Source organism: Paramormyrops kingsleyae, chromosome 8 (genome assembly GCF_048594095.1).
Source record: "Paramormyrops kingsleyae isolate MSU_618 chromosome 8, PKINGS_0.4, whole genome shotgun sequence".
Classification (NCBI taxonomy): Eukaryota; Metazoa; Chordata; class Actinopteri; order Osteoglossiformes; family Mormyridae; genus Paramormyrops; species Paramormyrops kingsleyae.
In genome coordinates, this window is record NC_132804.1 from 29,533,486 (window position 1) to 29,597,683 (window position 64,198).

Here is a 64,198-nt window from a genome sequence, read left to right on the forward strand (position 1 = left end):
GGTTGCACCTGGGCGCCTTTGGTGAGGGGGTAGTTTGCGCAAATTGCGGAACGGGAGAAACCGCTTTAAGATCGCAGTTTAATCGGGACACTCCAGCTCTCTCTCTCTCTCTCTCTCTCTCTCTCTCTCTCTCTCTCACACACACACACACACACACACACACACACACACACAATGTGTGTGTGTGTCCCTGTGTCTGTGTGCCTGTTAAGAATCAGAAAACTTGTATTATCCCTGAGAACATTGTTTGCGATTACAGAATGCACATTAAACCACCACAGAAAAGACAAAAATAGAAAATACACAGTACCACATACATCGATGTCTGTATAAAAATAAGTATAACACAGAGAAATGATGACTAAAAAGTGTGACGTGTGTGTATGTGTATATGTCAGTCTGTGTATCTGTGTGTATTGTGTTAAATATGTGTCTGTATCTTTGTGTGTACCTGTTTGTGGGTGTATCTTTGTGTGTGTCTGTGTCTTCCTGTGTGTGTGAGAGTCTTTGCATTGTGTATCTGTGTGTGCCTGTATGTCTCTGTGTGTTCCTGTGTGTTGGTGTATATATGAATGACTGTATTTGTGCATGTCTATATATGTGAGTGTGTTCCTGTGTGTATTTGTATGCCTGTGTGTCTGTTTCTGTGTAGGTATCTGTGTGTGGCTATATCTTTCTGTGTGTTCCTGTGTGTGTGTTTGTGTATATGTGTGTGTGAGAATGAGAGAGAGTCTGGTACTGTGTGAGTGTGTGTGTGTGTGTTTGAGAGAGAGAGAGAGAAACAGAGAGTGTCTGGTTGTGTGTGTATCTGAGAGGGAGTGTCTGGTTCTGTGTGCGTCTGTGTGTGTGAGAGAAAGAGAGTCTGGTTCTGTGTGTATGTGAGAGAGTCTGGTTCTGTGTGTGTGTGTATGAGAGAGAGAGAGAGTCTGATTCTGTGTGTACTGTATGTGTGAGAGAGTCTGGTTCTACGTGTGTATGTGAGAGAGAGTCTGGTTCTGTGTGTGTGTGAGAGAGAGAGAGAGAGTCTGGTTCTGTGTGTGTGTGAGAGATAGAGAGTCTGGTTCTGTGTGTGTGTGTGAGAGAGAGAGAGTCTGGTTCTGTGTGTGTGTGTGTGAGAGAGAGAGAGAGAGAGAGAGTCTGGTTCTGTGTGTGTGTGAGAGAGAGAGAGTCTGGTTCTGTGTGTGTGTGTGAGAGAGAGAGAGAGAGAGTCTGGTTCTGTGTGTATGTGTGAGAGAGTCTGGTTCTACGTGTGTATGTGAGAGAGAGTCTGGTTCTGTGTGTGTGTGTATCTGTATACGTCTGGGTGTATATATGTGTGTGGTGTGTGTGGTGTGTGTGGTGTGTGTGGTGTGTGTGGAGTGGGTGGGGGGGGAATACATTTCCCACAATGCAGCCTAAACACAGTCATCGGTGGGCGATAATGTCATGAGCGCGTACAGGTGACTGGAGCACAAGTTACAGTGTAACAGCATCAGGGAGCGCTGCAAGAAAACAAATAGCGACCGCGGCGCTACAGACATGTCGCGTCGGTAAGCCGGTTCCAGCTGTCAAGGAGCCACAAAAAGACGCTTGTCCGCCGTTCCTACGGGAGATCCTACAGCCGGGGAGAAGCGTCAGAGCGAGCGGCGGCACCGCGGAGCCGAGCAGGACCGAGCCGAACCGGAGCTCTCCTTCGTACTTTCTGACCTTCAGCGGGTGAGTGACACGGCCGGTCAGCCGGCTTTACCTACTTCTACGTTTCGCTAAGCGGTAAACTAATGCGGGACCACGTCTATTTTTAGTGACTTTAATATCGAAGGCTAATTAAATCGCAGTCGAGCAGGATGATCGCGACCGTTATGGAGTTCAATAAAGTAAAAGTCATCTGTTGCTAAGTAAGCAGCAACTGCACAAAGTGCGCATGAATTACCCGCATTCCTATTTTTCTATAACTAAAGTTAGAAAGTTCTGCATTGCTGACCTGCTGTTTTTATTGCCCGTCAGTAAATCTTTTTGTACAGTTTGTTTCATTTACTCGTCAATTTATATCGATTTCATTCAAGCATTGAGCTCAAAATACGCGCTTAATGTTAGAATAAGATTTCGCATTAAAACGAAATCTGTGATTTTTCTCTTTGAGCAAATTCTTGTTATGTGTAATGGTGCAAACGCCCATGTATAGTAATTCTGACACCCGAGCAGCTTACAAACTCGTTACATGTATCACTACCATGATATATAAGCTATTCGAGATCAACGTGCTGCACTTAATTACTACTGCAAGACGCGAAAGTCCTGGGACTCGACCCGAACCGCCGAACCGGACCGCCCGCTCCGCTTTCCCTCTACACACATAACGTAATATATCCAACAAGTTATTTTTAACATCGCTCAAGATGGCCACTGAAAATGACTTCATAGCTCAGGCCATAGATCTGTTTCTATTTGCTTTGAGTTGTAATGCCGGCGCAGAGGCTCGGCTGAGCCGCTTACATCACCCGGCAGGACGGGGACTTTAAATGGAACTGCCGGCTCCGGGTCCTGCTCCGTGCTCAAGATGTCCAAGTAAAACTGCTTTATCTATCCATCAGGCTTCAAAGGTCATGGTTTTGGCACTTTTCCTAATTATTGCGTGGATTAAAAAAAGTTTCTTTTAAACTAATTCCTGACATTAGTTTGTACAATGGGGGCAAATAAACAAAGCATCGCAATATTGTAAAATATTTGTGTTATTCTAAGGTGTAAACTGAAAAGAATTATGGCAGAGATGCCCCCAGCAGTACAGAACTTATTATTTATAGCAAAGCAACTATAGAAAAGAAAACTTTGAACTAGGGTTCAGACCTAAATCTTGCACAATATAGTACAATTTCACGCTAGTCGGAAAGTGTTGATCATGAAAAATTCTAAATTTAGAGGATATCTACCAAAACAGCATAACGTCCATTGTGCAATGTTATGGCTTAATGATGAGCCATCCCAATATGACCAGGACCTTTGGGCTGTGAAACAGACTGGGGCCTATCATAGAGGGGGGGGGGGGGTGATACATACTTCATTTCATCTTGGTCACCATGGTGCAGCTGTGGCTTTGCAGTTTTTTTCTGATCATGTTATGGTTAGAAGCATTCAATCGAAAACAAGGTTTTCGTTGGAGTCTATCTGGAGGTGAGGTGAGCTCTGTAGACGAGATCCATCGGTCTCCTTGTTTTTGTTCCTCTTTTAAGGACGTAAGTTCAGAGTCCAGTCATATCTGCATTGCGCTAATTTTTTTCTATTATACTTGTTGATAAGTTTGTAGGAGTTCAGAATCTGGAAAAGCCAGAGAGAAGACAAGAGGTGTGTTTGTTTTGATGTTACTTAGTGACTGAAATCAGATAGCATTAGCTATTGGAATTACGAGGTGTTTTTTGAAAAACTTACTTGGAAATAGAGACCATACCGCCGAATGCTGCAGGTATCTCATACCGCCGAATGCTGTAGGTATCTTGAATCAGGGGTGACTGTTTTAGTTGCTGTTTGTTGTGTTGAGACCTCAGTGTTTTTCATCATGATTCTAAAATTTAATTCCAAACTTAACTCTATGTGACGCTGAAGAAGTTTTGCTCCTTGCAAAATTACACATTTCTGCATAGAGTATGTTATTCCTAATTAGGTATGAGTGTGTTTTCTTTAATTTGCTGTCTCATTTATTTACTGCTGTCTCATAGCTTTGGATGTATCGGTCGAATTGACGTGATGTTTCTGTGCAGACGCCTGAAGGATGCTCTTCATATTTCTGTCTTGTATGTAATATGACTGAAACCAAGGCCACCTGTACTTGTAGCAGTTTTCATGTCTCTTTCTGAGCAAAGTGATGAGAAGATGCATTAGCGTTCCAGCAGGATACACGACAATCCCTGTTCCTTCGATGGCTTTGCCTGCTCAGTGATAATGCAACTTATCTAATCCACTTATAGACCATCTCGTCTGTCTCTTATGAAGACACCATTCTGTGACCCCTCTCACCTCCCTCCCCCGCCCCCCCTCCACATGCTAGTTTGATGGTGCGTGGAGGTTTGGAGCGTCGCTCGGGCGTGAAACGAAACATCTGGACCATGAGTCTCATACATCTCCTGAAAGTTGAAGGGGCAGCTTCCTCCCTAAGCGGCACTTTGCCTCTGGCTGCCGGAGGTTGAAAAACCCCTTTGCTGCACGGATACAGTCTCCATGAGGCTGAAACGGTTTGGCTTATTCGGGTGGCAAATGGGCTTCGCCCTCTGGGGATTCGCCCTAGCTGTAGGTCACCGTGCTCTGATCAGGGCAGATCGCATTTTTTTGTACGTCCACCCTGTGTGCGGCCGTCCTGCTCATTTCCTGGCCACGTTCTGGGCGACTCTGCATTCCTGAGTCGTTGTTCTGAGTCTCAGCCTCGCCGTAAGAAAATGCCTCGTTGACTTCTCGGTCGGTGCCCCATCTGGTGAACGTGCAAGCGGCTTCGCGGCCACGGACTGTCGCGCCCCTGATGACCTCTGTGGGCTGCCCAACCCCGGCGCAGCCTGTTGTGCTTCCTTAGTCACCTGGCCCCGGGGCCTGGTAAGTGGCGTACCGTAGTACAGCATCCTGTTTACTCCACAGCATCGAAGGGCCTGTGCTTCATTAACCTTTCATCCGTTGGTGGCTTCGACACACTCATCTGCGCCAAGCAAACACTCAACCCCTAGAATGTGCAATGTCTCCGAAACAGGGGCTGCTGGGAAAGGCGGAGGCACCGCGAGTGACTAAAGCCTTCCAGTTTAGTCCATCCTTAGTACCTCCACAAAAATGAAGAGGATCCTTTAGACCAGTGCGCCTTCCCAACATCAAACTCACTCCTATGCCGTCGCCCAGTGAGTTCACGTTTTTGCTCCCTCCCAGCTCTCGACACACCTGTACCAGGTGTTCGGCGTTTTCGATTGGCTGGGAGCTGGGAGGGAGCGGAAAGGTGCACTGTCTCGGGGCTCCCCGAGGACTGGGTCGAGAAACACTGCTTCAGAAAGTTACTGCTGGAGAAACACGGATATGTCACCCGTTCAGGGGCTGATCCAGTTCCAGCCGGAATGGGGTCTCCAAATGTGACCTTGGTTTGTAAATCGACTAAAGGGAGCGGTTAAAAGGATTACTAAGTTGTCTAACCGCTGAGGTGTTTTTGCAGGCCAAGGTGTGTGTTGATGATCCTGTCCTGACTGAAAGATCAGATATTTTGGGGCAGTGGTGTGACTCTGTGGGTTAGACTCTGTGCTTGTAATCACAAGGTCGTTAAAATCCAGGGTCGGCAGAGTGATTTCGCCATTGGGTCCTTATGCAAGGCTCTTAATCCCAATTGGACGTTGCTTTGGATAGAAGTGTCTGCTAAATAAGCAAATGTAAATGTCAGGGGAAGGTCCTTGTGATGTTTCATGGCTCCTGTGTGTTGGTCTCATTCAGAAGGGCATGTTTCCTTGGTCCTGTGGCATTATGGGTATTCTGCTGAGCCCACCTCCCCCCCCTCCTCTTGGTGGTGGTAGTGGGGGGGTATGCTTCTGGTTCCTCATCCCGCCACGCTCGGCTGTCTTCCTTATTTGAACTGACAAAGCTTGTTCATTAGCGATTCATTAGCCGCCACTGATAAGTGTGTGAAACCAAATACCAAGATGCAACAGTTTACAAAAATTCACAAATAAATCCAAAACAGATCAGACCATCTAGGCCATAGTGCCTTCCTGCATGCATATTTCAAGCCTGTCTTCACCTGTGATTGTTTTTTTTTTGTTTTGCTCGCCCCAGGACTAATTTCACTTTTGTTTCCTGCTCTGAGTTACAATACCCATGCCCCCCCCCCCCCCCCCCCCCCCAAGGTCTGCGTTGCCATAAATGTGAACAGGAACTGTCAGGACACTCTTCATACAGGATTAGCAGTGTTGCAGGCCACAGTGTTGCTCGTCTGCAGTGACACTGCCGCCCTGCGCTGATACTAAACAGCATTCTCACCACGGCAACTAAACAAGTCAGAATATGTTTTCTTAATTTAGCCCAATACATCACTGTGGAGAAGAGCATGAATCTAGACAAGTGCATTAATCGGAGGTATTTCAAAGCATACTGCTGTCTGTTAAATGTAGCAAATGCGAAAGCAGATAAGGCTGGGCCATGCGTCAACACCATTACTTAAGCGAATGACTAGTGTTGATCAGTTTTAGGATATTAACGAGCTGCTGGTGTGGAGCCAGTGTAAACACAGTAAGTGAATTTCCTGTGTGAACTTTCTGGCTAAATGTGGTCACTGTCTGCCTGGTCGGCAGGCAGAGTGGGCATCTGAGGGTGCTGCCACAGGTCGCCCCACTTCACCCACCCTGACTCAAAGGGGCGTGGTTCCTGGGGGGGTGCAGCCCGGCGTGTCCGATCCCTGACCCTGTCCCCAGTTGCCTGGCACCTGGCCACACTCACAACGGCATCCGTGGTTCCTCTGCAGAAGAATGCGGCACAGCTGGTTTGCAGCGTGCATCTGCGGGGCCGGCCTGCTAATAATGTTAATCCCTTTTTATGATTTAATTGCGGCCAGTGAGATACACTCCCAGAGGGTAGAACACGCAGCGAAACCCTCTAGCCGAGTCTCTTCAGTACCACTGTCATGACCTAACCCATAAACAGCCCCGAAACCGCACGCCGCCAAACTCCCAGACGTCACTCGCCGTGGATTTCCTCTCCCCGGATAAAGTCCCATTGCGTAAACGGCAGGCGCCTCGCCTGTACGGCGGGCCGGAAGAATCCCATCCGCGAATGTGCCGTTCTCCGGGAGCCGTTCTCAGTAGCATGACGGCATCTCTCTCACAGGAGTAGAGCCTCCTACATGGGCAGCCGCGGATTGTAGCTGTTCAGGCCAGAGAAAAGGGAACTTGTTTCAGATCCTGGACCATGCCAAGATAATATGGAAATACATCATTGTTTTAAACGCACTTATTAAAACTATGTCTGAATACAACAATGCATTGTAAGATGGCAGATGTCTCGCATATAATACACACCTTGTAATACTTGCTTATATAGGTGTGTGTATGTGCCTGCACGCTGCTTTGTGGAAGTGATGATTAAGTCAAGAAACTATGTACATAGCTAAAAGATAAACAGTGCTTTGACTCACGCCGCATGCGCATGTGTGTGCTATGGAACTGGCAGCCGGCCACCGCAGTGGGCAGCTGAAGCAGACAGACAAACAGAGCTAGCTGCAGTGCTGGCTGCTCCTTCTTCAGAGTAGCTACTGCTACTTATTCAGTGGATTGACAGAGGCTGTCCAGACGACCAAACACATGCCTTCAAAGTGAGCCTCCGGGCTCAAATGGAGGAGAAGGAGCGTGGAGGAGTCTCACAAGGGATGCGTGTCAGAACTGCTCCATATGAGGAACCTGATCCTTCATGAATGTGCAGTCTTTGACGCACTTAAGTGTGTTTAACCCCGTTGGCTATTTTGTTATGGACTCTCACAATTACCCCTACAGTAACGGTTTATGATGCTCTCCAAATTCTTCGCAAGCTTGCTAATGTTGCCTTTATTCTTTCGCTAAATACATTAACAAAGAAATTAGGCGTAACTTGTTTTAATCTACTTTGCTCATATAGCAGAGGCAGTCCGCTGGCACAATATTGCTCCTCTAAACACGATCCAATCACACTTGATGGATTTGCCCCGAGGAACCACACTTGAGAGTTTCAATAACAAACACCTGTTGTAGCTGAAGAGCGCTGTATCTGCCATATCAAGCCCAGGACCAGTCAAAGCCGGCCCATGTGGCTCCCCCCGGAAAGCTTCACCACCAGCCCCACCCCACCACCGGACACCAGTGGTAAAGCTTACAGGGGTGGCACTGGCCACTGAGTTACCCCCTGAGAAGATGACGCCCTAGGCTCCCGCTTATGTCACCTCATGGGTTTACCGGCACTGATCCGGCCTGTAGGAAGTTGGCGAGAATGAGAAAATTCCTGGCCTGTGGCGGCATGACGCAGTGTCATAGAGACCGTAGACTTTCATAACCCCGAGAGGCAAGGTTCTTGTGATTCATGCTTATCTATATCAAAACTGGGTAGTATCTCTGTTTCATTTAGGAGAAGAAAAGCTTGATGTGGTTTGTCTGTGGCTGGGGTCTGCTTAAATGTCCAGAGTGAAATGATCAGCACATGGACACATAAATAACACAACCATCCTAGCATGACTGCTGGGTTTCTGGATTCCTGTTTTGGCCAAAGGTTGGTGGGACATTTTGGGATCCATTTTCTTGGTTTGCATTTCAGCTTTGAACACGGGACAAGAAACATCTCAGTGATGTTCTCCTTTTATCTTGTGACCTGGTAGAATGAGTCAGAAGCCATATACAGTAGATGATATGGTGGTGAATGTCAACCCTGGACCAAACAAAATGCTGACTATCAAAGTTTCTGTTCCACTTTAGCTCTTAATTAAAAAGCATAGATTAAAGTGCAATTTTAGTTTGCCACGAACTGTCTTCAACTGGACCTTTGAGTTGGAAGAGCCACATTTGTTGACATGAAATGCCATTAATGATGAAACAGAGAGAATGAAGATAAAATGCTTTGCGGTTTCTTAATTAAATCAATAGTGTGCATGTGAGGTAGTTGTGCTTCATGCTGAGCCTCTCCTCATGTTATGAATTCTACAAGGAGGTGACCAGCACCACTTTACCTGTCAGCCATCTTCTGTGTTTTTATTTATTTTTTTGCTTGGCCTGCATCGACCAAAACACCATGAAGTACTTTGCTCGACCTTACCCTGACTGTGCCTGGGGACACATGGCTATATGTTTATAGACATCACACTGCGATGCCTTCAGCTGTTCTACATTGGGTGGGCATAGTGAACGGTATCATATGGTTCAGGGATTGGAAGGTAGCAGGTCCTTAGCAGCAGGGCCCAGGAAATGTACAGGAATAAAGCTGTCGTTTTATTGGTCGGTGAGACAGGAAGAAAAGAACCACAACGGGCACTTTAGTAGGTCTTCTGCGTGTCTCAAGTTTGGTTATTTGCGGCAAATTAGCAACATGCTTTACTGTAGTTTCTGGGAACGAGGGCAGATGAGCTAAATAATTACGGCTAATGACTGTCACCTGACTCGGCCCGGCCTGAGCTCTCCATACATCTTACATCTCTTTCTATCTGATAGAGGGTGTCTCGTGCTGTAAGACATCGCATATCAAACGGCCCAGGCTATGGGGCATCCAGCTGTCTTTAGACCATCAGTAAAGCAAGTCCTACATTTCTTTTATATCTTTGAGTTCATATAAGGCGGCTTCCCTAAAACTGCCCTAGAGTCCCACAGAGGGGCCCATGTGCCTACCCATGTAGCAGGGAATGTATGTTTTGGGGTCCACCTTAGCAGTTTATTCATTGGTCAAACATACTATACAGCCCTGGCCCTTGAGCATCAGTGGCGCTGGTCTGGGTTTAGTGGGGATCTGATGGACCATTGGCCCCTTGTCAATTAGCTGAAGGAATGACGACACTTCTGCTCAACCAAGAGGAAGTATTCAGTCCAGAAGTAGCATAGTCATCGGGGTAGTCCGTGACTGAGGTCTTCCCTGTGACTCTGAAGTGATTTCGGGTCATGAGGGTTGGTCTGTGCTTCTGGTCCGCAATTTCGGGGGGGTGGGGGCGGGGGTTAACGATGTGTGGGGTTTTCTCACCATTGGTGGTATACTGCAAATAAATTGTGCTCTCTCCAAGCTGATGACCTACTGCTAAGTGGACTTTCTTGGTGTTTCTTGGTCGCTGAGAATACCAGCTCAAACCATTGACTGGGTTTGGTGTGCCGAGTTTGGACTTTACTTGGGACCAGTTTTAAAATGTAAGTAAGGGTGAAACGAAACATAGCTGCTTATTTATCTTTTGAAATACATGCATTGCACTCATCAAAGGTCAGTCAATGGATATTTGTTGTGGTCTTATGAAGATCTGTGTTGGGATTAAGCGGTGTCAGAAAATGGATGGATGGGTGAAGATCTGTGCTTTTTCTTAACTAGTTAGCCTGTGTCGAGGATAGTCTATAGAAATTTATTAAACAAATATAGGCCAGTGCTTCTGTTGCTCCCTGTTGTTAAATAAACCGAGCAGCCATTTGTATGGTTAAGGACACTCCTGTAGAGCCAGTTTTATAGAGTCAACTATCAAATAGGTAACTGTAAACACTTGGACTTTGCTGAAAGTGTATCACCTTGTCACCTTGCAGATCTTTTTTAGGGAAAAAATATTAGTCTGCCATTGTATCCTGTCAATACATTCAAAATGTAAGGGTTAAGTAAACAGTTCCCACTTCCAGAGAAATAGTTGAGAGGGTAATGGGACATGCTGCTAATGGTGGTTCATTTCAAGATCAGCCTTTGTTTGTTTTTGGTGTCTTCCCTGTCAGGTAGACTGACCTTCAGGTCTGTTTGTTTGTCGATGTAGGCTAACAAAAGTGTGGCATCATCAGGGAGACTAGGTTAGATTTTTTTTCTGTCTGCACTACATTAAGGAACTTGCTGTTGTCATGTAGGCTGTGTTATGAAATCCCAGCTCATGGAAAAAACACTGCAGACTATGGTATTTTTGAAGGTCTTGCCTTTTTTCCATTTTGAAATTCTGAATTAGTCATTCAAATATGATTAGAGGTCTTTTTTTTCAGCTGCGAATTGCATAGTGGCCCCTCATGAAATGACCATGTGTTCAGGGTCCAGTGGGATATTTTGAGAACGAACTCTGAACAATGATTAATGACCTTCATTCATCAGGGGAGATGTGACAATGGGGGCATTCAGCCCAACATAAAGTGCCATGGATGATGGGATCCTGAGGTGTTTTTTTTTTTTTAAGGTTATAGGTGTCCTTGTGTCGCACACTTTGGTGCCATGATAACTTTAGCTAGATGCTAAATGCTGGTACATCATCTGCCTCGGTGGAGTCATGGATAAACATATTATTCAGTACTAGCTACTGGCTATACGACTCTGGTAAAAGGCCCATTTTGATTCCGAAGTCTAATCTGAACTTTTTTTCTGATTGGTTTGTGTTAGCCCGGAGGACTCGTTAGCTTAGCTTTGTTGTGGAATAATGCATTTCAAACCCTCATTTACAACTTATTTTATTTCGGTGGTTTTGGGAGGTTCTGTCGGGATGTGGGAGCCCACCGCTGTGCGCTTTCTGATGCTCCTGTGCCTGCTTTCATTCTCACTGCGGCGTCAAAAAATAGCCCAGACTGAAAATGGCCGCCACTGTTGTGGTGCAGAGATTCCAATGCCCTAGATAGAGGCTGTTTCACCATGAGTGGTCCAGCGTATAGTTAAAGTGTGTAAGGGTGTTGTCAGTGTTCTTATTGCTGTAGGAATGTTTTCCATAATGCATATATGATTATTGAAAGCTAATACTACACAGCAATGTATAATGAGTCACCCTTGCAGCTGAAGTTATACTGCATACCTGACACTGTAGTCCTCTGTAATGTCAATTCTTTTGGGCCCCGGTCACCACTGCCGGTTCCGGTTCTGTGAGTGTGTGTCTGTAGCTCCTGGAGATAGACGAGACCAGCGTGTGGTAGACCCTCAGATCGCTTTCGTGACTCTTCTGTACAAAACGGCGATTGTTCCCCCAGCCGAACTATCTACGAGCTAAACAAATAAAGAAGGTCAGTGGAGGAGAATAGGCCTTTGAGAGAGCCGTGTGCACAGCTGCAAGCCCCTCACTCTGCCGCCTGCCTGCTGCTAGCTAGCTTTATAGATCCCATATAACTCAAATTCACACATTTTCCTTATAGATATAATAAGGAATAAATCAGGGACAAATTGACTGCTAAGAAAATGATGATCCAGTCGGCAGGGCCTGTGAAGGTCTGCACATCAGTAGCTTTGCAGGTCGGAGTCCTCCGAGGCCCTGCTGGCTCAGCGGGGGATGACACTGTGGTTCGGCTGTAGGTGCCGCCCCCTTTTCCTGCTGCAAGCGGGGGCCTGAGGTGCAAACCGCAGACCAGACCATCCCTGGGTCAGCTGGGAGGCATGAGACTAGTCTGCACACGCATGTATGTAACCGTTTTATTACCTTGTAATAGTCTGTAGGGTTGGCAGACTACGCCAGCACTTTTGATTCAGTTAATTTTAGGTTTATAATGGAATAATATAGTTTGGTGGTAAGATTGCTTGCGTGAGTGTGAGATTCAGAAAGCCAGTGTCTCACTGGATGCGTGAGAATTGGCAACCCTGCCACCCCCCCACTCCCCCATTTGTTTTATTTAGCAGATGCTTTTGTCCAAAGCAACGTACAAATGAGGCAAATCCCAGCGAGGGACACAGTCACAGTGGCACGTAATTAGCACTCACACTTTCGTCATTTTTAATTTGAGCTGCTTTTGTATTACTTGCTAATGTGGTAGGAATGAAATCAATTATACGGTAATGGGCAGACATGGACGCCCGGGTAAACACAGCTTATTATTTTGCTAAACAATCACAAACATCTGCCTGAGTACTTAACACGCTAGTAAATAATGAAGTCACCAGCTGGTCTCACTCATTTAAGATAATCGGATTTTCGCACGAACAGCAGCGACTTGGCTGGTAAGGGCGGGGCCCCGACACTTCCCCCATGTGACTAACCAGTGCAGCAAACAGCAGGCGAGTAAAAGGCCAGCCTAACGGGGCCAATGGAGGGGCCCCTCTCAGTCTGGGACCCCAGCGACTGGGGCCAGTCCCAGTCCCAGTCCTGAATACTGTTTTTGGTATCTTTTAATCCACCATTCAAGTCTCTAAATAAGTCTGTTCTAGGTAGTAAAAAGCACAGCGGCCGCTTTTCTGAGTGGCTGCCGTTTGTTGCGTGCCGGACAATTGTGTAATGTCGAGAGATTTCTTAGTTCTGCTGGTTTCGAATTCGGCCTCACGATATCATCTATTTATTTTTTTTTGGTGACAGTTTTGACCGGTTTCAAAGAAATTCATGGCAAATGGGCGCTTCCACAACGATCCCTGCAGGCCTAGGTCTGCTCCACTGGGGGCCTTTTGAAAGACCTGCACCTGAGGAAGACCTCCAGGCCAGTTGGTCAGTGTAGCAGCATGCAGACCAATATGAGCAGCGGCCCTTCGCTGTGGAAGGGGAGGCGGCTGCCATTCACCGGCTTCCTGCATGACAGGATGCAGCTGTCGAAGTGAAGAAGAGGAAGGAACCTAACATGACGTCTCTCCAAGCAGAGCATGCGGGGAAGGGGGTGTGACCTACACACCGAGAGCCGTCACTGCTCTTTGAAAGTTTTGGGAACCCCAAAAATATCCAGCCCATGTCATTAGATCACACCTAGCCTCTCTCAGATTGAGTACACCCTCCCCCCCATACCTTGGCACTCCCCCACACACTGCACGCTGTGTAGTGGAACGGGGCGTTCCTGAGAAAGGGAACAGAAAGCGTGGAGTTATTTTAATCCCCGTCGCGCCGCGCCTGGCACTCCCTCCGAGTGGCGATCTGGGGTCCGCCGCCTACCGCAGTCGTTCCCATCCCATGATCGCTTGCAGCCTGCCCATCTGCGTGGTGGTGAGCTCGAGCCGGCCCACGCCATTATACACACCTGTATGAGTGCACATGCACGTAGGTACACTTCATATACACTCACCTAAAGGATTATTAGAATCAATTTCTCATTAATGCAATTATCTAATCAACCAATAACATGGCAGTTGCTTCAATGCATTTAGGGGTGTGGTCCTGGTCAAGACAATCTCCTGAACTCCAAACTGAATGTCAGAATGGGAAAGAAAGGTGATTTAAGCAATTTTGAGCGTGGCATGGTTGTTGGTGCCAGACGGGCCGGTCTGAGTATTTCACAATCTGCTCAGTTACTGGGATTTTCACGCACAACCATTTCTAGGGTTTACAAAGAATGGTGTGCAACGGGAAAAACATCCAGTATGCGGCAGTCCTGTGGGCGAAAATGCCTTGTTGATGCTAGAGGTCAGAGGAGAATGGGCCGACTGATTCAAGATGATAGAAGAGCAACTTTGACTGAAATAACCACTCGTTACAACCGAGGTATGCAGCAAAGCATTTGTGAAGCCACAACACGCACAACCTTGAGGCGGATGGGCTACAACAGCAGAAGACCCCACCGGGTACCACTCATCTCCACTACAAATAGGAAAAAGTGGCTACAATTTGCACGAGCTCACCAAAATTGGACAGTTGAAGACTGGAAAAATGTTGCCTGGTCTGATGAGTCTCGATTTCTGTTGAGACATTCAAATGGTAGAGTCAGAATTTGGCGTAAACAGAATGAGAACATGGATCCATCATGCCTTGTTACCACTGTGCAGGCTGGTGGTGGTGGTGTAATGGTGTGGGGGATGTTTTCTTGGCACACTTTAGGCCCCTTAGTGACAATTGGGCATCGTTTAAATGCCACGGCCTACCCGAGCATTGTTTCTGACCATGTCCATCCCTTTATGACCATCATGTACCCATCCTCTGATGGCTACTTCCAGCAGGATAATGCACCATGTCACAAAGCTCGAATCATTTCAAATTGGTTTCTTGAACATGACAATAACTTCACTGTACTACAATGGCCCCCACAGTCACCAGATCTCAACCCAATAGAGCATCTTTGGGATGTGGTGGAACGGGAGCTTCGTGCCCTGGATGTGCATCCCACAAATCTCCATCAACTGCAAGATGCTATCCTATCAATATGGGCCAACATTTCTAAAGAATGCTTTCAGCACCTTGTTGAATCAATGCCACGTAGAATTAAGGCAGTTCTGAAGGCGAAAGGGGGTCAAACACCGTATTAATATGGTGTTCCTAATAATCCTTTAGGTGAGTGTAGGTGTTCATTGAATTCACCGTGTCTTTTAAGAAACCTAATTCTTGTGGTTTCAAAATGCAAAGAATAACTTTGAGAACAACGTCCCACCAGCTCTGTGCTTCTTTGACATCCACTTTATAGGTTTTTATCTGTGCGATTGTCATTTCCGAAGTTGTCGTTCATGGGTCCTTGCCATCAGGTTGGTTAGCCAGAGCTCCGCACTGCTCACTTAAGTTAGCCAGAAGTCTGTACTGGTTGCGTCAGTTAGGCTGGGGTCTGTACCAATCACGTCAGTTAACTGGAGGTCTGTACCGATCGCGTAAGTTAGCCGGAGGTCTGCACTGGTCACTTCAGTTAGCCAAAGGACTCCACCGGTTGCAGCAGTTAGGTAGAGGTCTGCACCAATCGTGTAAGTTAGTTGGAGGTCTGCACTGGTTGCATCAGTTAGGCTGATGTCTGCACTGATCGTGTCAGTTAGCTGGAGGTCTGCACCAATCATGTAATTTAACTGGAGGTCTGCATTGGTTGTGTCGGTTAGCCGGAGGTCTGCACCAGTCACTTCGGTTTGCCAGAGGTCTACACTGGACACTTTGGTTAGCCAGAGGTCTGCTAGTCAGTTAGTCAGAGGTCTGCACTGGTAACATTGGTTAGCCGGGAGGTCAAGTCTGTTAGCTTGAGGTCTGCACTGATCACGTCCTTTTGTCAAAGGTCTCCACCAATCATGTTGGGGTCTTGTTTGGGTTCTTCCTCCTTGCCATGTACTGACTGCCATGTCTGGTCTTTGTTGCTGGGTCCCTTATTACAACTCGTCCCAGACGACTCTGCAGAGTCAAGCTGCGGCGGTTACCTGTCTGCTTTGGACTAGTGTCCAGCTGGCATTGTTGGTGGGACCGACTGGTTTGGGGTGTCCGATGTCAATACCATGTCTCTTGTGGAAGTATTACCGAGCACTGAGATGGCTCTCGGACAAAAATAACACCTGATTTGATGCCCTGACGTCCGTATAACAACATAATCGGTGTATCCAAATATAAATCTCAATATGAATTTTTTTCCTGCAAAATGAGTTGCACTATTTTAATATCCATCTATCCATCTTCCATAACTGCCTCTGGGGTCACAGTGACATATTGGTGTGCTAAATATTAAACATTATTTTTGAAGCAGATTGTCTCCAGCCTGCATTTCATTGGCTGAGCTCTCAGAATACCGTGATGACATTTCTGAAACTATTTAGTCCACATCATGCACTCCCCTCATACTGAGTACGGCTAGTGACGGTCAACTGATGCTTTTAAGCCATTAGCTGGAATCGAATCCACCAAACAAAATGTGAAACAGAGAACAATAAAAGGAAATATATATATATATATAAAACATGGCTATAGTTATTATACCCTGTGCTGCCTGGGATGGGCTCCAGCCCACCATGATACTGACAGGAACCCCTGTAAAGTACATAAAAATTGTTTTTAATAAGTTTAATAAGATGTGACTGGCGTGTTTTTCAGCCATCTGATCACGATACTTCAATTTGTAAAGATATTTGTAGGAATTCTTTAGTCTTCATATGTGGCTCGGGTGCCCAGTGGTGATATGATCACTCTGCCAGCCGTGTTGCTCGAACCCGGGACCTTCGGCTCACGGGCCACAGATCCGACATGAGCACAGGACTTGGCTGATGTTTTACGGCACGTGTCATCAGGTCTCCTAATGGACTGAGCTTGACCGTGAGGCCGTGAAGTCGTCTGTTTAAATGACGGCATTCTCCTGCTAAAAGTGGTAATGCCTTAACAGTGATATTTACTCAGATCTCCACATAAAGTCCCTAAAAACCAACTGTGATGCAGCGTTAGCTAAAGAAGAGAGTGTAAGTAAACAGTTATCAAGGAGAACCAAAGCTAATGTGCTAATGGCCCAATGCTCGTATATCTGGGTGCTTCATCTTGATGTTGAAGTGTACCATCTTTACAGGGCATCTTTACCCATGCCCTGAATCAGACACGGGACCGTGTGACTCACCTGGTGGAGGCTTCAGGATAAGCTGCTCCGACAGACCCTGATGGTATGATAACAGTCAGAGCACTCCGCTTGGCCAGCTTCCCCTCCGCTGGTCACATGAGTTTCATGTCGCACATTTTGGGTGGTTGTTGTCTGTACGGTACAGAGAGGAATTTCCTGACGTCTGACCGCAAGATTTTGCTGACACGTTGTGAAGCCGCCTTGATCCCAGCTAGATTAATAGAGGTTACTTTTCGCAAAGGCATTTTTAATAATTGTAATACCCGTTATTGTTTTGAGACCGACCCATGTGGCTGAACCTGTTACTCGTCACCTGGGGTTCACCTGCATTGATGCTGTACTTGTGGGTCCAGCTCTCTGAAGCCTGAATCTGCTGAGGTTTCATGGCACGTTGCTAGCTCACATGCAAACGCCCCTCTGTTTGCTCTCTGTGACAGATTACCCACAATTTGGTGAGGCTGGTGAGGCTGGTGAGGCGTTGGGGCTGTGCGGTCACTTGTGTATCGTTGTCCACACACAGCGCCCTCGTTCACCTTCGGCCCCACCGCACTGACCTCTTCTCTCACTATGACTTTCCTGGGCCAAACGAATATTCAGGCGGCTTTTCCATCTTTGACCCTAAGGTGGCATGACGTCACGGTCTGCGCTGACAATGGAGGCTTTGTGCATAATGATCATGCGTTTGCCCCAGCGCATGCCGGACATTTAAAACCGGGCGGCATGGAGACAGCCTGGCAGCGGGGTGGGTGGGACTCCTCAGGTGGACATCCAATCAGCTGTCTTCCCTATTTGCTGGGTGGGTGGGACTCCTCAGGTAGACATCCAATCAGCTGTCTTCCCTAGTTGCGGGGTGGGTGGGACTCCTCAGGTGGACATCCAATCGGCTGTCTTCCCTAGTTGCGGGGTGGGTGGGACTCCTCAGGTGGACATCCAATCGGCTGTCTTCCCTAGGTTTTGCTGGCACCCAGAGGCCTTCGAGTCTCAGGCGAGAATTCCTATCCCTGTGATCTAATGTGGAGTTTAGATAAACACCCTCCGCAGCCTCAGGATTATTTGTCAGGGTTTATAAATACCTCCCCGCCCCACCCTTTTTGGAAGCTGCTAGGGTGCTACAGGCATGGGTCCAGTGCAGTGCCGTATTGTGGCGGGCAGGAAGGCATGCCTGCGGAGCCTTCTGGAACGGCGGCCTGTGTGGCAGCCTGCGACCACCACTGCTTGGCTGCTTAGCTCTAATGCACAGCCACCGACACGGCGGGAGATCCTACTCAGCTGTTTCATTAGATTAGATTAACTTTATTGATCCCAGGTGGAAACACTGGTGCCTGCAACAGCAAGGTACACAGAGCACAGAAAAAAATACCATCCATCCATTTTTCATACTCAGGTTGCAGGGAGTCCGGAGCCTGTCCCAGCAGCAACAGGCACAAGGCAGGGAATAACCCGGGACGAGGCACCGACCCAGACCAACATACATGTAGCGCAAAACAAAGCGCAAAGACAGTAGACACAGTAGACAAGTAGGCATGGTGCAAACAAATTAAAAAGTACACAGTACAGAAATAGAGGTAAGGAGCATGCACTGAGGCATCGGCACGTCCACCACACGACAAACCACCTCAGGGATGAGAACCTGAGTGCAGCCGTTTTATTCCAGTGGCTGCAGTGCCAATCCTGCCACCAACCCCCAAGTTTTTCCCTGTAAGTAGTAGGACCTCCTTATAGGGCTGGATGTAGGTTAGCATCATACCCAGGATGAAGCAATGGCAGGGTAAGGGCCTTTGCTCAAGGGCCCAACTGAGTAGAATCACTCTAGGCATTTATGGGATTTGAACCAGCAACATTCCAGTTGCTGGCACAGATCCCTAGCCTAGAATCCTGAAAAAATCTATCAAGGGTACAGCAGTCCAGCAGCACCATATCATTGCTGCTGATATTAATTATTAATAGCAATAATATGTTTTTTAATATATACATTTTATTGTAATATGTCCACTGTGACTTTTCATAATACTACTAATAATTTGTCATTACTGTCGTTATTGTTATTAGTATGGTTAACGTGGTCCCAGTGCCGGCTCGTTTCATTGGCTGTCTTGCTGGCAGCCAATCAGTTCCGTCTCGTCATACTGGCCACTTGAATGGTGCCGGCTCCGATTCCTCCCATTGGCTGCCACGGCTCAGCCTGGTGACAAAGCCTAAGAGTGTCCCTGAGTAAGGGGTGTCACAAAGCGGGCTGTGTGAGAGGCCACGGCAGCCAGCACTGTACTCCCGGGGGGGGGGGGGCAAGGGCGTTTCAATAGGAGCTGGCTTCCTTATTGTACCCCCTGGACAATGAGCTGTTCTGCGCGGCCGGCTGCCGCCCGTGGCACTTGTACGGAAGGAGGGCCGACCTGAAGGACAGCGGCACTCGCTGTCGCTTCTTATTACTGTCCCTCCATCGCTTGCAGGCACCGCTGGGATCACAGGCTTTACATCGCCGCGGTGTCAGAAAGGGGAACCACTCGCTATGGGGACTCCCCAGCCTGTCTGTGGCCTGGGGGGGTGGGGTGCAAACAAGGGTGGAGGGGGTGGGGTGCAAACAAGGGGGGGGGGGGGGGGGTTTCGTTCGTAAATGCCGCTCACATGAGAGTAAATTACCGCAGAGCATGACCCTCATGTGACTTTTGGAAATTTTTTGTTTTTATTTTTACACTCCTTCACCACCGATTTGGGTTACAGAGAGATGAGGGCCAGCGGGTCTCAGGGCCACGGCTGACAGTTAAAGGCTCTGTGAAGGGAATAGTCACCACAGAAATGACATTTAAGGCTCTACTGTGGGTGTTACTGAAGGTGTTGTTCTCTGTTAACATGATATTATATGTTTGCATCTATCCATCTTCCAGTGGGGTGTTGGGGGCCTAGAGCCTATCCCAGGCAGGGCTACATCATATTTTAATGTGATAATGTTGTATGTTTGCATCCATCCATCCATCCATTTTCCAGTGGGGTGTTGGGGGCCTAGAGCCTATCCCAGGCAGGGCTACATCATATTTTAATGTGATAATGTTGTATGTTTGCATCCATCCATCCATCCATTTTCCAGTGGGGTGTTGGGGGCCTAGAGCCTATCCCAGGCAGGGCTACATCATATTTTAATGTGATAATGTTGTATGTTTGCATCCATCCATCCATCCATTTTCCAGTGGGGTGTTGGGGGCCTAGAGCCTATCCCAGGCAGGGCTATATCATATTTTAATGTGATAATGTTGTATGTTTGCATCCATCCATCCATCCATTTTCCAGTGGGGTGTTGGGGGCCTAGAGCCTATCCCAGGCAGGGCTACATCATATTTTAATGTGATAATGTTGTATGTTTGCATCCATCCATCCATCCATCCATCTTCCAGTGTGGTGTCGGGGGCCTGGAGCCTATCCCAGGTTGGGTTTCATCATGTGTTATTGTTTCTCACGCCCAGACCTCTGCTTGTCCTCCCCCCAGTGACCACACCTTTTGGGCTGGACTGCTCCTCCCTGGCGGCCCGCCCCCCGCGCCCCCCCGCAATGGCGTCACGGATAGGTCTGCGCCTGCAGCTCATGCGTGACCAGCTGCAGCAGGAGGAGCGGCGGGAGCGGCAGCAGCAGCAGCAGCAGCAGCATCAGGCTCTACACTGCATGCAGAGCCGGCCGCCCCTGCCGACCACGCCCGCCATCAATGCGCCCGCCCACTACCAGCCGCCTATGCAGGTGCCCATGGAGGTGCTCATGGTGAGTATCCGGGAGGGGTTGAGGGCAGGACTCGGAACTCGCGCATGGTTAGTGCAATCGGCCCGTGGGCATGGCCTGAACGTCAGAGTTGGCAGCATGTGAGGAATGTGACTGGGCACGCTGGCGTGAGGGAGGGGCTTCAGTTCAGGGATGAAGCGTGGCATTTGCAGGAGCGTGGAACGAACCGCCCCCGGTTACAGCCGACACCCAGAGATGACCCGTCTGATTCCCGTTCTTCATGCATGAGAGTCTCTTGCCCAATTGCACTGCTGCCCTACCTTCCCTGGATAGCACAGAACCAACCAGAACACTGAGACAGAGCTGGTGCTCACGGGGCCATGTGGGGTTGGGGAGGCCCCCTGGTGGTGGACTTTAGGGGGCCCAGATGTGGCATTAATCCCCTAATATGGCAGTGCGGCTGCAAAGGTAAACCTCGGGAATGTCGATGAGGCCAGCTGGATCCCCACGTGCTTCTGAGGCTGGTCGTCTGGGAGAGGCAGGCGGAAGGAGCCAGGGACCAGTGCGTAACGTAGGGGAGGAATGCGGTGGGACAACAAGCAGGCTCGGAAGTGAGGGACAGCAGATATATCTGTGACCGGAGACAAAGGCAGGCGGGGGCAGCATTCCGACCTGATTCCGTAGGCGCTTCTGGAATGTTCTTATCGGAGAGCTGTAGGCGGCGCGCTCTAGAAGGGGTTAAAGCTGTCTTTTAAAAAATGCACTGATCTGGTCGCCCCGGTGTGGATGCAGCATGTGTTTCTGTGTCTGACCTCACGAGGACACAAGTGGGACACTAACAGCTCTTTAACCCTGTATCCACTGAGTGATTCTCAGAAAAGGCCAAGATCAGTCTAGATTAATAGTTATATTAAACATACGGCAATTAGCGACAGGAGGAAATGATGTAGTGTCTCTCACTTCAGCACCTGACTTTGGGTGTGTGTGCAGTACAGTTTATGTTTCAGGGGATTACAGAGGTCCTGTGAATAAGATGGAGTTCCTGTTGTGGTCGCATGAGGATGAGTGTCTTTCCTAGGGGGGTTACGCTGCCCAAAGCCACTTGTCGCACTTAACAGCAATGTTTCATGAGAAAACACGTGTGATGTGACTGCCCGTCTGGGATAAGCAGCACGAGCGTATGCGCAGCAGGAAGAATGGGGACGGTGCCCACGTGCAGCTGTGAAAGGTTACAATAATGTTTTGTTTTCTTCAAAATTTTAAGAAATTAGAATGAATATGCTATATGAATGAAGCCTTGGTGTTTCCTGAAGATTGTGTTTTTCCTATAACCACTGACAGCCCCTCAGCGGGTAAGTCAGATGCGTAAGCCCCGCCCTTAGCCACGTCACGTCTGTCCGTCAAGCTGTGTCACATGCCTTAGGCTGCAGACCCAGTACCACCCAGCCATGTCATCTGCCATGGCTGCGCCTGCTGCTCTTCAGACTAGGGGATTTCAGTCTGGGAACTACCTACTACTGCATGATCACAAAATTAACTATGAACTGGGGACTGATTATACTAACATTTTGGCAAAAATTGTTGTTGTTACTATTATTATATATAAATAACTTTCAGGTTTCAGTTAAGCAGCTTCCAGAAAGCGCTTCGGCTGCCCTCTGACTAATGTTTTTGCCCCCCTCCAACCCCTGGCAGGTCCAGACGAATCTGGAGAACCCCACCGACTACCACATTCGCCAGTCCCAGCGGCAGCAGGTGAAAGAGTATCTGTCAACCACCTTAGCCACCAAGCAGGTGGTGCAGGCTGTGGCGGGGGTGCAGCCCTCGCCTCCGGCCCCGCCCCCTAGCCGGCAGGCCGTCCCACCTCCCTTGCCGTCTCCCCGCCTGCGCACTGAGCAGCTCATCAGCTCGGCGGGTAACAGCATGCCCAACAGCCCCATGGCCATGCTGAACATTGGCTCCAGCCACGAGAACGAGGTACCCGTCCTTAACAGGCACATGTGAAACTTTTCTGCCAATAGGGGGCGATGTGTAGGACTTTATCTCGGTTGCATCCTTAGCCACTTGTGGAGTCCCCCTACAGTGTCCCCACGCTGTCTCTGTGACTCTTGCAGAAATAATATAACAACTCCTGCAAATGGGCGTCCAGGCTCCCGATGGCCCTGCTTTAAAACAGCCCACTCATGCGTTAAAATGAACAATAAACACGCTGCAAGTGTGCTGAGGTCACCATTTCACTTTATATGGCTGAGCAAGAGTAAACAGTCATTATGGATGTTGGCCCTTTCAAAGACCAAACCATCGCTTATGCAGGTTACTTTGAGAGTTGACACATGGTATATTACTCACGGATTGTAAACGACACACACCATGGACTGTAAAAGGTGCTATAAACAAACAGCGAAGTGTTCGCTCAGCCAGGCTGCTGCTCGCATCGCGTTGACCTGCTCAGACCCTTTCCCCCGCCTTTGACCCTGTGCCAGAAGCACAGGCCAGAGCCTGCCCAAAGGTTGAAGATGTTAACTTCACTCTCATTGCAGTTTAACTCCCCAATTATGGCTGTGACAGTGTAATTAGAGTTTAAAGAGTTACGGCGTGCACTTAACAATGCAGACTTTGGTCTCTGCTGGTCTCTGTCTGTGGCAGGCTGCAGTGTGGGTGAAACCTGTCAGTGCCCAGAGTGCAGGGACATGATCCAGAGCCGTCAGCATGCTACACTCTGCTAAAGCCCAGGTGCTAGCAGGCTGACATTATGAACCTGGCAGGATGATACAGTCTGCAGGCTAAAGCCCAGGTGCTAGCAGGCTGACATTATGAACCTGGCAGAATGATACCGTCTGCAGGCTAAAGCACAGGGCTAGCAGGCTGACATTATGAACCTGGCAGGATGCTACAGTCTGCAGGCTAAAGCACAGGGCTAGCAGGCTGACATTATGAACCTGGCAGGATGATACAGTCTGCAGGCTAAAGCACAGGGCTAGCAGGCTGACATTATGAACCTGGCAGGATGATACAGTCTGCAGGCTAAAGCACAGGGCTAGCAGGCTGACATTATGAACCTGGCAAAATGATACAGTCTGCAGGCTAAAGCACAGGGCTAGCAGGCTGACATTATGAACCTGGCGGAATGATACAGTCTGCAGGCTAAAGCCCAGGTGATAGCAGGCTGACATTATGAACCTGGCGGAATGATACAGTCTGCAGGCTAAAGCCCAGGTGATAGCAGGCTGACATTATGAACCTGGCGGAATGATACAGTCTGCAGGCTAAAGCACAGGGCTAGCAGGCTGACATTATGAACCTGGCAGGATGATACAGTCTGCAGGCTAAAGCACAGGGCTAGCAGGCTGACATTATGAACCTGGCGGAATGATACAGTCTGCAGACTAAAGCCCAGGTGCTAGCAGGCTGACATTATGAACCTGGCAGAATGATACAGTCTGCAGGCTAAAGCACAGGGCTAGCAGGCTGACATTATGAACCTGGCAGGATGCTACAGTCTGCAGGCTAAAGCACAGGGCTAGCAGGCTGACATTATGAACCTGGCAGGATGCTACAGTCTGCAGGCTAAAGCACAGGGCTAGCAGGCTGACATTATGAACCTGGCAGGATGCTACAGTCTGCAGGCTAAAGCACAGGGCTAGCAGGCTGACATTATGAACCTGGCAGGATGCTACAGTCTGCAGGCTAAAGCACAGGGCTAGCAGGCTGACATTATGAACCTGGCAGTATGATACCGTCTGCAGGCTAAAGCACAGGGCTAGCAGGCTGACATTATGAACCTGGCAGGATGCTACAGTCTGCAGGCTAAAGCACAGGGCTAGCAGGCTGACATTATGAACCTGGCAGGATGCTACAGTCTGCAGGCTAAAGCACAGGGCTAGCAGGCAGACATTATGAACCTGGCAGAATGATACAGTCTGCAGGCTAAAGCACAGGGCTAGCAGGCTGACATTATGAACCTGGCAGAATGATACAGTCTGCAGGCTAAAGAACAGGGCTAGCAGGCTGACATTATGAACCTGGCAGGATGCTACAGTCTGCAGGCTAAAGCACAGGGCTAGCAGGCTGACATTATGAACCTGGCAGGATGCTACAGTCTGCAGGCTAAAGCACAGGGCTAGCAGGCTGACATTATGAACCTGGCAGGATGATACAGTCTGCAGGCTAAAGCACAGGGCTAGCAGGCAGACATTATGAACCTGGCAGGATGATACAGTCTGCAGGCTAAAGCACAGGGCTAGCAGGCTGACATTATGAACCTGGCAGAATGATACAGTCTGCAGGCTAAAGCTGGCAGGCAGACCTTGGTTGTCTCTGAATTCAGTGGCTGCATCCTTCTGAGGCTGCATTAAAGGACTGAATGCACAAGGCTGTCCCATTACAAAGGCTCCTTCAAATGTCGTCTAGAAATGCATCCTTCTTTTCCTGCTCCGTGACAGACACACCCGATGGATCCATCTCAGCCTAACATATCCCAAGATTCATTGAATACACAGTGGGTGTATTCTGGGTAGGCAATAGGAGTGGCACTTCATAACTTCAGGTGGGAACAGCTAGTGACACATATAGGAAATTATTTGTAGGCCAGACCGTCCCAGTCTCTACCTTCATAGACCACATTCTATGAAAGATGCAGCCCCTGAAATCAGACACAGCCCTTATGAACCTGGAAGAATGCTACGGCCTGCAGGCTAACGCACAGGCTAAAGTAATAAGCTAGCAGGTATACAGATCTGCCTGAAGGCTACATTTTACAGCATGACGAGTTGGCCTGGCGCTTTATTAACATGCTGTTGCAGCGCACAAGTTTCAACCTGTGCCTGTAGATTTATGTTTCATAGGTACCAGAGACAAATGCACAACAGTGATGCTGTTTCGGTATATAATTCCTTCCTGTGAAATATGGTTTATATTAGTAGGAAAACTCTAAACTTGTCCAACCTTTTTTGTCTTTGAGCAGATGGATGACGTGATCGATGACATCATTAGCCTGCAGTCAAGTTATGATGACATGCAAGCATATGCTGACCCCGTGGTCCAGATGTCCAACACGGTAAGTACAGCGAATGCGCTAGGCGTTGGGGACGCCCAGCCTGGCATGTTTTTTGGATTGTTTTCCTTGTGAAATGGAGAAATCGCTATGGAGACTATGCCGAAAGGACAAAAATGAATCAGGACCTCGGTACGCCTGTAAACATCTCTCCCTCTAACGAGAGCCCCTGGAGCCCGTTTGGGCCCCCGATACGTAGCTGAACTCAGTCTTTGTGAAAGTGGCCGTGGACAAAGGGACGCCCTGTTCTCTTCCATAAAAAGAGTTTGCCAAAATCCATAAGGCTGTTTTCCACCCTGAAGCGTAAGAGTGCGGTTGTTTTGCCGAGACGAGTGCTTGGTCTGCCTTCGGGCCCGTGGCTCTTCTGTGATATGCCCTAATGTTCTTGCTGGTGTACGCGGGGAGGACGTCTCTCTCTTTAAGCGATCACGTTAAGTTATTGACGTGAAGCTGCAAAGAAGATGTAGCACTGCCCCGTACACAAAATTTAAAACCATTCTGTGCCGTGTAAAGCCAAAAAAATCCACTGGCAAAATAATCGCTTTAGAGCTTCGTTTCGGGGAATAATCTCAGTACTTTGCTCCAGGTTATTCAAAGTAACTGCTGTGAATTAACAATTAAGCCACATCCAGTTAGAGTTCAACTTGTTTACAAGACATTTGTTTGAAAGGGGGCTGCAAAAGGGAGGGAAAGAACAGGCTGAAAGTCCAGGCAGGGGAAAGATCACTTTTTTTTTTTGCTGAGGGCCAGTAGAAGAGGGCAGGCTCTAGGAGTCTCGGGGACAGTGTCTTAACGGGTGGGGACACCGGCGTCACGCAGGGAGAGCTGCAAACGTGCCCAGAGTCTAGCCAGGATGAAGGAAGCAGGGAAGACATATGCTATTGTGGAGGTAATCGATGGGGAGAGGATACAGCTGGTAAGAGCATTTTGAAATTGCCAAAGGGGCCACAGCAAGGGGCAGGAGCTGCAGGGTGCAAGGAAAGTCCTTGATTCCCCGTGTGGGCTGCTCTCTCACCCGCTGCCGGCGCGCTAACCTGCACCAGCAGTGAGATTTACCTGGGGGGCTTTTTAGCGCCGTGCTAGGCGGCCGAGAGACGCTGTTGTGATGTTACTCCGCGGTGATCTGTCATCTTCTCCACTTCCTGCTGAGTTTGCTAGTTCTCTCATTGGCACATTCCTGGGAATTTGGTGCAGTGGAATTTAGGGATAGTTTTCCGCAGGCGAGCAGAATCCTTACTGCGTCTCCCGCCTTTTGGTGTTCATTCTTAGATATAGAGCTGTTTTGTTTACGCAACTGGTAGTTACTCCGGTATTGATTGTCTCTCGTTAGCGATTAGCCCATTGATCGAGCTTCAGCAGAGGCAGTGCTCCTGCAAGCCACTCTCAGGCACGCCGAGAATGCAGGTAGCAACCCGTGCAAGGAGTTTTATGTTTTTATAAACTGACATGTGTCTTTATATGGAGGCTTTCTTTCTTTATGCTGAGATTAACTTCATGAATGATATCAGCCTGCGTGTGCAGCAAGAGATTAAAATTGATTTAAATCTTAAAAGGTGTAAATAGCTCTGAGAATCTAAAAGCATTGTTTTTCTTCTCGCGCAGCCTTCAGAAGCGCGCTTCCTTAATCAGGACCTCTCACAGTTCTCAGAATTCTCACATACTTCTGGTACCCTCTTGTGTAGGAAACGAAGGGTTTCTCCATTGCTGTCTGAGGTCTCTCTCCGAATTGCACCTGTAACTCCAACATTCGCATGCTTTTGCCCCCTAGCAGCATGCTTGGCTGCTCCACACCGTGCAGGAAGGCATGAGACACCACCCCCCCCCCCCCCCACACACACACACACATTACAGCTCGCTGACAGTGCAGGTCGTTAATCTTTACACGCCTCTTGCTCCGTGCTTTTCACCGGCGACAGGTAACACCCTTTCACCTTGCCGATGCACAGGTGACAGCATGAGGGGTCTCACCCCCCCGGACTTGAGTCCGGCAGGCCAGTGAATGTACGCCGTGATCCTGACATTGATTAATACCGTCCCGGTTTGCCTGCCACCTCGGCTCTGAGAGGCCGGGCCCCGATTCAGAAGCCTACATGATACATTATCTGTATCTGAATGGCTACCTATCCGTCAAGGCTCATTAGGAACTTGTATGGCACTGCAGAGTTATACTGAGGCACTGAGATAGAGCACAAGATACGGCAGGAATAAAGCAATAAATGGCGGTGATAAGAGATGACCCGATAGTCAATCATTCCTCCGCGAGCTCATTCTGTTTGACGGTTCGCTTTATCTGCACGTTATCATCTCGGAGAAGCTCTCTACTAATGATACAGATGTAGCACAGCGTGAATCTGCTTACTTTTGAGGGAGATACTTTCACCAAAGCGCTGCATGACGCTGTAGCACGTTGTACATTCTGCTCAGATTTCGCTCATGGTGACGCCGTTGAGCTCCTGCTTCAAGGACACCTTGGTGAGATTCCTCAGAAGAAAACACAGAATGACATTCTTTTAGCATTTAAGTTGTAGAAGGTTCTCATCAGCTGTCTGTGAGCAGCAGCATGGTAAAGATTTAAACTGTTTGCCAAAAGGTTTTGTGAGTTTGATTGGCTGCGTGCGCCTGACCGCATCTCTCTCTCCCCATCTTTCTTTGTCCCTGTCTTTCTGTCCTTGCCACAGCTGCCTCTGTCCAGCAGCCACCTGGACGTGTACACGGGCCCAGGCATGACTGGGCCGGCCATCACCATGACCAGCAACTCCTGCCCCGCCAACCTGGCTATCAAGAGAGAGATGTTTGGTAAGCGAGCCCAGTGTTCCGTCATACATCTGTGGGGTGTGGCACAGAACTGCCTGAATGGGCTAGTAATACACCAGGCTTGGTACAGCTTAGCCAGGGATACTGTTCATGTTTGGGATAAATCATGTTAGATCATCAGTTTGTGTCCCACTGACCCATGTTTGTTAACACTGTGAACAAACTGGTGGCCTGGTCCTTAGCGGCCCGCTTTAGCTCCATCTATCCTGCAGCCAAGGAAGAACAACTCCTCAGAAACTCAGAAAACTAACAAAAGCCGTATTGTAAATCCCCCCCCCCCCCCCTCCGTCGAAGCAGGGTTTAGTGGCCAGGTGCTGGGCCAGACAGCACTCAAGAAACAGTGTTTGGTGCCTTGCTGGTCTGGCTGTAGTGCGATCTGGGGGTGGGCTTGGTGACCGTATCGATATGCTGCGATGACTGATGCCCCAATGAGACTGAGACCCACTGCAGCTCTCGGGAGTCGGCAGTCTGCACAGGGCGCGCCGGACACGGACTGACGTCTCTTTCCTTTGCGGCAGATGACGAAGCTCGTGCTATGGCCAAGGAGAGACAGAAGAAGGACAACCACAACCTGAGTGAGTCTGCCTTTCCTCATCCGGATGACCTCATCCCGCTTAAAGCCGCCTCCAGCACGCTGGAACGTAGCCAAAGGTTTACGGCCCCCAACATGCTGTTAACCTGAGGGACTGTGCCGATAGCGGTGTAACGGGGGCGCGATTGCCTTTGACAGCTGTCAGGTAATCAAGGTGCAGCGTTATTGCCATGTTGGCGCGACACCCCAGCCTCTGCATGTTACACGGTTACCGTGGGCGGAGGGAAGCTGCCAGACGCTGGCTGCTGCACGAGATGCTTATGACTGTGTTTACATGTTCAGCTTCTGGAGAGAAGCGGGCCTTAACATTAACAGCTAGCTTTGGGTCCATTGGGACATCCAAGGAAGCTTGTATCTGGCTTCAGTATAGGGCACAGCCCAGTAGCCCTTGGCTTACATTGCTGTCTCCTCTGCTTTGCAGTCGAAAGAAGACGAAGGTTCAACATCAATGACCGCATCAAAGAGCTGGGAACCATGATCCCCAAGACAAATGACTTGTAAGTTACCCTTTATCCTTAATGTTGGTGCTGTTGGCCCTTCAGTTAAAACCTGAGCAGGTTCTCCTGCGAGAGACGTGGACACATGATATAGTTTGAGCATGGAAACAACACAGGAAGAGTTAAAGTGAACATTATGCAAGTCGGTTGGGAGTGTGGAACCTTTGCTTGACATGTCTTAGGGACATGGCCCCGGTTCATGTCTAACCTGCTGCCGCCCCAGGGATGTGCGCTGGAACAAGGGCACCATCCTGAGAGCGTCGGTGGAGTACATCAAGCGCATGCAGAAGGATATCCAGAGAAGCCGCGAGGTGGAGACCAACTTCAAGCGCATGGAGGTAGCCAACAAGCAGCTGTGGCTGCGCATTCAGGTTCGTGGTGTGTGAGCGAGTGGCCGTATCAAGGTGGTGGGGATTGCACTGTCAGTCAATGAGCAGTGCCCTTTCATTTACACCCAGCTTTGGGTACATTTGTGTCATTTCAGGTCCTTGTTGTCATATAATTTTGATTTTTGGGGTATAATCAAAATGGTTACCATAACGTCAAAAAAAAAAACACAAGCCATGCAGGCACAAATTAAACCACCAGAATCAGCACCGATTAAGAACTGGCACGGTTTTCCTGTGATAGTTTCTGATTGGTAGAGGGGCAATGCTAACAGCCAATGACATTCCTCCTTCTTCATCTATCTCCCAGGAGCTGGAGATGCAGGCCCGGCTCCATGGGATTCCCAGCAACTCGCCTTCAGGCATGGGTGGGGCCGAGCTCCTGGGCTCCTACGTCAAGCAGGAGGGCAGCCCGGAGGAGGCGCTCCACCAGCACCCGCCGCCCCCAGCGCCCCACCAGCTGCCCCCGCTGCCTGGCCACGGCCTGGTCCAGCCGCCCTCGCTGCAGTATCCACCCATGGGTGGTCCCCAGCACTTCGACTTCGCCCCTTCGCTGGACGCATGCGACGGTGGCCTCAACTACCCTCCGCCATGCAGCGGCAGCAAGAAGGGCCAGCTGGGCTTCCTGCTGATGGACGAGCTGTCACCCCTGGGCGTGGGGGACCCGCTGCTGTCCACCCTCTCCCCCGAGACTTCGGTGGACAGCAGTCGGCGGAGCAGCTTCAGCATGGAGGACTCGGACATCCTGTGACACACACACACACACACACACTCTAACACACGCACACAAGAACACTATATGCACTCACACGGAATCTGGTACCGCACACCCACACCCACATGTCATCGACACGCTGTAACCTCTCTCGTATGTGCATTGGCATACAGTAAAAAAAAACACACAATAAACACATCTAGAAAGATTTAAATACAGTCATCCGTCAACTTACATCCTACCGAGTAACATCTGATCATACTTATCTCCCATAAGACGTCCAAAGCATATGTCTGCCTTAGTAGACATACTTTACCACGTGTGCGGCATGCGGCAAGAACCAAAACAATCCAATTGCACTGCCACTATAAAGGTTTAGTTAGATGGTGTGATATTGTGTATTATGTCATACAGTAAGATGGATACCTGTATAACATAAGACCCAGTGCCCCACCCCCAGTCCCAAGAATAGTGACATGTTCCACACACATATGCAGACAGACAACAAATACTGTCCCTGTCTGTCTCTGTCTCTCTTACGCTCTCTCTCCGTCTTCTCGACATGCAGCCGCACACACAAACACACGTAAACACACCAGCTCAGAGCCTTTCATACCCATGCTCACCCTCGTCTTCACTCCAAGTCCTCCAGCCCCTGTCGACACCTTCCAGCTCCCACAGAGCGCGCCAGAAGGCCGCAGGAACTGCAGTCTGCCTAAAATCCCCCAATGCCTATAGCGTGGATTTCAAACAGATGAGCCTTGCAGAGGTCAAGGTCCAGGATGTAGAGGTCAAACGAGAACAACAGAGACGATCATGGCAGCTTTTCTTCATGGTTACGTATGTAGAGCAGGGAGGCCCTGAGACGTCATACCACTTACCGCCACGGACTGTGGCGGGCCAAGAACCACTTTATGTCATTCATTTGGTTAGCACTCCGCGTTTCACTGAAAGTCTGTTAGAAAACACTCAGGTCGGAACCCCCAGGAATGGAGTGCCCTCCAAACAAAAAACACAACAAAAAAAAAAAAACAAATTGCTGGGCAGGTTGTAAGCCACTGCTCAAATGAACTACGATGAGTGTGGAGAACAGAGAGAGGATGGTGTGTCCGTTAGCATGGGCTGTTAGCATTGGCCGTTAGCGTTGGTCGTTAGCACGGGCCTTTAGCATGGGCCGTTAGCATGGATCGTTAACATAGGCAGTTAGCACAGGCCGTTAGCATGGGCCATTACTGTGGGCCATTAGCATGGGCTGTTAGCATGTCCCAGAGATAAGGGTCACGCACGTGGGTGGTTTAGCACGCACATTGGGCTGACTGGCAGCTTGTGCCGATCACTGACTACAACACCGGATCGCCGTTGTGTAGCATTCTTGCTGTGTACCCATGGGTCTTTTTCTGGTTGGATTGTTCGGTCCAGTGGGCACACTGTAAACACATCGTCGAGGAATTGTAAAAAGAAAAAACATAATTGAATAATAATTAAATGTGTTTGTTCTGCTTTGAAATAGATTGTCATTTTATTTTTCTCCCAAAGCACTGGAAAACTATATTATATTATTGACTTTATACAAGAAGGATTTTATGAAGTGACAGTTTTATTGAAATGTTTTACACTGTCAAACCACTTATGTGTATTTTGTTTCTATTTGTGGTTTTTATTTTATTCTAAAGTGACCTTTTTTATCTGACTATAGAACCATTTAAATATGAAGATATTTAATGCGTTAGACTATAGTATATGGAATGTGGAGAGCCATATTACATGTAAAATATAAATTTCTGTTTCCAAAGGAATGTTTAATCTTATTTGGCAAAATTCAAAAATTGTAAGATGTCATTTTTATATTGATTTGTTTTCTAAGTCACATAGTTATTTAATGAAGAGAAAGGGGTTTTCGTGGTGATTTTATTGATTTATGTTACCTGTGTTTCGCGAATGTGAATTTTATCTACTGTACAGTGAGGTCATTCTTCTTCATGGTGCCAGTATGTGCTCAGTGCCTTCTTATTAAAAAATGAATGCTTTTCTTTCATAAGCCACCAGCTGTATAGATGAAAATTTGTTAATGTACCACTCTGTTTTTTATGCATGGGCCATTTCATCGATCTGTGTTTTTTCCGTTTCTTTTCAAAAATGAACAGGAAAGTGTACAGCCCCGCACTCCCAAATTCCCCATGTTCCAGATGCAAATCTTTGACTTGGTTTTTAAAAAGGAGAGAGGCTACGTCATTAGCCGGACGCGTCTGTTGGTTTTGCGCTGCTTGCGCGACGGACGTCCCAGGAATGAGAAGGTTTGCGTAATGAATGCTGTCCATCCTAATCCTAATGTCGCTCCTGTCCATTTTCCGGCGCTGTTATTTTCCCGGGAAGTTGAGAACCTGTGATTGAGGTTTGTTTGGATATAAAAATTCTCCGAAAAATTGCACTGGAAGTCCCCGGTTTCTTTATTCTTTGAAGATGCGGGGGTTCGCTTTCCTACTTTGAGTGAGCATGCGAGTCAGTGAAAATATGGAAGAGTAGTAACATGCTGTGAAATACCTTCGAATATATGAATACAAAACGCTACCAAGCCAACACGTAAGATAATGGCGTAGCAGGTGTACGGGGATGTCAGGCGTTCTTGGTGCTGCATGCACCATTCTTTGCATCTATTGCTTGAAGGGATAGTGCTCTGAATCGTGGCCCACAAGCGCAGCTATCGAAAAGTCTACTTCAGGACAACGCAGAGAAAGGAGGCGCATCAGTTCACACAGGTGTCCATAAGGGGGCAGTCTTGATCAAAATGCTGATGGAGACCACATATTCACACAGCCAGACTTAAAGGCAGGTTTAAAGCCAAGCTGCACTAAAGAATGTGCCTCTGACCTCAGCCATCGCGAGAACAATATATTAATTTTAATTAATTATTTTAATTTAAATACGAGTAGTGAAGAAACAGATGGTTGTTTTGAGTCCTTGGAAGAACACATCTCTACAATAAAATATTCTGGCTAAAATCATGCTGTTAGTTGTGAGTTAAAAAACTCCCCACTAGATAAAATTCAGATTATACTATTTGTGTTGTATTAATTGTTATATATAATAACTTAATTATGTATTAGTCACGGATTTCTTACTTTAGTTATACAATGAACATTTTCATTACAGCTAGTTGGTATAAAACATTAACACGAGTATAACTAATTATAAGAAGTTTAAAAGTAAATTGTTCAATGTACGGAACATGGGGGTTATCCGTGGATTTAAATGAGCAAACGTTACAAAGGGTCTCATTTGAGGTATTTGTACGGTAGCAGCACCGGCCAATGAAGGCGCCGGGAGGAGGGACGGTACCCCCGAGTGACGTCAGCCGGAACGCGGATTTCCCTAACGCACGTATATATGTGATACAACAATCATCTTAGTGAGTCCAGAAACTGTGCGCATGTTCATGAATCATAATATCCATAATAATGGTAGCCGTATTTGTACTTTGTGCACTTAGAAGAAAGAAGCCTATAACCAAGATTTGGATCGACATGCCCCTAATATTGTGGGAGTATCGCGCGCGTTCAGAGGGGCGGGGGGATAGGGGCTGACTCGGTTTCTGCCATCGCTGAATCCAAACGCTTGTCTTGTGTATGACAGACTTATTTTTCCTCTTGGAGTGCCCTTCCGAGATAATAATCTGTGGCCGCCACTGTGAGGTAAAATTTTGTCTATTTGAATCAGGAGCAGGCTAGGCCTACTCTTAACGAGGTAAAATTCAGCCAAAAATAAATTAAAAAATCACTACGCCAGCAATGATTGCTTACAGATAGAGGAACTGATTTACACACAATTTAGAAAAAAATTAAGTGTTAGTTTGCAATCTGTTGAGTCATTTTACTGCCTTTCATACTTTCCAGTGGTTATTCACTTCATTCTGCGCTGTCTGTTCCTCCGTTTAAATGATAGACTAATCAGACACAATAATGTTACTAAATTTACTGCGCTAACGCCCCCGCCACTTTTGCGCCATCTAAAGATGTGAAGTCAGTGTGAAATCTAGATGTTTTCCCTGAACTGAATCAAAAGCTGTCTAGATCACTTCGCAGGATCCAAATACCTATTGCTACTCCAAATAGCTAATTGCTGTCAGATGACTCATACCATTATCTTTAAGCTCCCGAGTTTAAACAGGCTCCTCCTACAGTGACCAGTAACTGGGCAAGAGGGTCTCTGAAAAGCTCCGTTAATATTGTGGCTGGGCCAGACAACCATTTTAAGAGCGACCGATAACGCTCCACTCTCTGTTGTCTGGAATTCTTTCCAGTTGCACTGCCTGTTTTTTCCTATTTATTGCATATTTATTGTTTCGTTTCATATACTGCGCTGTCTTTTGTCTTGCTTGTCTTGGCTTTTTTGCACTGCTGTTTGTCAGATTCTCCCCCATAGACCTGTCCTCTCCCCTTCAACTGTGGCATACGAATTTCACTGTGTTCTTCGGAACACATGTGACAAGAAAAACTTGAAACCTGCATATCCCTTTGACATCTTTTTTTGCAGACTGGAATGGATGACGGTGTTACAATCCGAAATCCTTTGATCGAGCGCTTCTCTGCACACCTAATGAATAAAGTATGCTTTGACGGGATACTAAGCGTGGAAAGGTTTATGTACACACAGCTACCACAGTTAATATAGTCTGGGCGGTTTCTTTGTGGTTTATTATTGTGATATGACTGTGCACGAAGCTGCACGTGTGGAGATGTATACTGTACTGCTTTCACTGTCTCATTCGTTCACTTTCAGCCAAAACTATGCTATCTGCATCAAGAGAAAATTGGATTTCTCCCCACTTACCATATAAGTGCGGTTACAATCACGTCCCTGGAATGAAATCTGAAACTGACAGATTAAAAAGAGAATCTGATGTAGCTGTCCACACTTGGTTCAAAACCATGTCTGAGAAGACACGACCTTCCTAGATTAATCATTTTTTATAACTTGAAGAAGAGAGAGATGAATGCTACTCCCGAGAATCTTTTTGATGTCATATCCACGCTCATGTCTGAGGTAGTCCATCTTTTGTATTTTTGTAGCGGATTGTGACAGACTGCCGACTTTTTCCACCAAGAAGCCCGTGCGCGGTGTCATGATAAAACATGCAATGCGCGGGAATGACATGCGTTTCCCACCTGCGCCACTAGAGGGCACGGGAGAGCCATGAACACACAATTCCAGTTTTACACGCATCTCAAAAGAGAGCTTGTCTAATTTATTTCTTTAAAAAACAATTACAGAAATAGCACGGCAATGCAATTAACCTATTTTTAAATACAATTTTATTAGGACAGTTTATTCCAGATAAAGAGAAGCCTAAAATAGGCTAATTAGAGTGCAGTCATTACAGAATCAAGCTAACCGCCTCACTCGAAGCAAGTGTATAGTTAAAGATTTTCATTGCTTAATGAAAGTTAATCAAATACAGAATTCAGGAGAAATAAGATGGGGAATGAGACGTTACACTAACAGACTAGGGACTGGTAGTAACAGAGACTCACATAATGTAGGTGTTTGTGTCTGTTCTTCAGTACAAATACAGACCATATGGGTACAATTAATTACAATTTGAATGGCAATACACAAATTTAGATAACGATTAAGGCATAATAAGCTTCAAATATATAATAAAACAATGGTCTTTTGACTATGATGTGCTCAAATAATGTCGTCTATACAATTCAAGAAACATTTAAAACATTTATCTTGAGAAATATTATTACGTGGAAAACACAACTGGCATCCATGAATGAATGAAACCCCAGTGTCTGGTCTCCTACATATTAAGGGATTAGTTTTAGAAGAAGTTTTCCCAATTTCATTTTGAGGGGTTTGTTGGGAAGGAACAATTATTTGATGTAATCTAAATTAATTGAAAAATTAAGGTTTTCCCACCCCCACAAATCTTCACAGTACTGCTGCTGGTAGATGCAGGAGAGGCTTAACTTATTTAATTCAAAGCAATGCACATAATTTCCAACCCCTGGCAAACTCCTGGAATCAGGTGATATTTTTGCTCGGCAACCCTTGACCTCAAGCTGTACTCTGCCCCCTGGTGGGTATCTGTAGTATTTAGGACACAGCCGTATGGACCCAGTGTCAGACGTTCAGGTGCACCACAAACCACTGGAGAGAGAAGAGTCCTGACTCGCAGGCACACATTGTACTTGCATGTAACAGAAATAATGTGCTGTAATTTAGATCCTGTGACTTTGTTGCCCTGTGCAGCTGTAGCATGTGGTGGAATTGACACCCTGAATGGGACGGTGTGTGTTTTTCACCCAGAGCGCATGGAGTCAAACGGCCTTTTAGGCGACACTGAAGGAGGCCGGATTGTTCTGACTCCGTAGGCCCCCACTCCCCCCACCAAGCGGCACTGGGCTGTTCCCCCGCTTGTTCTTTATGATGTTAATGGCCTCCCATAACTAATAATTCCCTGCAGATTTGGAGTGCGGTGATTTTACGGGCTCTGCGTAGGCGTGTCGTCCGAACGCTCCTCAGAGGCTCTGGAATTCCCGTCCTCACGTGTCTCGTGGCCACGGGAAAGGAACGAAAGAAAATAACATTAATTGAGAGAAGCCAAGGTACTCGCACATTTTGGCTCTGTGCTCCAGAGGTCCGAGAGTGGCCAAACAAACCTCAGATTTCCAGATTTTCTTTTGCCTTGCGGTCCAAACAATGGCTCAGATGAGCGCCAACCACGCCAGAAGGATTTTCAGTCGGGGTAAGAACAGAAGAACAAATAAACATTGAGGAAAAAAAGGCCAGAGCAGAAGCTGACGGACCATTTTGCTGCCTCTCGGAGCACATTACAGCAGCGCCATTCATGTGGGGGAATATGTGAGATTATGTCAAAGCTGCACATTCCTCGAATTGCTGGCCTCTTCTCCCCGCAGTTCGGCTCAGCAATGCCCTTCTCTGTTCTGTCCCTGCTTATTTCTTGTTCACTCTCTCGTTCTCCTTATTGCCTCCCCCCTCCCCCACCCGCCTCTCGGCCAGTCAGCCTGTCTGCTGTGGGTCACTGTACTCACTCTCTTCCACCAGTACAGGCACCGGGCGGCCACCCAGGGAGCCATCTTCTGAGGGGGCATCGACTTAGCAAGCCACTTTCTTTGGCAGGGGGGGCAGTGGTGAAGTGCGGCTGGTGATGGAACCTGCCCTCGAACCTGGGCGACAGAGCTGCAGCACTACCGCTGTGGTGAATAAAGTGGTGAAAGTGTGGCTCACTGAGTAGCCTCAATGGGGATACAGAGGCTGAACACCTGGCAGACTGTAAATGAAGGCCTTTTATTAACACCAAGTGACACTGTGAATCTCACACGCAGCTTTTCTTGAAAACTTTCAGTATTACTTATTGATCCTTCCGTGGCCATTAGCTGGTCATTCATCACTGCCGTTTTACGATTGGCCACAATTCGTGGGGCCATATCTACACCGTGATGCGCCACTTGAAATGTTCCCAACACCAAAAAGTTTCATTGGATCCCCAAAGTGAAGGTCAATCATGTCGTCTGTCCATTTCCTTTATTATGGGATCGATACGCTTATCATCCAGCTGCCAGCATTATCCGTACTTATACTGTCATTAGTGCTCTGGTCTCTTGCTCGTCTTGAAGTTCTTCAGAAAGGGATGAATGAAGTTTAAAAACAAGCGAGACGGCTCTGACCAGGGCAGGGAGCAGGCAAACTTTCCGGAAAGGTTAACACGCACTTGGTGAACAAAGACTGGGCCTCTTTTCTTCTCTCCTTGCATTCCTCTGACTCGCTGACACTTTCCTACATATTTAATACTTTTACCTGACTTTTTTCAACCCTCAATCTTAAAAAGGGTCCCACACTGGCAAGGGTGACAGCGGCCAGCCTTGCAATATGAATAATTTCCTCGCATTAACATGGTGAGAGGTGCTTTTGCCTTTTCATGTCTGGAGAGTTGAACAGGGGGGAATGACATTGTTCAATCTCCGGGTGCACTTGGCTCTTTATCGGTTGCAGATCAAAATTTATTCCCAGGATGCGGCCTGCGACCTGCCTCTGACTCCGGAGGTTTTTTTATAAGCCTAATTAAGTAACAGGGATGAAAATGGTGAAATAAGAGGCCAATTTACAACTCACAAAATGGGGAGATCAAATCAACTCATGAGCAATTAATGGGAAGAGTGAGCGAATAAAGGAGTAAGCTATAGTGTGGAGGGTCGCTTTTAAAGCTGCACTCTGCTGCTATTAAGGATTAGCCTGAAGGTCACGTAAAACCCAGGATGACCTTGGAGATTAAGACTGTCTCCGTAATGAATACAGGGAACCTAGAATAGGCACGTCCCTCCATCGCATTAACGGGGGGGGGCGTTGTCTGGGGCAGTGGGAGAAGGCCCTTTGCGAGGACCCCCCTGCTCCCCTGTGAGGACCCGGGCTCCACCCCAGAGGTCCCACATGCTGCCTTTGGCCATTCAGAGAGCAGGAAAGGTGTCTGAACACCGACATTGCCTTATAGTAGCAAAATATCGTCCAGGAGAAATGTCTGCCTTCCAGCATGGGAGCAGATGACGAATGGAGACACATCTCATTCAGCAATACCACGGCGGCAGCAGTTACCAAGGGCAGGGGCGGGCGGGAGGGGGGGGCAATAGGAGGCCCACTGGGACAAGAAGCAGGCCAGCTTCCTCAGCTTTTGGGAGGGGTGGGGCGTGAATTATTTTATTTGTGCAGTTTGAACTTGGTGTGGCTTCTCAGACGGGAGCCCCACCCTCATTTTCTGGAGGCCTCCTGTCAGCTTCCAGCTGTGTTCCCTCAGCCCCCATCTCGCTCGGCACCCCCCCCCCCCCCCCTTACCAAAACAAACTGGTGCGTAGCGAAAGCCGAGCTGCATTCCCCCTGACCCCGGCGCTGCTGATGGCTGCGAAAGCGGGGTGCGTGCAGTAGAGTGCATGCATGTGCGTGTGCGCATATACGCATGCTTGTGTGTTTGCCCAACAGGCCAACAGGGGGAGGCAACGGTCCACAGACGGGTCTCCTCCAGGTCAGTTTCCCCCGGGAAGCGTGTAGAGTGCAGGAGGAATACGGGATACAAATACATCTTATGTACTTGTGACAAAAAAAAAATCAAATATGTCACTTCAATCCCGTCGCGGGCAACACACAGACATGTTAGCGCAGAGCGGCAGAGGCTGGCATACGCTGGCATACGCTTGATTAGGAATAAATACAGAGGAACGACAATACTCTCACATCTAGTTGTAAATGTAGTGGCGCGAAGCCTTTATCTCTAGGTGACAGTGGAAGCCTCCACAGATTACATTCAGTAGTCAAGCACTCAGGAAGATTCAAGAACATCTGAGAGGTTCAGTTGGACGGCAGATTCTGCAGTCGTCCAAACCAGAGGCTGCGGCGGCAGCAGTGGTTTCACCACGGGGCTGCTTCTCTCCAGATCTTGAGGAAGTATGAAGTTACTTGAAGCAGAGCGCGCGCCATGAGCCACACAAGCGTAAACACAAGCCGTCTGACCCATGGCTTGTGCAAAAGCGCCTCTCATATTTATTCAATTGGTGCTTGACCCTCGAGGCAGTGTGAGGATGGAGAAACCGTTATGCAATGCCTCTCCTGGCCAGCATCTCAAAGAGTGTGTTAAACTCCTTGTGGGTATCTGTGGCTAACAGAGTATTAAGAACATCTCTATCCGAAGGGGGCGGACAACGATCCAGAACCTCAATGAAAGTCAATCATGGGGCTGACCCAGTGGAGAAAGGGTCAGATTCCATCTGGTGTCGGTACTCCCCCTACAGAATTCAGTTTACTGTAGGTTCTGCAGACATCCCCTTGCCCCCCCCCCACCCCCACCATTCCCCACAAAGAGCTCTTTGACTTAGTAGAAGAATTAGCTGGAGATTGGGGATCCGGCTTCTGGTCCTAAGAGCTGTGATATGAGGTGATGACTACCAGCAAATTGTCAGATCCTTCTCCTCAGCCCTGGAAGAACCGACGAGGACTGTGAAATCCACCGCCCTCCCTACGGAAAATCCACTTTGCAGTGAAAAATTCAATTTAGCTAACTGCAAGATGGATTTTCATAATCTACGGGCCGGATCTACCGAGAGGCTAAATTACAACCTGTCAGTCAATGCCGGACATAGTCAGTGGCTGACGAGGTCCTGCGCGGGGCGGCTGGTCCTGGGCACGGCGGCTGGCAAGGAGGCTCAAGATGGGCAGGAGATTGGAGTTTAAGCTCCAGGAAATGAACAAACGGCGAATGTGTTTACTTAAATGAAAAGCAGGGCTGTGCGATCCCATGTATGGGCACGGCTGTAACACCAACACTTTATCTCCCACTGCACCCAGTGGCCACAAGGACAAAATATCTTAGGCCTTTTCAGGACAGCTTCACCATACCTTACATCACCCTGTCCTACTGTCATCTTCAAACATCGGCCAGTCCTACAGGAGAGCTTACTGCGTGCTTCTAGTATGGCATCTTCTCAGAGGACAACCCACTTAGGTGGACAAGAAGGTGAAGATCATCCAGCATCCACCAGACTCCGTATTGCGAGTGTTTGGTTCCTCTCCTCTATTGTCTTCTTGTATTTTTACTTTCCGTTTTTCCCTTTTCACTGTTTTATGCAACATTTTTTATAAATGATATAGTAATCATTTGCCACGCACTCTTGTCAAATGCGTCGAGACTATCTTGTTAAAGATGCTACATAAAAAAAAAAAACACCAAAAAGCTCTTAAAATATGTCTTTATTATTCAATTGAGCAACTTATGCTCAAATTAAGAGAAAAATCTAACCTTTCACTGAGGCACATTTATCCGAAGAAATCCTCACAAAATTTTTTTTACTTTTTTTTCTCGAAACACACACATGTGTCACAATCATTGGCACCCATAAAAGTTTTCATGAACAAAATCTAATTAACATATATTCACGGGCATATTTTAGCTTTACAAGCACACCTGGGTTTTCAGAAACTCTTCAATGGTGATGTGTGACTTCCTGTTTCACTGGGGTATAAATTTGAGGTCACGCACAGGTCAAACCCCATTGGAAATCAGAATGTGACATAACGAAGTGAACGTTTTGCTGAAGTGTTATGACCACGTCTAGGGTTCCACTGTACAGAATCGTGTGATACCTACCAGGACATAAAAAGAAGCCATACATGCACCAGACTACAAAGAGTTGTTTAGCTGTTTAGATTCTCTAGTTGTTAATATTGCAACATTCATTCTCTTATAAGGAGGATTAGTTGATTATTGTATGCGTGCTTCAGTGTGACAGTGGATGTGTGTTTAATCACAGTTTTAATTTGTTTAGAGAGTATTACTCCTTGAAAAAGACAAGCAGATAATTACATTCAGTAGAACTTGACTGCTGCCTGTTTTAACAAGGTAGAATGTCTTCTATGCATTTGATCATTTAATCTTTAACAATGCCACTGTCACCCCAGTCCTTCCTGCGCCCCTTGAGTGCACCGTACCCAAGCCTTGTGAGCCACTAGGGAGCCACCGAACTAAGGAGGAAAAGCCAGAGGAACCGACTGCACCTACAGCTGGATGCTAGGTTTGCTTTTCTGTCAATAGAGGTTTCTTTTCATTGTTGTGGTTTGGTGAGAGTGAGAGGTAACGACAGGGACTGCTTTATGGCAGCAAGATTTAAACACTTCTGAGGGCCCGGAATGAAACAATCCACAATATTATTATTAAAGAGGAAAAATGTGTTAGTCTGTAAATGCAGCGGGTACCTGGTTACAATTAGAGGGCGATTTTCAAAAAGGTCAATGAATTCAGATAATATCCTTAGAGGGAGGAAATTTAATACCCTTTTTTGCTGAATTAATTAATTATAATATTAGACTAGCTCAAGGGGGCCTTTTCTTGAGTGATTAAGTGAACACATATCTTTAAAAGACTTCTCTCATCTCTTGGGTTTTCCACCTTTGCACCCAAGGTGTGCCGTATATTTATATATAATGTATGAACGTATGAAAATAGACAAACTGCTCCATTGCCCCGCTGGCAACAAAACGCTGTTTTAAACTTTAGAGGCCTAAGTGAAGCTGTCACATTGCGAAATACATATTAATTTTCAAGTTCTGCTGCGATCCCGGGAGACTGGTAAAGCCATTTTCCAGATCTTAAAAAGTTGAAGTGGATATAAAGGTGTCATCTTTTCGTTCTTATTTAGCCAAAAACAGCCATTGTCTGGACTGTCGCAGCACCCGCTGACCGTATGAGCGGCTGGAGCTAACGCAACAGCATGCTGGAGTAGTTTTACAATTCGCCTGGCCTTCCCCATCCCTCGGCGTCCCATCGGGCATGAGTGCCGCTGAATGTTTCCTTTGGCAATGCTACCGCGTCACTGTGGAGTCGCTCCAGCCTTGGAGAAGCCGCTTGCTGTCTACGTTGAGTGGCTGCCCCAGCACATTCCTTGCCGATAGCTTCAGGCAAACTGCAAGCCTCACTTCCCTGGCCACTTGCTAATGTGAGGCCACGTTCCCAATTTCGGGAAATGCCCTCTAAAAGGTATGTTTCGATACCCTGGCCTCTTCCCGATAGTAAACCACGTTCCCAATTTCAAGAGGCGCCCTCCACCAGGACCCTTTCTCCTTAGCACAAGTGTCCCATTTCACTGGACCTCTGTAGTCCACTAGAGGAACTCTGGACATGGAGCCGTCAATCATCGGGCCTTTTGGGATGACGCTGGTGATGGCGGATGATGACTATGTAACCCTTTAAGACAAACCCCTTTTCCTCACGAAAATAGGAACCTGGAGGAATCTATTTTGTGAATTGTACGATTGCTACATACTGTAGTACATACTGTAGTACATACTGTAGTATGACCACTAATCCTAGAAATCCTAGTTTTCTTTAATCTCCTGTGTCCCAGCAAAGGAAAATTGCATGTCAGCACTTGTCCTTAGATTACAATCCAAATTCAACAAAAAAACAATGCTGTAAAAAACAGATCCCCACCCCATCAAGAGTTTTGACTTGAACCTATGGCTCAGCTTTCATGGGGCTCGGCTTTTAGCAGGCTTGGCATTTGTCGGGCTTGACCTTTGTCGGGCTCAGCTTTAATCGGGTTTTCCTTTTGTCTGGCTTGCCTTTCATGCGGCTTGACTTTTGTCTGGCTCCGCTTTCTGCTGGCTCGATTTTTGTCAGGCTTGGCTTTCGTCTGTATTGGCTTTCTTTGGGCTTGACTTTCATCTGGCTTGGTGTTCGTCTGCCTCAGCTTTCATCTGGCTCAGTTTTCATCGGGCTCGGCTCTCGTCTGGCTCAGCTGTCATCAGGTTTGGCTTTCGATGGGCTCACATTTCATCTGGCTCGACTTTCAGTGGGCTCGACTCATCTTGCTTGGCTTTCATTTGGCTCAGCTCTTGTCTGGCACGACTATTATTGGGCTTGGCTCTCATCTGGGTCGGCTCCCTTTGGGTTTGGCTTTTGTCGGACTCAGCTATCGTCTGGCTCAGTTTTTTGTCAGGCTCGGCTCTTTTCAGGCTTGGCTTTCATTGGGCTCGGCTCACGTCAAGCTCGGCTTTCATCAGGCTCAGCTTTTGTCTGACTCAGCTATGGTCAAGCTTGACTTTTCTCTGGTTCTGCTTTTGTGGCGCTTGGCCTTTGTTTGGCTTGCCATTCATCTGGCCTGGCTTTCGCCTGGCTCTGCATTCATGGGGCTCAGCTTTTGTCAGGCTTTACTTTTGTCTGGCTTGGCTTTCAGAACCACTGTGCAGCCCAAGCCTTTTAGGTGAACCAATGAGTAATGTGATTGACACTATCCAGAAGCATCCCTTTAAGGAACAGGAAGTCCCTACGGGTCTGTTTCCTACTGCTCTCCAGGAGAAAAAAGCGGGAGAAAATGGAAAATGGAGAAGAGGGGGTAAACAGATGACCCCCCTCCCATCATGGCATGATTTGGGGAGGTCATGGGGGCTTTGTTAACAGCTCAAGGAGCTTGATCATCTGACCCTAGTGGTTTATGCCCTGTGGCTTAACCCCTTGATTTGTCCTTTGTCCCAGCAGACTAATATTTGAAGGGCCCCCTCCTCTGTACCCGTCCAGGCCGATGTCTAACAATTCAACTCACAAGAACAACACTGGCATGTGCCAGAATGGGGGTCGAAGGAGAAAAACACCCTTTTCCTCATTCTCATTGCTCCTTTCCTCTGGAGACCCTGGAAAGTCAGTGGGAAGACTTCACTCTCTTCCAGTGCTCGGTGCTCGCGTGTGACACGCCGCGTTTCCTGCAGCGGAAATGATCAAAGTCGAGCTAAAACAGTGCACGTTTTGTGGGGGTGGGGCGCCGAGGATCCAGCCTCCAGCCCCAGCTCAGTTCCTGAATTAATTTCCAGATGAAATGTTGGTTTTTAGTGCTATCAAGCGATGCTATAAACACCAACTTCACCTCGGGCTCTGTGGCACCATTCTCTGACCCCGCTAAACATTCAGGTGCAATTAATTATTTTAGTGAGATCTAGGGACTGCTTCAAACTGGTTACCCACCCTTGGGGCTTTGGACATTATTTAAAAAAAGGCTCTTTCTCTTCATGAATTTTAATCATTCGAAATGTATTGATTAATTATTAATTAAGTAACTAAGTGATACCAGGTGGGCATGATTTCAAAAAGAGTTTGAAAATCCTTCTGGGGGGAAAACACATCTACAATGAGCCCTTTAATGTGGGGGCACAGGCAAATTAGGGGCCTGTTTTCTCAGCCCAAGCCTACGATAATCTTCATTAAGGGCTGAAAATAGATATTTCAAAAACATAGATCTTTTGCGGACATTTGTAGGTGCAGCAAGGTCTCAGCTAGTCATTAACCGCTCCGGCGTGATGTACAATGGCTCTTCTTTCCCCCATGCTGAACGCATCGCAGATATTTGTGTAAGATTTGTGTGTTTTTAGGTAGCTATAAACAAACAGTGCGGTAGGGTGAAGTAGTGAGCTGTAGCAGAGTTCCCTCTTTGATGAGGGAGGCAACAGAGTCACGTGGAGCAAAAAGTAAACCCGCAGCCCCCAATCGGAAAATCACGGCCGTCTGTATTCCGACAGGAAACGACGAAGTCACATGACTCAGCCGAGTCACAACGTCGAAAAGCAGGGCAGCACAGACTGGAACAGTCCGCGGTCGTCAGCAGGCTAATACGCACTGGCCAAGCCTGCCATCACAATTTCAAAGATCGCCTCCATACTTACTAAGTACTTATTACTGCAGATGGGGGAAAAAAATCGATCTAGCCGAAAGGGATGTGAGCGCTGTAATTTGCCGCACCAAATATTACACTATCACCTTTTTGGGGAAAATATACACATCTACATTCTGCAGGAAACACGCGGTCACTAAGTCATGTGTGAAAACACAGAAAATACAAATGAGTCGCCTGATTAGTGCCGACCCGCAAATTTCCTGTACACATGAATATTCATTAAGACGCCAGTCCGGCTTCTCAGAAATTATTTTTTTCCCTGACTGGACTGTGAATAAGAATGATTAATGGTTTTCTCACATGTAGAAATTCATCATCCCCGAGTGGAGGGGATCGTAATAAGGATCCAATTAGACACACAGTGGGGGCACAGCAGTGGGAGATGGGAAGATGGGCACGGCGTGGCGTGGTGTGTTCAGACTGGTTCTGCCGAGTTTTTGGTGCATGTCAAACTTCAACGATCCACACCGGAGCCCCACCACAGCTGTCCAGACAGACAGGCCCTGCTTTCCAATCTCATGGTGTCGTTACCACTCAATGACGTTGAGAAAACGTCACGGGAACACTGCTTGTTCACCAGGTGGTGACTCATCTCCGCACGCTTGTGTTTCCTGTCCAAGACCCTGTCACGTTTATTTCCTATTGCACTTATTAGGCTAATTTCTGAGTTAAATATTTGTTACATACCTATTTATGATTAAATTTCTTTGTCCAGTAGCATAAATAGGAATACAACACAGGATAGCAGATATGTGAAAGAAAATTACTAATAAACAAAAAAGAAATAAATGAAAGAATGCATGAGATAAAACTATCCCTCCCTAAACAACATGAGAAAGTGATTGAGCTTCAGTTAGTGATGAATCCCAATTTTTTTTATCCTTTTTCATCAGGGCACATTCCAGTCAAAGCTTGTTCCGGAAGAATACATTCAGAGTATTATTGCCACTGATTAGGGTAGTAATGTCACTCTCCTTGCGCTCCAGGAGTTTGGTGACTGCAGGGAAACTGGTCCCAGAGGCGGCCTGGGCTCCCTCCCACTCGCAGCGTCAATCGGGACCTTCAGCCCGTGGTACCTTGGAGATCCCAGGTCTAGGCTCTTCACAGCCAGTTAGAGGGTAATATCTGGCAGGACTGGGTTCTTCAGAAAAGACGTGCTGTCCACGGAGAGCTGAGGTGCGTCATTAAAGGCCTGCAGAGTGGGGCCCGTGCACGTTCCGTGGTCATTAAATGCCAAATGTCACCTTGGCCTGTGGATATGAGCGGATTAATCATGACTCCAAAGATGTATATAATGATGCCTGACGTTCAAAAGGGGACGGACTATCACACCCTCACCTAAGATGTGTCCTCCGCACACCTGCACCAGCTTTCAAAATAAAGCATTCATATTTAACACACGCTTCTCTCCAAAGCAATATACACGTCATGCAACAAGGACATCATTGTGTTTTCAGTACTGGGTTGGGGTTGTCCCGTATGACATCATACGTATACCAATGTATAGGTTACCCATCAGCAGCAAAGTAGTTTGACCAAACATTACACAAGCGACTCAGCCAAATCCACAATTTTATCAAATTCCATTTATTTTGTGAACTCAATGATGCACATTTATCACAGTGTTGCCTCACAATTTCCAAGGGAAATATTCTGTAAGGACGCCGTTAGAGCATCCTTGATATTGCGATACAGGCTTGTAGTATATTTTTCTCAACATTAACAGAGGTAGCACTTAGTCTTACCCATCTATTCTAACTGAAGAATGTGTGTAATACAACCACTGCAGGACTTTCACATGCCTGGAGCGTCAGCACTTGACTGACAGCAAAACAACCAATCACAAGCAGTGTAGACTTCAGAAGGTCCCTCCCAGTGTCACTCCAGCTGATCTAATCTATCACCAAGCATTTCACTATCCCCACTATCCCTTTCAGCGCCGCTTGTTCTGGGTCATTGATAAATGTTGCCATAGTGGTTTATGCCTATACTGTATGCAACTCAAATCATCGGCTAAAAATTTTTCCCCTCAGTGAATATGTTGGATAGGAGCCGAATTTTGGCAAATTTATTCATATTTTTAAAAGCAAACTCCTAGAAAATGTTGGGTGGGACAAACAATATTCAAATGTTTTGAATATTGGGTGGGCTGTGCTCATGGGTAATGCCTAAGTGAGGCAAACGGCACACTGAAAACAGACATGCTGTCAAGGAGTCCGATAAGCACTGCTAAACTTCACTGTCTAAACTTCACTGCTAAACTTCACTGTCTAAACTTCACTGCTAAACTTCACTGTCTAAACTTCACTGCTAAACTTCACTGTCTAGCAGGTGCTTTTGTCCAAGGTGATGCACATCTTTGAAAGGCACAGTCAGAAACCCCCGGAACAATCAGAAGTTGAGGGTCTTGCTCAGGGGCCCAGCACCAAAACCATCCTACAAACTCCAGGATTTGAACCTGAGACCTTCTGATCACAGGGTCCTAACCCACTGAACCACACAGCACCTCCAAACCTTCTGAAAAACATGTATCGCAACCCGTGAAATTCATGGCCGTCTTTTTCCAGTGTGTGACCAAAGTGTAGCACACTGGGAAAAGCGCCAGCGAACCGCAGCTGTCTAGCCTGGGATTACAGACGTTCGCGCTGTGGTCGCTTTGTGGTTTCCACGTCTCTTTTGTAATCCTGCTCTTATTAACGAGCTCTAACGAGCTGCATTCCTGCAGGCTTAAATAACCATACAGAACTGTAAGTGTAATGGAATCTGCACCGGCGAATCAGGGACGTGATTCCAAACCATGTAGAGCAGTACAGTACAGCAGAAGTGTCACATGATATACGCAGCAAGGGGGGGGCAGGCTGGGGGGTCGGATTAATGCCGGCTTCAAATAAAACTTTGCTCAGTTACATGGCTCTCTGTCTGTCGTGCACACGGTAACTTTACTCGTGCTAATTAACAATTAGCAAAGAGTCTGTGGCTAATTGTGTTATTCCTTGTAATTAAGGGGCTAATTACTAGAATGTCAATTTAGATTTAATTACTAAGTGCTCTGTTAATCCCAGTGAGCATAAGTTTCCTTTTTTTCCCCTTTTCTTCTTTTTCCTTCTTCTCCCCAGTAAAATGGAAACGTGTAAATAAAAAACTACAATGAGAATGTGTGTTTGAGCTCTGCCGATCTGCTATCAGGACTGAGGGCGTCTAACCATTAATAAAGATCTGTACCTCTGGGCTTCCAATTAGCGCTAATTTTTTCAAACAAGGGGGAAAAAATGTATAGGAAATGCGACAGCTGTTCCTGTCATGTAGTGCGGCTGGCTCCGAGTGTGGCATCGGAGCGGGGGATGGGGGCAGTCCTGGCTGCTTTCTCAAGGAATCTCAAGGCAAGGCGCGGTAAAAAATGACCACGGCCGTTATCAAGAACGGCTAAACGGCTAACGTGTGCGCGCTAACTCACGGCCAGTAGTCCTGCTTTGGCCACTGCTAGGTGCTCTCCACCCAGACATGCTCTCAGAGCTCCCGGACCTCTGCCCCCCCCACAAATCCCCTTCCTCTTCTTATAATCAAACCGCTTTGATTTCCATCCTAACTGCCTGACTCCTTCAAAGCGCTGCCAAAATACCATAAGACAGGGTATAATATATATAATTATAGCCACTTACATTTGCCATTATGCCAATGGAGCATTCCTTGGAAAATGACACACGACCTGTCAAGACTTCATTCACGCCATTAATAAGCATCATTAGTGTCTAGTTTGAATACCCCTCTTGCACATTGCAGTCATTTCAACATGTCATATATTTTAATTTGGGGCTAAAAATAGGTGCATGGATATTATGCACTCTTTCTGGAAGTCTTTGTGATCTTTTAATGTGCAGGAAGTTCGCACCGTGACCTTGGCTCCTTTCACTGGAATTATTGCAGGAATTAAAACTATCACTACAATAAGATCGCTGTTGTTGTTGTCGTTACATTCGTTGGAATTGCAGGTGCCTGGTCACTATACAGTATATCTGAGAGAGATTAGGCTGCCGATATTTTCAGTTTGATTGATGAGTTCATGATTGATAAATTATGAATTGATATTTCCTTGTGTGGGCCAGGGTGGTGGCTTGTGGGTAAGCACTGTTGCTTCAAAGCTTGAGGGATGGTGGGGGGGGGTTCAGCCCAGTCCCCGGTTGGGTGTTTGTAGAGCTTGCCCATTCTCTCTATGTCAGATGGGTTCTCTGAATACTGAAGTTTTGCCCTGGAAAGCATGCGGTTGGGCTAACTGGCATCCCTGCATCGCTGGCAGACCGTGATTGTGCCCTGCGATGGGACAACATCCCAGGGGGTCCAGGCTCCGCCCCCCCGACCCCATCCAGACGTTTGGGTGTATGAAGCGCTACGGTGTGCATGAAACCCTCCTGCTTTCTCTGCGTCACCCAACTGTTTGTTGTCCCCGTGTTGTTGGTGCGTCGTCATGGGAACCTTCCCTCTGTTGCCGGAGACGCTGCCTCAGCTCCCACAGGTACAGATCTGAAGTCAGGAGACGCGCCTTTGATCTGACGCAGGCTCGCACTCCCCCGTCTTGTTTACTGGCGTGACTCGTGGAGCCCCGGGCCCTAATTAACGGTGAAAGCCGTAATGGATAATTAATGCCCGCTGTCAGAGAGGCACCTTTGTGTTCTTTCAGATTTCAAGGGGGTAACTTTGGTCTGGGTAATGATTTTAAAAACCCCATGTCGTACATCTCCGAGGGATTGTACGAGGTTGCCGTCCTGTCATGTCGGTCCCCAGGGAAATGGAAAAAGTCCTTGAAGCTACATTTACATCCTGTATGTGTACAGGGTAGTTATTAGGTTAAGGTAAATCAGTCGAGGTGTATAAAAACAGACAGCGTAACATGTACATAACTGAGATATGGGCACAAATTTCAGTGGAACTGTTCTGTGTCCACAGAAATGAAACGATGCTCTATTTGCCATTTGCAGACGTACGTGAGCAGGTACACTGGAATGTGTCAGTCTTCATGTATCCCATCTTGCTCTCTTTATGAAGACACACATATATAGAGGTGAGAGTGCAGCTTGGGGTCTGAGCACAATGACAACTGTCCATCCATTCAGCAACACTGGCACATCTATCCTGTCCGAATATATATCCACCCTATGGGATCCATCCTAAAATTACTTTTACCAGACGCTGTACAGTATCTACTGACTGGATCCACACTTCCCGCTGTGGGTATAATGTACTGTAAGTAAGTAATGTGAGTCTTAGGCTGTGCTGTGAACGTCTCCCAGAACTGAGCCAAATACCACCAGCCTGGATCTGGATCTTGAAAACAGACTCTTCGATTAGATCTCTAGGTGCAAAACTCATTTACTCCCGATGCCTGGAAATCCCTAATCATATGAACAGAGGGAAAATTGACGATTTTAGTGGGGCCTTTTATTTTATTGTTTTGTAGGTGGCATCTCAGCCACCCACTGTACTTCTGGCTGCTGTTGATCTCGACAGGAGTAGGGTGACATTTTGGTATCATTAAAGAGATATATTTTGTACGTGTCACTTCCTGGCGGCACCACATGCATGTGCTGTGGGGGGGGGGCATAATAGGAAGCCATTTTCCCGTGATTTACGCCCGCAAACGAGATGGCGCGACCGAGATTTATTTACATGCAAATGTCAGGTTCTTCGGAGGGCGAAAAACTTGGAGGTAATTAATATTTCTGAGGGATGACCCTTTTAGCTCGACGGCGCTCGTCAGATGGGAGCCGGGGGCTGGGGGGGGCGCCAGGAGTGACGGGGCCGCACGGACACAAAGAGCTGACAAGATTGATCCAGCTCTTCGGTGCAGAAATGAAGTCCAATTAAACCTGTGGCACTTAGTGCTGCACTCAGCTGGACGGCCTCCCCCCCCCCCCCGTATCCCAGCATGCATCTGCCACTCGACCCGCCCACAGGTACTCGCTTAGAGAAGCACCCATGAACAGCATTACACCTTAAAACAAAATAACAGCAGCCTTTGGCCGCTGAATGATATGTTAAATTACGAGCGAGGTCATATTTCATTATCCATGCCCTTTGTGTGACGGCCACTCTGACACCCAGAGACAGTAGGTGTCTTCGCATGATACTGAGTTCCTGCCAGTCAGCTAGAGATGCTTCACTTCATATCCCGACCGCAATAACTTACATCGTCAGGAAAAGAGCAAACAAACAGGGACAGTAAGTCCACTGTAACTGCAGTACTGTACCCGTCTGATCAGAGACCGCAAACGCTGCAGAATTCCTCCAGACGGATACCAGTTCCCATCAGGGTTTTCCATTCTGTTGGCTTTACTGGTTGAAGCCCTTGAGTGTCCTAGGCAAGGAGCAATGCCAGCACCACCCCGTCCAAAACAAAGTAGCCAGCTGACTAAGTCGACGCCCTCTCAGAAGATGGTGCCCTAGGCGGCCGCCTATGTGGGCTAGACGACTGACCGACCCTGAAGAATCTGCGCCTCCAAGCCAACCAAGAACCATGATGTATCCATAATCTCCGGCCGCTTCCCGTCTTTCCCATTTAAAGCCCCATCTGGTCATGGACGGGCGATCGCGGAGTCAGGGAAAGAGCGGGATCTCAGTTAACGAGGTGAACGGTGACGCCTCGTTAGGAGAAATCATCAGAGCCGAGAGCCGAGAGCCGCCGCAGCGGCCGGGACTGACCTCTCTAAAGTGTCGTACCAAAGGGAAGCTGACGGGGAAGAATGGGAGGCCGCGGCTGGCAGGCCACTGATTGGAGAGGCGTCTCCTGTTAGGCTGAGCTCTGACGTTGTTTAGTCTGGATGGGGCTTATTTTGTTTTCTCTGCTTGCCTTCAGCGCGCTGCGCAGATCCCCCGACTTGGCAGCGCCGTGAGTGCGAATAACTCTGATGGGCTTGACAAAACACAGCCTCTACCGGGCGAGTGAAGGGAGACTCACCCTGATCTCTTACATATGGCCAGTGACACCCGCTACTGAGGGTATAAGCTCCATGTTTCATGGATGAGGATCAGACATAACACATAATTTAACATTACAGTTTTATTTAGCAGACGTTTTTATCCAAAGTGGCATACATTTTTTTTCTTTCGGTTAGTTAAGAGGCAAGAGTCATGGGATTCAAACCAGCAACCTTCTGATCACAGGGTCCTAACCCAATGAGCTACACACCACTCCACTCAAGACCAGCAGGAGCTTGACCACCTCACCTATTGCCTTGTACGAATGAGTTTGTCTGGTTAGTGCATATCAGTTAAACTGGCGCAGAACTGAAAAGACCCTGCTTATGATAACAATCTATGCGCACCTCCTAAAAAAGTACATGAAGCATTCTGACCACCTGAAATTAATTAATGGCGGCCTCCCATACGTGATGTCATCTGAAGGTTACTCAGTACCATAGCAGTACCCTTACGCCTGCCCTTCCACAAACCAGGGGGCTGTAGTGGAAACTTCCTGTCAGCACTTTGTCATTCCTCCCCAGGAAGGGTAATCAGGGCTATTCGCTCCATCCAATGCAATCGTCGCATTTTTTTGCAGAGCTAAATAAACACGGTCCTGACAGCTTGGTGTACGACTCATAATATTTGCATAAGGCTGCGAATTGTTCTTCAGCTGCCATTTAATGCGTAACACATGCGGAAACCCAACACGCGTCGAGGGGGAAGGGATGAACTTCCAAAATCAAGTTCATTGCTAAGAAAAGGGAACAGACTGTGAAAGAAATATTCATCTGCAAAGAAAAACGGACTGTCAGGAAAACAGTCTCCCCTTGACAAATTTCTCCAGTTATTCTAAACGAAAATGATCCCACTGTGTTGCTTGATCGTTAGGAAATTCGTCACCCAAGAATTTCTAACAGAAGGATGTACTTATGAGCTGCTTTGATCAACATGGTTATTTTTATATTTTCCCTTAACTCTGCGACCACCTGCACATGTAACCTTCACAGAGCGCGCTGTAATAAGAAACCGCAGCTTAGTTCAGGCTGAAGCGTTTGTGTTGTAGCCGTGTAAACTGATCAAGTCATGTGACGGCAGCCATGCTGATGCTACATTGGCCAACAAGCTCAATACTGTCAAGGCTGATTTGCGATTTCATTGGAGGACGCGATGGTTGACGTCACGAAGCCAGTTGATTCTAATGCTGCGTTTTGAAAATAAAATGTTAACAGAAGAGTAGAAATCACTAACAAACAGAAGATTACCATTGTTGTAACTGGACCATGCCAAACGTTATCTTCTGGCAAGCAAATCAGTTGTCAAACTGAATTATTGCAGATTTTATAAATTTTGTGTAGTGACTTTTTCCATGCATTCGATAAACCTGTAATAAAGCATTCCTTTCCTGAAGATCTTAGCACAGAATCAGTTTTTTATAGGTAGTTGTTTTGTGCCAAATTTGAAAGATTATTAACAGCAAGACTTTAGAACATACAACCCATGACCAGGGCAAGTGTTTAGAAGGTAGATGGATAGATGTATGTATGTATATATGGATGGATGGAACAGTTCAGTGTCAAACATGCAGTGGATTGATATTAGAGATTTGAATAAAGACTTTCTATGTCATTAGCCCATGACCCTGACCAGCATAAGCAGTTAGGAGATAGATGTGTGTTCAGATAGATGGCTATATAGTGAAAATTACTTGAACAGCAAAGTTTATTTTATCTCCAATGAAGCGACTCATTAGCCTTACCGAAGCTGATCAAAGTTCAAAAGCAGCCTGCCATTCTCTGCAGCTGCCTGAAAAAAGTGCCAGGACTGGGAGGTGGTCCAGGCAGAGCCCCCCCTCCATCATGTGACCCTCTCCAGGGTCACTAGAGTGAGCCACAACCGGGGCCATCACTGGGGGAATGAGTTTGTTTTCCATTTAACAGAATGTATCGAGGTGGCCCAAGGTGACATTTTGTCAGGGGTCCCAGAATCCCTTGCTATGCCCCTGATCTGCCGAGCACCTTACCCATTGATGTGCCACAGTACATATATACTGCAGACCAATGCCATCTAATAAATTATGCCAAGATGAGAGGATGTTTAGTACGGTGACCCTGAAAGCCACCAGACATAAACAGCATTGTGTCATCCTATCTCTGGAAAATATAGTGATATACCACCCAGCCTTAACTGTCCGTCTTGTATTCTCTGGCTGAATACCGTACGACCTTGATCAGTGGGGGGATTATTGACCCCTGTGGTCTGGAGCACATCCATTTTGAAAACCACAACACATTAAGAAAACATATTTAAAAATCAAATTTGCTTAATGTTTTGTCTTTTTGTTTTTGCATCTTCTTAATGTTTTGTGTTGTGTTAATGTGGACATTCTCTGGGTCTTCAGAGCCACCGTTGTTTAGAGAAATACAAACTCATATTCATCATTAAAAGTTTCAAATTGAGATGTTTACTTAAATGGTCAGTTTTAGCAATAATGTCATACCTTACCAGTGGGGAGTTGCTGATATGAGAGATCCTTCCCAGCATTCCTGACTCAGGGAGATCCTTCCCAGCATTCCTGGCATCGGAAGATCCTTCCCAGTATGCTTTGCAGTGTGGATAATGCTGCCCACTATTCAGTTTATATTGGTGTAGTTAGGTTTGTTCTTTATTAGATTTATCTTATGATTATCATTCAGTGATAAGTTGTAGCACATTTAATTTTTCCATTTCTAATTCTGTTACTGTTCTGCCACGTCATCCAACAGTATGGTGACAATTTTATATGTTGATGACCTGCATATATTTGGAACAATAAGCAGCGATCTGTTTGTCCCTCTATGGTTTTTAATTCCAGATCACCGTAATACAATCTGCCTTTTTTAGATGGGGATAAATTACTAATTCAGCTTCTAATTCAGCAATATCTCTCTGTGTATGATCTGCCTTATTTCCCATGATTCCTGGGGTAAGTTCACCCTGACTGTGTTCAAATAAGCAGTTACCAAAAGGCCTGGGTGAACATGTGAAATGTCATCATTTCAAAGGAATCTTCATGTTTAATGACTTTCACAGCTCACATACCGTACTGATCCCATGTTACCTTTAAACAGCGTCTCTCTGCTTCCCCCAGCACCTTGACCTTTCACCTGTTTCTGGGGTCCTGTAGGGGAAGTTCAGCCCAAAAACACCTGACGTGATTCCATCTGGACCAGTACACCAAAGAAACACTGACAGCCAGAGCTTAAAAACATATTACTACTGATTTTTTAAAATTTAAAAACGTCTAATTAATGTTCCATCCCAGCATTTCAGTGGGGCTCAAAGGTCCCATGCCTTGTTAGATGCATCAAACAGCTCTATTATGTCACTATATTCCTATTTTTTCAGAACGTGATGGGAACTAAGATTACAAGCTGTGCGAAAGTTTTTCTCATCAACCCAATGTCTATTATATAAAAACAAAATGGCTTCCTTGAGATGACGCGAGACATGCAGTGAAGGCCGTGTGCCATGTTCATTAGAGATTTTAGTTTACATTACAGCCCATAATGGACTGAATTCATTTGAGATGGCCTCAAAATGACCTTAGTCTGTCTCCTCTGGTGATAGCCATGTTTAATTAATGTAAATAAAAACAAAGATCACTTCCTTAGAGACATCTTGAAACATAAGAAGAAGTACATCTATGAATTAGATTAGCAGCAAAACCTAATTTAGGTTATCGGTTAATGTAAAATACATCAAAATCAGAGAAACTTTATGCAAACTCAATAGTTTTATAGGTTTCCTGGGGCTTGGGTCATTGAAGGGGAGTCCCTCACAAAACAAAAAACACACACACACACACATTTTATATACATTTTATATATATTATAATATATATATAATATATAATATATATATACAAATTCTGAGCTCAGACCTGCAAACTAGGGTGGGAAATGGAATGTCCTTCATCACCAGAATGTATTCTGCAGACACCATGTGTGTGCTCTATGCCGTAGCCTGACACGCACCTATCCCGGATATGTAACGACGCAGAACGCGACTGCTGTGACCATCGCACCTCCTTTGACGAAAATGTTTTGTTGTTCTTTGTTTCCAGCTGGCAGATTTTAGTAGTTGTCTTTTCGCTCGTAGTTGGCTTTGTCTTTTTGCAAAGGTTGCAGCCATTCGTGCGGTTAAAAAACACGGTCGCTGCTGTTCATGCTGTTAAAACACGGTTGCACAATATTAGAAATGTGATTTTTTTTTGCGATAAATATTGCAATATTGATAAAGCAAAAAAGGACTTAAAACACAATTTCTCACAAACCCGTCCATGATCGAGTGATTTAAACGGCAAGGATGAGCACACGCATAGCTCATGCAAAAGCAGTGACCGAAAACTTTAGCCTGATTTTTAACATATTCTGGACAATCCTGAAAAGGAACAATCACTATAACTGCATAGCTTGCTAAGTTTTGTTTCATATGACAGAATTTCAGCTAATCATAGACCCCCGTGCTCAGCCAACTAGCGCTTTGGCGGTGTAACTACGCGGAAATATAAATGTACCCCTAGCGTAGTGCACGGCATATGCTCTGCGCATGCTCAGTCAAATAAACCAGCCTTCAGTGTGTGAAGTCTTGCTTCATCTAGGTCGTGTTCTGCATTACGGTGACGAAGCTGTAGCTGCCTCTATCTATAACCCATCTTGTTACCCATGATTCCTGAAGTAGGTTCACCTTAACTAATGAAGTTAGCTGTGCTAGAAGGACATGTTTAAATGGATGATTAAAAATAAATACATCATCATATTTTAATGGCACATGCATCTCTCATACCTTACTAATCTGACAAGTTCACTGAAAATGCATGCCTTTGGACGCTAAGAAGAGACCAGGACCTGCAGCCAAGTCCTTCCAACATATTTTTTAGTTGCTTAAGAGCCCAGGCTGGACTCTCACTCGTGACACTGCAGCATGGTCTTTCTCTTTGCAATGCATAATACCTGAATGATAAAACCAAATGCCGAAGAAGCCGTTAATGTATGCCTTAATCTGACGCAGCTAAGTAGAATATTTGTATATGATTTACAGATAATTATAATTTTATGTAGCTAATGAGTCACCAGATTCAGTGTAAGATTCATTTGTATGGGAAGTGAACAAACAGAGCAATGTCATCCCATAGCACAAGGTCAAGGGCTTCAGTTAATCACTGCAAGTTAATTAAGTCAGCAAAACCTCACTGTAAAAGTGGCCAGGTGTAAATAGATACATAAAGGTCTAAATGATTTTGAAGTGACAGGGGCCAAATAATTATAATTGTCAATTAGTGGTCTGCATTATGCGAGTTTGTCCAATTATAGACTTTTATTTGATTATTACTCGTTCACCCTGTCACCCTTCGATGAGTATCGTTTTGGTAAACTCCGCAGACATCTGTAAACAATGCTTCACTGCAAATTTTACACCTCAATAACAATAATTCACAACTGCTTCATACATAATAGTAAAAAACCAAGGCAGATATTTCATGGATGTGGGTGTTTACAACACTCAAGGGACTGAACCTACAGCCTACTGGCGACAAGTATCACAGATGATTTTTAATGCTCCAGGGTGTAACAGCAAGTGTTTTATCCTTTTTGTAATTAAGACTGAGATTCTATTTCTGGCACTGTCATAGAAGGAAGGAAGTGGAAGTATCCAAACAGGTTAAGAAGAGGGCTGACCGCGGTACCAGCAGCACCGAGACACCGCCGATCGTCTGACAGCACAGCAAGCGGAAGGAATTCTCAGCGACTGCCAAGGTTCAAGATGAAAAACAACAACAGAAGAGAAAGATGTGCAGCAGGCCCCCATCCGTGGTCGTTATCTCATTTCCCTTGCTCCGGAATCTCAATCCAACAGCATTTTCGGCAATTAGCCATAGGTGGAACATGAGGGAGACGCTGACCCTGCTTGGAAGGGCTCGGCCCCCCTAACCCCCAGCCGGACAGCTTTTTGGAGAGCTGCTTTAATTGCCTCCCAGCTGGGATGGGAGGTGCATGACACCATTCCTGAGATGTAATTGGTGTAAGAAGCCTTCAACACAGTGGTGCGTATCGCCTCTGTACAACGGGGGGAGACGGGGGGGGGGGGGGGGCGCTTTGTAGTGCAGGGTGACGGCGAGATTGTATTCTGCCATCTTCATCTTGCCTTCCAAACTGCAGAGGTCATGGCATCAAATCTCCCGCAGCTCCAGTCTGGTATCCCCAGATCACATGCAACTCCAACATGACAGATTTTGAAATATCGGGGAGGAGAATTGGTCAAAACAAAATGCGCAGCCACGTTGTACTGGTCCTTGGATGGCAGGACGTGGAGGCGCGGCACACTCATGGGGGGGGGGTGATGGAGAAGGGCCCTCATCACCCTGACGGCCGCTTGTTAAACGTCTGCCGTCTCCTTCAGCTCTCCTCTAAGCGGGCCGTGATTGGCAGAGATGTTAAGTGCCATTTGACACCTAAGAGGGTGAAAATTTGTGCAAGTGGGCGGTAATGAATTGGAGATGTCTGCGCAATTAAAATCACTGTTAATTTCTCCAGGGAGACGGAGGGCCAGAGCCATATGAATCATGGGAAGGGAGATGAGTCACTGGACCGCCTTGATGGGCTTTGGGGGGGAGATAGTGCCAACAGAATAAGACAGGAATTAAAGGTTGGGAAATGGGGAGGGGGGCAGAAACATATTTGACTACAATATCTGCGCTTACCATTCTTATTTCACATCTCCCAATCACCAGATTAAAACATTAGATGTGTAAATATGTCATTATTAGAAATACAATTTCTGCCTACAGCTTAGACAGGAGGTTGGAATGTACAAGGGCGAGATGGGACCGCAGCTCTGAGCCGGGACTGTGTGCATATGAGGGCTCCTAGAAGAACGTCAACCTCTCTTAATACATTTACGTCACATTTATTTAGTAGATGTTTTTATCTATAGTGATGAACAATTGAGGGAGCAGGGTCAGCTGGTTCCCAGAACAAGTGGGTTAATGGTGGCCCTAGGGCTCCGCTGGGATTTGAGCTAACAACCTTCTGACCACAGGCACAGCATTCTAACCCGCTGAGTGACGCACCACCTATAGTTATGCTGCACCCTGCACTACCAGCCCTCCAAAGGCACCGGAACCGGGTTTGCAAACTGCTTCCATGGCTGCCAAACATGTGAGCAGACTGTGAGTCTAGCCGGCTCCTTGGGGGGGGGGGGGGGGTGGGGGCTGCTGCATGATGGGGGCCCAGTCACGTAAAACCCTGTCTGTAAGGTTAAAGCATGCAGAAGGGCTCCAACATAAACATTTCCCTACATAAGGACACTACCCAGAATCCAGCTCGTCAGCGTCCCACAGCAGTACCAGTGGGATGAATGTTTCTCCCATTGTGTCCGGACCAGCAAGCCCCACCCCCCCCATCCCTGGCGGGAAGATGGGCCCCGCAGAGAGACTCCCACATTCAGACCCAAAGATGGCCTCCCATGATCAGCCGCTGACACCGAGTGCTAGTGTTTTTTGACAGCAGCTTGTTTAAATGACCTGCCCTCCCCCCCCGCTGGCGTTCAAATTACAGGTCGCCACTCATCTGTTGAGGAGAGAAAAAAGGCTTGTGGGTGGGTTATGGGGGGGGGGGGGGGTTAAAAAGTATCCAAGCTGCAATTCCACCGTCCTTTTCATTTTCTGACCTGACACCCCGGCCCCCCCTGCCTTCCGCTACCGCCCCCCCCACCCATACTACATAATGAGGGAGAGACATCTCTTTGAATTCCCGCCGGGAGTACCTGCTAAGCACAAAAGCAGCGCTAAGCTATTTTTGGAGGCCTCTTTTAATTTATTTCCCTGATTCGGTGATGATAATAATAATTGTGCTGTAGGTGTCGCATCGAAATTAACTGTCAGCCCTCGGGCGCTATCGTGGAGCGATCGCTCGCCAAAAGAGCCTCCCTTTCTTGTCTCGCGCCCTTCGCCTCCCTCGCACTCCTCTCTCTCTCTCCTCCCTGCCGCACGAAAAAAAAAACAGGGCCTCTCACTCTGTCCTTTCCCCCGGTTTTGTTGAGCTTATTCAAATCAGGTGTTTGAAAACCAGCCTTGTTTGCATTGTAATGTCGCGGTGGAGGGTTTACAATTTACTGATACCGATGCATAATGGGGCCCCCGGCACGTTCTGGAATTTTAAACGAATTCGATTTTTTGCTTGTCTGTATTCTAATCATAGCGTAACATGATAGCTTACAAGAATGTCTTTGAAACCATTTTTTAACTAAATAAATTTGATTTTGAAAGGGGTGTGTTTGGCAGATTGGCCCGTGCATATTTTGCCAGCCTTCCCAGGTGCTGACATGGATAAAGCAGCTAGTTTATTACGCATAATGGGATGCATGAAATGTTCACACGTAGAGGGATTCTATTAGGCGGCGCGTGGTTGGCGAGCACAAAGCTTTGAGCCGTAGCACCGGTGCACCGCAGTGGGTCCGGTAGGGTACCGTTTACCCGGACGCGAGATGGAGATCAGTCATTCTCAGGCTAAATCAATGTGTCGCTTTCAATTTCCGCCCGTCGCCGAGAAGCCTGGTTCTCCTCATCAGCCGCAGCTGACTGCGAGTCGCACACCTATCATGCAATTCCCCCGAAATCCTTCAGCTGGGAAAAACGATGACTGCAAAGCTCTCACGGGTGTGAGCTGCATCAAAGCGGACCGTGTCGGGCTGCACCAGCTGGGGCACCTGCCATGTGTACCCACCCCACCCCGTCCCCCTCTCCACACTCTGGCCAGCTGCCTTGTTTTTCGGTCCAGCTGAGCTCTTAATGACTTGATGACACTCGTTAGCCGCCTTAATTGGAGCGGCCCAGCCCCGGACCTGCACTCTCAGAGGGAGCTGACTGAACACAGCACGGGGTGGGGGGGGGGGGGGGTTACTGGATCCCCACTCCAGTCGGGCTTCCAGGGTTCTCCTGGTAAACGGGTGTAAACATCACTACTCCAACATAAGTGTCCATATACAGTACAGGTAGGTCTCGACTTACACAAAACTGACTTAAGTAAATCCGGACTTGCTCAAAAAATTTCTGAGGTACATAGAGGTTACAGAAGCGATAACACAAAAAGGCGGCATTTAGCAAATTTCAATAATTTAATATTTATTCTTTATTATATATTACTAGCAGATTTGTGATTTTTGCTATAAGGTGAATGGTATAGCTGTAAATCTGATATGCAAAATTATCTAAGGGCTTGTGGGATCCATGAATAAGGCCAACATTAGTCGAGAATTGGCTGTATGTCAAAACATGGGAAACATTTACAGAAAAAAGGTTAAAAGATCAGAAAATAATTTTAATTACTTTTCATTGAGTGAAGTTTGTTCTAATTTTAATAAAATGACAGAGCCCCCTGTTTAAGATAGGAGCGGCCATTGATTCACCTTGTTGAAGCTGAGCTCAGCCTAGGGTCCCCCATCATCAGGGGGCAGCATGTGGCTCCATGGTCTAAGTCTCAGTACCTGTGCTCAGAAGAGCACTGGTTCAAGCATGGCGTTGGCACATCTGCGGGCCCCTGAGCACGGCCCTTACCCCCAGCTCCCTGGGTGCTGCTACGGGTGGCTGCCCCTTCACTGCCAGCTTACTCTCACGTATGGAGAATTTCTCCAGGGGAATCACTAAAGTATCGATTATAAATTATTATTATAATCCTGTGCCTTAATTTCTAAGGACACTATGTAGAAGAAACATATATATAGTTCTCTCCAGAGCTCCTTCGATATGGACACCAAGACTCTTCTTCAGCTCTCAAAGACCAGCGCAGGGTCTCCCTGCCAGTTTGCAAGGGAAAAAATCAAGATAGCCGATGTCATCATGAAGAACCATAAAGACAAAGTTTGCTTTCATATTCGTTAATTTAGCTGCTGTTTTGTCCAAAGAGACTTGCAGGTTAGGAATATACAGATGTATAATGTGTAGGACTAAGTGGGATGAAGTTGTGAAAAGTAATATTTATGGTAACTAAAATTAATTAAACACTGCCTTTCATAAATATGCAGTTATACATAGCAAAACCCTACCAAGAAAGAGGGTTTGTTGTAGTAGAACTTAGTGGCCGTACCAACGCAGGACTTTATATGTAGTGAATATTAGGTAGCTTGGGTATGTTATGTAGTTAGAGGTTCAGTCTGCCTAACTTGGTGATGTCTGGGTACATGACGGCACAGCCTGATGTGTGCTACACGGCTCTTAAATCAGGTTAGCTTTTCCTTTAGGGCAATGAACTACCTGTTACGCACTTTGTGTTTACAAAATGTGTGGAGTACATGCATCCACTCAGGGGCAATACAGCATGCACGAGGTTGTGCGTGGGTAATCACTGGGCCGAGGCTTCAGCGAGTTAGGCCCGAAATGCTGTTTGAAGAGGTGTGTTTTGAAGGAATTCATAAGATCCGACTCACGGGGGGAGATCATTCCACCAACAAGGGGCCTGGAACAAAGGAGGCAGATGATTGCGATCTCCAACCCCTCAGAGATGAGAGAGTCACGTGACCAGATGAGGCAGATTCCAGCGATCTCGGCGGGCGATGGTTTGATGAGGGTCTGCACCAGCCCCTACCAGACCTTCCGGTTAGCGTGCCCTTTGACTGGTAGCCAGTAAAGGGAGGCCATTACTGGGGAATTGCTGCTGTTCTTTTCTAAATCCTCCTCCAGGCGTCTAAAAGGACCAGATAAATATTGATGAAGGCCCAGAGACGCCCACGCCTGTCACCGGCGCCGAATGATCAAAGGAGCCGGTGCAGCGGAAGCATTTAGGAGCACAAAACAGCGCGAGGACATGAAAAGGCGAGGGCGGTCGCTCGGCGCACGTCTGAGACCACGGATCGACCACAAATAAAATAAATAAATAAATAAATAAAACAAAAAAGCAGAGGAGAGCAGGGACCAGAGCACTGTGGCTTTAAGGAAGAATATTTTATCTTCTACATCATAATTATCTCCTTAAGGTAGAAATATTAGCATATCCTCCAATCTTATTATCTGGGAAATTGCCTCATTAAGTCAGCTTCCCCCCCCTGTGCCCACCTAGCTCGCCATTGTCCATATTTCATCAGGGAGCCCCCAGAGCCGGAGACACTTCTGATTGGCAAGAGGCATATGCCGCATAACCGCTCTCTTTGGGGGAAAATGGCCTGCGATGGCAGTGTCTCTGAGTGAGGAAGATCATCATTAATTTGATACGCTTCAACTCTTCCCTCCTCCCTACACTGCCCACCACCCCCCCCCCCCCCCCCCCGCCACCACACCGCCCCCAACCCCAAGCCCACCTCGAGTTCCTGTCCTTCAGGTTTCAAGAAGAAGTGGCACCTTTCATAAATATGCAGTTATTCGATTAGTGGTGGGAGTGCGGCGGTGGGGGGTGGCTCCCCGGTCAGCC

General features: G+C 47.1%; 1 protein-coding gene across 2 annotated transcripts; it reads left to right on the plus strand.

Annotated features, from left to right (window-relative positions):
• The first annotated feature begins 1,173 nt into the window (after nucleotides 1-1,173).
• On the plus strand, nucleotides 1,174-33,005 carry tfeb (transcription factor EB). Of its 2 annotated transcripts, none has more exons than XM_023832386.2 (9): nucleotides 1,174-1,695; nucleotides 20,299-20,564; nucleotides 22,218-22,499; nucleotides 25,486-25,578; nucleotides 28,254-28,371; nucleotides 28,908-28,964; nucleotides 29,403-29,478; nucleotides 29,702-29,849; nucleotides 30,175-33,005. In XM_023832386.2, exons 2-9 carry the CDS (start codon nucleotides 20,361-20,363, stop codon nucleotides 30,613-30,615), a joined length of 1,419 nt encoding a protein of 472 aa, XP_023688154.1. In that variant the 5' UTR covers nucleotides 1,174-1,695; nucleotides 20,299-20,360; the 3' UTR covers nucleotides 30,616-33,005. The 2 variants fall into 2 exon arrangements, with proteins under 2 accessions (XP_023688154.1, XP_023688155.1); XM_023832387.2 differs by lacking the exon at nucleotides 1,174-1,695 and adding an exon at nucleotides 9,684-9,830.
• The last annotated feature ends 31,193 nt before the right edge of the window (nucleotides 33,006-64,198 follow it).

What these genes read in the sequence shown, in the direction of transcription:
- tfeb (XM_023832386.2), top strand. Translation starts at nt 20,361, where the DNA reads ATGGCGTCACGGATAGGTCTGCGCCTGCAGCTCATGCGTGACCAGCTG. An exon ending in GAAGGACAACCACAACCTGA is followed by an intron (nt 28,965 to 29,402) that starts GTGAGTCTGCCT and finishes TCTGCTTTGCAG; the next exon opens with TCGAAAGAAGACGAAGGTTC. An exon ending in AGCTGTGGCTGCGCATTCAG is followed by an intron (nt 29,850 to 30,174) that starts GTTCGTGGTGTG and finishes TCTATCTCCCAG; the next exon opens with GAGCTGGAGATGCAGGCCCG.